Raw genomic sequence first — 70,739 nt, 5'->3', positions numbered from 1 at the left:
CCTGTATAATAATTGAAAATCGCAGCAGCACAATCGCCACCTAAAGTCATTCCCTGCTTCACAATATTTTTGTTGCAATTCAGGTGGATAATTAAGATTTATATTAAGCCACCCCGTCAGTGGGGTTGCAAAATCCTTAATTGTGATGAGACTTTGCCCACCGGTGAAGTGAACACCGCGGCCACTGGTGTTTCACAATAACACCATGAGATGATCCAGGATGGGGAGTCACATATTTTGTTTGTTTAAAATCATGGAAGACATCAAACGAGTGAAAAAAAAAACAAACCACGAGCCCAAACCCTTCATTTTATAACTCAAGATGCGTGTGGCAGCCCTCACCTTTTTCCAAACGCTTCCTTTTGGAGGTCTCATAATTGCTAGTCGTTCGTTAGCAGTTTCAGTCTTGGAGCCATACATTACATAATCTAACAGTTAAGGTATCATATATAGAAACTACAATCTTGTCAGAATTTCTGAAAATGCATGTGGTGAAAGCTTGTAAAATATTTTTTTTGTTTCTTGGCAAGTGTCCATCCGTTCATAGCGTTTAACATTTATGTTTAAAAATAAACTGGAATTCCCGTTTTTTAAACAGACTATCAGACTACAGCCTTCAGGATAGATCCAGAACATTATTATGTCTTTACTCAGTGGTAATCAAATGTAGGGTGTTTCTGATTTTGGAAACCATCCACAGGAGAAGCAGCAGGCAAACATGCTTCAGAGGTATTCAAATTAATGATAAGCAGAATGATCAAATTAAAATAAAACATAATTTTAAAAGGCTGGACTTAGAAGCACATTAATTAGCCACACTTATATTTTCCGAGTTTTCCAGCTTATTTACAAAGAATGCTCAGAATCTCCAAAAAACAGGCTTTAGGTCTCTCTTTTGAATTTCCCCAGAGTTCAGCCTTGGTTTTTATATCACGCATTTAATAGCATTTGCATCTGCTGTCCACCTGTTGAAAAGCAGAAATCACGCTGATCTCCTTCCTCTTCCACCCATCTATCGCTGCATCTTGTATCGAGGTTATGTTGTTGTTTTAGAAGCTCCGTGTTAACTCCTGTTAAACGTGAATGGAGTCTTGTGTCCAATTCTGGAATCCTCAACATAATAAGGATATGGAGCTGTTGGAATGAGTCCAGAGGAGGCTATGAAGATGATCAGAGGGGGGCTGGAGCACCTTCACTATAAGGACAGGCTGAGAGAGTTGGGGTTGTTCAGCCTGGAGAAGAGAAGGCTCAGAGGAGATCTTATAGTGACCTTCCAACACCTGAAGGGGCTGCAGGAAAGCTGGAGGACTTTTTACAAAGGCTCGTGGTGATAGGTATGGAGGCAATGGGTATAAACTGGAGAGGGGGAGATTTAGATTAGATATAAGGAGGAATTTCTTCACGATGAGGTTGATGAGGCCCTGGCCCAGGTTGCCCAGGGAAGCTGTGGCTGCCCCATCCCTGGAGGTGTTCAAGGCCAGGTTGGATGGGCCCTGGACAGCCTGATCCAGTGGGATGTCCCTGCCCATGGCAAGGGGGTTGGAACTGGATGGGCTTTAATGTCGCTTCCAACCCAAACTATCCTGTGATTCTATGAAAACCACTGCCTGCATGCGAGTAGGAGTCAGCGTTCCGCCATCTGTGCTGCCGGTGCTTGATGCTTCAGGGAGCACAAACCCCACATCACCGACAGTTGTGCAAGGATGTGCCCTTGAGGGAGATTATCCTAGATGCTATTACGGGTACATAGGTGCCATCACTATTTATCCAGCAGTGACACATGCAAAAAATATTACAGAGCTGCTTCATAAACTCACTGGTGCTGAGCTTTTTGGTTTGGGCAGTGCACAAAGCCTGGCTTGGCACAGTCCTACTGCTCCTCTGGCTTCCTTGCCAGCCAGGCTCAGTGCTTTAGGTGTATGAAAAAAGTGCTGAGAGGATGTATAGGCGTGTGCCCATGTGCCATGTGCCACGGGTAGACTCTCATCTGCCATGTGGGAGATGCAGACTACTGTGGTGTGTGGCAGCGACTAGAATTGTGTTAGATCTGTGGGAAGTTCTCTTCTTTACCATTAGGTTAGTTTCTTTCGCTTTCTGCTTCTCAGGCTGCTTTATTGTGCCTGAATAATTAATTATTTCTGGGATCAGAGGCAGATTGAGATTGCAGTCCTTGTTATGATGCTGGTAGAGCAGGGAAAAGATGGGAGGACAAAGTGCGGATGAAGAAGCAGTCAGAAATACAGATGCAAAAGCCCAGGGACGTAAGATGCAGCAGAGAATCTGTGATGAGTTTGTCAGGTCACTTTAAGTGTGATCTGAGGCATTAAAGAAAAAAAAATCTGTAGCTAATTTTTGGTCTTCTGATTTTTTACCTAGCTTAGAAACTGCTGCGAGTTACCTAAGAGCACTGGCGAGTCTTCTGTTACATAAAATATTGCCTCCTTGAAGCATGAAACCTGAGACTGGAGTCTGCAGATATGGAATGCTCCTGAATGGCTCTGCCGTGGTTTTGGTTGCTGTGGTGATTATCCATCTGTTTAAATACTTTATATGGGAGATTCTGAACTCATTTATTGTGGAGAAGATTTTAAGTTGTGAGGAACACAGCTTTATGCCCGATTCCTGTAATTTTTACACTTGATTAGCAAAAACTTCTTCTGCCCTGTCATCAGGACATTGTGTAGTGCTTCAATGCAGAGGGCACAGCACTCGGGTTCTGTGTTCACCACTAGCCCGTGTACCACTGGCACGTGTGTAACAGCAGTGGGGCTGGAGAGGCTGTGATGTTGTTGGAGAAGCTGGCGGCAAACACTTTGTGAGAGGGTCTCCTTTAATGAATCTTCAGTCTGAAACCGTTACACAAAATAAATTGCATTTTTACCAAGTCTGATAGGAAAAGAATGAGTGTGCAGGCAGAAGAGAGCTAAACATTTTATATATCTGAGTCTTACCTGTGGCTTTTAATGCATTTAATTCTCAACACTCATTATTTTTACTGTGATATTTTGTTTTTCTTCACAGTCTGGCACAACGTGGCAGACTCTCCTTGACTTTGAAGTAACTCAGGAAACAGACTGATACATCTGCATTTCCATTCACGCCCATGTTGTGTTGTTTTTATCTTGCCTTTCTGTAGAAAATTCTTTGTATTTTCTTTCTAATTAATACCTACTTATAAAAAAAGTCTTCATAAAGGATCTTTTTTTTTTTTTTCCGTCGTAGAAGTCTCACCAAAGAATCGAAATACCGCATTCAAACTCACCCTTAAAGCAGCATACATGTTTTAACTTCTCGCAGAAGCAAGAATTGCTCAACCTAAACTGTCCAAGCTGTTCTTGTAACTTTAATTCACGGGTAGGGTTTTTTTTTGACTCGCCCATGTGGCAGCATTTCCAATCCCCCCCAGTGGCAGCCTGCTGTATTCCCATGTCTGTCACCAGGGACTTAAACCTACCAGCCTGTATTTTTTTTTTGTGTGTCAGAGGTTAGGCTGTTTGTTTTTGTGACTAATAATGTGGACCTTGGGAACCACATATCTAAGCACCGTTGAGGAAATATCTAGACCTCTGTTAAAGTGTAATCCCTTTCAGGGCATGCCTATACAGGAGAGCAAAGGCAGCTTGAAGTTTTTTCTGCCCGTGCTCCGCGCTGGCTGGAGTCACGCCAGTTCCACCTTAGAAGTCCTTTAGCTTAGCTCTCTGCCCGCGCTGGGTCCCTGGGATGTGCTGATAGACGCGGTGAGCACAGCATGCCAGAGAGCCGTATTTGCTGCAGAACAGATAAAATGATTTCAGGAAAATACAGCCTAAAGTGTAGCCGTCTTTAAAATACTAAATACGTCATAGAATAGAATCATGGAATGGTTTGGATTGGAAGGGACTGTGAAGGTTATCTAGTCCAAATGCAAACAAAGGCAGGTTTCATGCATGCTCTTTCCTGAGCACAAGGCCAGCGTAAGCTCTAAGAGACCATTCAGGCCCCTCTCAGGTCTTCTGCTAAGCGAATGGTGCCCAAAGAATGTGTGCGTTACACTTCAGGCAGGTATCGGGGTTCACCTCCTTGTACCTGGTGTCTTGCGGTTTTTCACATGGGAGCTCCTGACATAAGCTCCTTGGAGCTGTATGAAAGAAGCTATAATTGAGCTTAGACATCATGGCATTTATAATCATTTATATACCTCAGAGAGAGCAAACATGTAAGAGTTTTATAGACAATGATCTTTATGAAGCGTAGGATCTATTTCTGAGTTCTCTGTAGGACCCCGCTGAGAATCTCCATTGTCCTGCTCATTGGAAAGCTGCAAACCCAGCGTGGGCTCGGCTTCTTTCAAGGATGTGTGCATACATCTCTTATAAATGAGCAGTTATGGTTGTTTCATTAGGCCTCTAATAACATCTCTATTTCATTTTCCTTCCAAAGATGTTTACTTCAGGGTTGACACATATTTATAATGTCATCTCACAAGTAAGAGGCTATCCTGTCAGATTTACAGCTGTTATAAAATATGATGTTATCTGCATACAAATGGACAGTAGGAGCCTTACAGACATTTCTCCTATTATTACTGCCTAAGGAAGCAATAAAAATTTAACATTTACCATTGGGAAACACCTGCAGAGATTAAATTAAAACTAGATTATATGCTTATCAGTTAAATGTTATAAAAGCAAACTCTTTAGAGATTAACATAAAAATCGTTGTTATCAAAATCTTATTAAAAGCTTCACTTAATACAATCCACTGTGCACCTCCACTGCTCAAGCATTCTACGTGTGCGACTTATAGAATCTCTGTGCAGGCGCGCGGAGGAGAGGCAGGGCAGCCTCACCGACCATTCGCTATCGCCTGAGCAAACGCCACACGGATGTTTAGACTGGTCTTTAGAGGCTGACCACAAGCACTGTTTGTCCTTCCCTTTCTGATGCTGGCCCCTCTCTGAAGGGCTCTCCACACTGCACGCTCGGCTTCTTGAGTGTGGTGCCGAGACACACTCCAGGCTCCCTTGCGGGGTTCTGCTGGAAACCACTCACCCTTCCTGCTCAACTTGTTCCTTATGATGGTCAACAGGACAAAGACAAGGGATTTAAAGAAGGCAAGAAGTGGAGAACAAGAAACTGTTGTCGCTGCTGAGCAGATGGTCTGGTATGTCGTTTGCTGTTCTGGTTTGGGCTGAAGCTGGACCAATTCTCTGACTTCCCAGCTGAGCCTCTGCTGAGCAGCTGCAGTTTCTGAAAAGAACCAACATTTTTTTTCAGACATTTTTTTCCTGGAAGTGACAACACATGATAGTTATCACCAGGGTGGTACTGGTGTCCACATATGCCACTGCTCACAACAATTCCTGTGTAAATCAAGGCCACTGCAGAGTTGGTAGGAAGGCAGTCACACCTGTGGGGAGGTCAGATGGGACAGGTGATCAACGAAGTATTCCATATCATACACATCATACACAGTATAAAACTTAGGAATCATGAGGGTCAAGTCTTCTTTGAAGGCTGATCTGCAGCGAGGAGGACTTTGTCCGTCTGTCTGCTTTTGTTACCGATCCACATCTTCCTGAATCCAGTTTCTGATCCAGTTTCTGATCCAGTCCAGGGCTTTCCCTGCACCTGCCCAGCAGCGTCAATGGTGACACGTCATCCTGGGGAAGTTAAAATTGGTTTTGTACACTTGTATATATTTTATTATATTCTTACTGATATTATTATTTTCCTTTTTATTGTTATCATTCCGTGAGTTCCTGTTTCAGTTTTAGTTTCCAACCCCAAAATCTCTCTCATTTCCCTTTCCCCATTCCCTGTGGGGGGAATTGGGATTACAGCTGCACACTTTAGCCGCTCACCAAACCTGGGACATTTGTGCAACAAACGCTTGAGGAAAGAGAGAAACGGGACGTGAGCAGGCTGGAGTTGATCTCTGACCTGGAAATTCAAAAAGCCTCTGCATTTGGGCTTTGCTGCCATCAATGACCGAGAAGTTTATGGTGCACATAACCTATGTGCATTGGCTTGAGGAGGACACCATCAGCATAGATCCTGCCCGTACTTTGCCCAGGGCAAGCAATGAGTGTGCAATTACCAAATTTGCGCATACAGCGGTATGAGTTTATTTCTCATGGGGGATTATGGTGACCCCATTGGCTCAAGGTGCTAGAAGCAACCTGCCTTGGGCATATTCTGAACTGGGAGGGTGCAACTCAGCAACGGCCACATCCTGAATTACCCACACAAAGGCTCAGGCCTGAAAAACTTTGACTGTGGAGATCTTACTGAGTTTGATGGATCTGGAGAGTGAGATACTAACGAGATTGAGATCATTGGTGAGGTGACTCTAAAGTAACTCAAGTCATGTAGTTTAACAAAGGCCAAATTCAGAGTGGTATTAGGGAATATCAAGCCATGCTTTATCCATTATTTTGATGTAGGGACCTCCTGGCCATTTTTTCCAAACCCATGCCATCTCCTCTGTTGTGTTAGCACAGACCATAATGTTTAGTTAAGCGAATTACTGGCATAGGGGGAACTCAGCTTAGAACACCCCAACATCTTAGGTTTATAAAAACAGACAAACTAGTGAAAGGACCAATGGGGTGAGAGGTGGAGAACCAAAGCATGGCCAAAGATTATGGGAGTGGAAATATGCAAACAGCCAGAGCTTGCTTTGCAGGGAAGAAAAAATGTCTGTGCAACCACGGCCTAACATTTTAAGTAATAAGGGTTTGCTGGGCTAGCTGATTTTCACTGAAATAGGTTAGGGAGTGTTCAAACAAGTATATCCAGATCAGAGGGGTGGTAACCTATTGCAGGGCGATGCTCACCAGCCTCTGGGCAGACTGGGGGAGGACTCTGCTGTCAACACAGCTGGATTTGGGAGGACATACGTGTCCACAGACAGGCTCCCGGCACTGTCACAACCTAAACCAGTCTTGCTGTGTGCCTCCCTCGCCAGAGCAGCGTGTCTCCTCGCACAGCTGCAGCGTGCCGTTCGCCTTCCCATGTGCCTGCGGGTACCAGCCGTACATTAGCATTTTTATAACAAGCTTCCCTTTCAGGGGAGCTGATGGACGGATCTGGTAACTTCAGCAGAAGCCATGGGCGCATCCCCATACTGGGTGTGAGCCTGTGTGCTGTCATTTTATTCGGATAAATTACAGTATTTAACTTGGAAAGGCCTGCTTATGTCTCTTGCTCAACTTTCAGGCTCTGAGCAGGGTGAATTACCAACGTGGGGATTTAAGATTTCATTTTTCAAAAGCGACGCACGTTTTAGTATGTACATACCTATATCCAAGATGTAGAAACTACTTAACTGTAGCCTGAATTTTCCAGTCATTATGTTAAGTAATTCATTCTGCTGCCACTAGAGGTATAACATTCATTCGAGCGAATACCAAAGGAAACATTTAGTTGGAAGCCTTGCCCATATTAATATTTCATTTTTCAAATAATGTTCTTGATCTGGGTTTTTTTGGAGGCCTCGGCCTGCTTTGCCTATTCCTGTTAAGCAATCTTTCCTTTGCTGAACTACAGCTGACTGCTCGTGAGGTGAAATGCTGCTTTGTGATTAAAGGGTACAGAATGGAGTGTTCATTTAAACTGCATAAAAAGCTATGTTATAGTATCAGTCATTGTACCAATTGCTTGTGACTGCCTCGAGGCTATACCAACATATGTGTCTCATTCTGCATTACTCGTTCTGGTGTAAAATGATGTGTTTTGTTTTTTTTTCTGAAACACAAACAAAACAAAATTTATTTAATTTCCTTTTTTTTATTGGTGTGATGACCAACTCTCACTCAGACAGAACCTCCCTTTTGAAACTCATGAAAACGTCCGTGGGGACAAGGATAGCAAGGAGCACAGTGGAAGGGAAGGCTCAGCTCTCTGGTGGTGGGGTTTTTTTTCAGGAGAGGAGGTAGAGGTTGGCTAAATTATGCCTAGCTGCAACCCTGCTGGAGCACAATCTCTGTCTGTTTGAAGTTTGCAACCTTTCTTTCTCAGAGCAAGGCTCTGGCAGCCTGTGCAGAAGAGCCAGGGAGTGGTGGGTTGCTGTGGGAACTGCCTGCTGGGCCATCTCAACGCTGTGGCTGTCGCAAGCTCTCCCGCTGCAATCGGCACAGCCCGCTTCAGCTTCCCACTGCATTTCCACATGCTGCTTTTCACCTCCTCCTCAGCTCTGCTCGATGAGCGCAGCCCAGCAAGACGCCAGTGTGCCAGCTCAGGAGCGAGCGTGGGGAATGCAAGGTGATGCAAGCCTGAGCTGCCAATCTCTCCAAGCAGAGCAAGCCCCAAAGCAGCCCTCCTGCCATGTTCTCCTTGCAGGATTGCACCCACCTTACTCAAGGACGGATGGAAAAAACCCAGGAAACTCCCCAATGAACGCTGGAGGTTCGCTTTCACTGGTTTTGTGAAGTTTAATTTGTTATCTAGTGTAAAATAGCAGCATTCAGAAAATAAAGGCATAGTGAATAGATTGAAATGTCTTCAATTTAGAATCTATTGCACTACAGTATGGTAGACACCATATTCATAGGCACAATGCTTCATGTCACAGTACCGAGAAATGATTTTGAAGGGAAAATATTGAAACAAGACACCAGACACTCTCAGAATTTTTGCTTTTCCCCTAAAATGTAATTTTCACAAAATGACTGATTTCTTGAAGCATTTAACTACTTTAAAAACAGGCTTTTGGTCGGAAAGGTGTTTGTAAAAAAGCGCAGATCCTCGTAAAACTTCTGGCCTTTGGGTTGTTCCCTTCTCCAGTACAACACTAACAGGACAGTTCAGCGCTGACAACTCAGACACTGCACTTACTGTCTTCTTGGTGGATCTTACATCCCAGTTTTTTTGTGCTTTTTGTAGTAACACTGATAAATTCACTGAAGTCTTACTACACTCATGAGACATTTTGCACTGGGAGAAACAGTCTGCAGTTGGGGTACTTCAGATTATGTTACAGCAAAAGTCAATACAGTGATATCACTTAAATTATAGCAATGTGAGATAAACATGAGGTGCACTGAATTTATTGAAAACAACAGCACTGCTATCTGACCTTACTTCTACACTGTATGCAGTCATTAGGAAGACCGTGCCATTTATTTGCAGCTTCCTCCTGTCACACACACAATCTCAGGCTGTAGATTTGATTGCAGAAGTATTTTGAGTGCAGGTCACTGGAGCAGTTGTGTTTAGAATAACGTTACCAACATGCCATCTCCCAAAAATCAAGAAAATGGGTGGCAACCTGTTATGCTTTGTCCACAACTTTGATAACTCTTCCCAGTAATACAGGTTAGTGTCAAGTTGACCTTTATGGTTTTCACAGCTAAGGCAACAGTTACGTACAAAAGGATGAATGAGCAACAACAAAAGAAGAAGGCTGGGATCATATAATCTGAAAGCTGGAACTGCCTGCATTTATACTTGCCTATTTCAGCAAGGCAGGCAGCACTGAAGAGTGGTTAAAGCTCATGACTGTAAGTAAGAAAATGAAGGTTCTGCTCTCATTTCTGCCTTGTATTCCCTGTATTGCCCAATGCAAGTTGTTCAAGCCCAGACTCCAAATGCCACCCAATTTAACTTAAAAAGGCAGCCAGGGTAAATGAAAAAAAAACCCAAAACTTGTAACCAATAGTAAAAATTATGCCTCCTGGTGAAGAAAAGGAGGCTTGCAGAAGTCACGGTAATTTTCAGTGGCAAAAGTGCCTTTGGCTCCTACTGATTAGACTTTGATTTCTCCCTTGGTGAGTGAGAATAAAACACACCGCGTGAAGCATGTTGGGTGTGAGTTAGTTTATATGACTATTAACAGTTGGGATTAATATTTGTCACTAAACCAAAATATTGGCAAGTATGCAAGTAATAGGAAAGCATCACTGTTTCTCAGTTTTGCTGATTGTTTATGCTCCCCTCTTTAGCTTTTGCTGAGATACGAAAGCCTTGACTTTCACTCATTATTATTAGAGTTACCCGACATGCCTGTGACTGTGGCTAGGCAGGAGGTTTTCACTTTGTTGTGCTCCTAAACCGGGCCTGGACTCTTCCAGGAGCTTCTTCCAAGCTGGCAATACTTGGATTTAACTGGACCCTGAGAAATCCACAGCAGATGTTGGACTTTTTTCCTTGCTCTGAAAGATTTTGGGGTAGACATCTGTGATGGCTTAAGCCATTGGTCAAAATTCTGGTCCTGTTGAGGAAATATCAAATTGTCCCTAGATTTTGAGGCTAGAAATTCATATTTTCTTCTCTAAGTTCTCTGAAAGTTGACATATTTGTCGCTCCCTCCGAAGATTCAAAAGAAAAATGAAGCTGTTGGAGAAGTAGCATGCTGACCTTGATGGCATTCAAGCCCAATGAGTTTTTGTTCAGCTGCTGTGTTTGAGGCTTGCATATTTCTGAGATGAACCGTTATTCCAAGATCTTCAGAGTATCTGTGGGGTTTGCTAAAGCACTCTGCTTGTATTTTCAATGACCCTGGCAGTAACAGTAATGTTTTCAGAGGGGGGACTAAATTTCTCTATATGTTTGTTGTGCTAGTTCTTGGGTCAGGATCTTTTCCACTGTTGTCTGTTAAAATTTGTTTTGTGGTCTGCGAGACACAGTGACTGATGCTGAAATCCTCCAACGTCTTTTGGAAATGCAACAGAATCAATTTTCAACCCATGTCACAGGAAATTTGCATGTTGCTATTAATAAAAATTAAGATGAAAGCAGGGGCGTGTGAGAAGACCTGATTGTGACAGAATCATTCTCTTGGTTGGAGAGCAATCACAAAATGAGGATTTTTACCAAGCTTGTTTAGATCCTCATAAGTGGATTTTGGCAGGAGGCAGGATGTGGCCACTGCCAGCTGCCTTGCTGAATTATGTCCTGTACCTCTGTAAAACTAATGATTAGGCTATGATGAGAACATAAATCTCAGTGGGAAAGAACAGTTAGAGAGACCCTGAAGTCCATTGTCTGCAGAGAGTCCCATTTCTTAGATGGCCTTGCTTTATTTTAATGACTTTAAGGAAAAGCTCCGTTGTGAGACAGAAGGCACGGTGTAGACCTGGTCTATAAAATTAGATAGCACTCTTTTGCCCATCTACTGGGAAAAGGAGCAGCTGAGTCTAATGCTGAGTCTAGTGCATAGGCAGCTCTGCATAGGATCTCAAGCAAAGCTTTGAAAAAGAGAAGATTCTCATTTTGTGCTTTGGCAGAGTTGCACTGACTGAAAGACTCTCCATGCTGTATTTGCAGCAAGTACAGCAATTTTCTGTGCCACTGCCCTACCTTATTTTATTGCCCTCTCCGTTTGCCACATCACCAACTCTCAGCTACCAGGGGTGGACATCCTGGTGTTGGAGGCCAGAAGCAAAGGGTCCACAGGAGAGCTTTCTGAGTTTCTGCAGACGAGCTGCAGCTCCACAAGACAGGAAGAAGGAGCCCAGCTTAATAACAGATATCTTTTGCTGCTTTTGTTTTGAAAATAGTAAATGAGTAAGAAAAATATTATGGTTGTATCTGGTATGCAGCAAGTCTTTAAATCTGAGTTTACTTACCTTCTAAGCTCTCCACATATCCCTTATTTGACCAGAGGTTTGGAACTGTGGCCGTGGAAGGGTTGCAGGGGCAATTGGCCAGCAGCATGGGGACTGTATTTAATTAGCAAGGAATGCACAGTTGTAGCTGCATTCCCTGCGGGAACTGCAGCCCCCATAGCTATAGGTGCTGTCCTGCTCTCTGCCCAGGCTCAGGGACTGCCCTTCTTCATGCAGGAGTGCTGCACATCACTGCTTGTGCTGCGTAGGGAAATGAATATGCTTGGATATTGCTATCAGAACAAAAGTTTTTCTGTTTATGACTCTGCCAGTGATGCAGGCAGTGTCCTTGGATTTAGGGCCCTGCTGCCATCTTATTATCAATATCTCTTTCATCATCAAAATCTTGATAGCTCACGGGTTTTTGTGCCTCTGCTCAATTAACTGTGTCAGGACAGCTGGACCCGAGTCTGACCAGCAATGCCCAGTTCATCTGGAGTATCAAGTGATTGATACCTCTGGGAATTAAGCTCAAAGCACACTTGGTTAGACTTTCTAGATCTAAAATACTCACAGTTGAAGCTCATTAACTGAAATGGCTGTGTTTCACTGAAATTCTCTTTGGATGGCTGGGTTTTTTTGTTGTTTTTCTTTGTTGCCACCAAGTGTTGTGCCTTGGTGAGATGTAATATACTGTTATGAGTTGTTTTTTCTGTAATCTGATGGCTAAATACTCTCTGTAGCACTGATTTCTAAATAAAAAAAAATTAACTTGTATTTTTATGGTCATTTCAGTTTTATCAGGTGACTGTGGCTGCCTGGGACATAATTCAGGTAAGCTCCTGTTAGCGTTTCAAGGAGTAATTTATGGTTTCAGTTTATAATTTATGTGTTTCGTGTAATTGTGGCCCTTCCTAAAGGACAACAGGAGCCTTGCAAGAACTATGCTTCTTTCTGTGCTTGTTTTCCTTCTAATCTACACTTTTGTTTTCAAGATAACTTTCAAGGCCTTTTTTACCTATTTTGCTTCTATGCATCCATTCTCCTGCAGTTTTTCCTTTTTCTCCTGTCTGTGTTCCTTAATGTGTGTGAGCACAGAGGACAGCTGGGCATCTGGAAAGGGGCAAACGGTCTGTGAGCTCTTAGTAGGAAACTCTAAAGCAGTGGCACTGAGATACTGACCCTCACAGGGTTCAGCCCAGTCTCAGTGACTCTCTTACAGGAGAACCACATCAGCAAGGGTGTCGAAGAACTCAGGACCACCCACCTCAGTGCAGGTATACTGTTTGCCTTATATATGTTTTTAGCGTGCTCCGAAGCAGGCAATACAAGTGCTATGGAAACGTTAAGTCATCAGTAGCTCCCCACAGATTTCCACTGTGCTGGACCATCCCTTTTGTGGTCTTTCCCCTTGGATTTTCAATCTTGTTTTTTTTCTTGTACATATAAAATCTCTGTGCCCAGCACTGGTCACCCACCACGTCTTTTTCCATCCTCTCCTCTCTACTGCTTTCTCTTCTCTTTTCTGCCTCACTGCTTGATGGGGAAATAAGGGAGCAGGAGGTGTGCGAGTTAGGAGGAATTGGGAGGTTGCAGATAGGAGATGGAAAAGGACATCAGGGGAGGGGAGGGCTGCTGGGGGTAAGGGACGAGCTGCCCATCCTCGGCTCAGAGATGCCATAGAGTATGTGTTGTGCAAGGCTGGAGGAGCGTTGGAGTGATGAATAAGCATGTTGTGACATGGAAAATAGCTGGCACAAACTCCCAGTTCATTTGGATTTTCCTTGCAAACATGATGGCTTTAGCTGAATAGGGAATGAGTGGTGTTTGAATATGTTTCTGTTTTCAAATTGTTTGGAAAGATAATTGGCATTATTATAGCTTTTCCTTTTTATTGAGTTATTTTTTTTTTATAAAAGGCTGGGCATGATCACAATTGGAAGTTCTTGTCTTTTATAAATGTTGTGTGTAAGATCTTCTACTGGAGTTGCCCTTTTTCTAAATGAAACCGAGTGACTTCTAGGTGGAGTTTCTGGTTACTCTTTTTGTTTGTTTGTTTTTCCTTGCTGTCTGAGGTAAATTGTTACTTTCACTCGGTTACAGAGAGCAGCTGTTTGGTTTCCTGGTCTTCCTTTTTTTGTAGCTAGTAACATTGTTGGGGACTGGGAGCTTTTTGACTATGAATGGAAGACAGCTGCATTTTCTATCCTTTGAACACCAGGTACAGGGTCTGCAGTTAAACACCAAAACATAGGATTAACTTTTTCCTTGCTTTAACCCAAGATTTGCGCTTCACTAGAAAGACTTAATGCAATATTCAACCTGGACAGATTGGAGAAATGGGCCTGTGAGAACCTCATGAGGTTCAACAAGGCCAAGTGTAAGGTCCTGCACCTGGGTTGGGGCAATCCCTGTTTTCAGTACGTGACGGGGGATGATGTGCTTGAGAGCAGCCCTGCAGAGAAGGACTTGGGGTGCTGGTCGATGAGAAGCTCGACATGAGCCGGCAATGTGCGCTCACAGCCCAGAAGGGCAACCGTGTCCTGGGCTGCATCAAAAGCAGCGTGAACAGCAGGGTGAGGGAGGGGATTGTGCCCCTCTGTTCCTCTCTTGTGAGACCTCATCTTGAATACTGTGTCCAGTTCTGGAATTCTCAATGTAAGAAGGATATGGAGCTGTTAGAATGGGTCCAGAGGAGGCTACAAAGATGATCGGAGGGCTGGAGCACCTTCCCTACGAGGACAGGCTGAGAGAGTTGGGGTTGTTCAGCCTGGAGAAGAGAAGGCTCAGAGGAGATCTTATAGTGACCTTCCAGCACCTGAAGGGGCTGCAGGAAAGCTGGAGAGGGGCTATTCATAAAGGCTTGTGGGGACAGGACCAGGGAGAATGGATATAAACTGGAGAGGGGCAGATTTAGACTGGACATTAGGAAGAATTTCTTCCCCATGAGAGTGGTGAGGCACTGGCACAGGTTGCCCAGGGAGGTTGTGGCTGCCCCATCCCTGGAGGTGTTCCAGGCCAGGTTGGATGGGCCTCGGGCAGCCTGAGCCAGTGGGATGTCCCTGCCCATGGGAGGGTGGTTAGAACTGGATGATCTTTAAGGTCCCTTCCAACCTGAACTATACTATGATTCTATAATATTCTCTCTCTGCACAATGAGAAGTGTGGTTGCTCTAGGGAGACTGGTGGGGAGGGTTGGATTGTGATCCTCTGCCAGAGGCATCTCTTGCCCTTGGAGGAAGCCTGCTGGATGATGGAGAAGAGCAGAGCAGGAGAACACGAACTGTTCACCGCTTGTGACTGGTGTGCAACGCTTGGCTTCATAGCTCAGTGTTGAACAACAGGAACTGCCACGCTGTTTCCAGGAACAGGCAGCAGCAGATGCTTAGTGGTAAAGAAAAAAGCCATGTACCGAATCATCTTGACTTGGTGTCTCCTCCCACTTTTGGGAAATCAGCTGGCTGAGGGTTTGAAACCCCCAGTTTTTACCTCAGCTACTGTGTTTATTTGCTGTTGATCACACCATCCCTTATAAATTTTTGTAATGCCTTTTAAAATCCATTTTCGGTGTCCACAACCTCCCAAGGCACTGATTGCCACAATGCAATTATGGATAGTATGAAAGAGTACTTCCTTTTGGGCGTGTTTGTTTTAACCCTGCTGCTTAATGACTTTGTTGGATACCCCCTCAGCTTTTGTACTGTAAGAGAGAGTGAACAATTATTCTGTATTCACCTTCTCCAGTCAGCATTTTACAAACTGCTATCATTTCCCTCTGCAGTCATCTTATTTTCTTCCAACCTGAAGAGCTCAGTCTATTTAATTTCTTCTGGTAGTGAAACTGTTCTATAACGCAAAAAAAAGATAAATGTGGGCTTTTTGTTACTCTCCTCCTGCTTTTACCTCTCAGACAAAAGTGTCAAGGAAACCTTATACAGGAATGCCATAGTTAAAAGATTCTGTGGTGCCTCTTTGTGCCAAAATAATTAGCTTTCAGCTCTTAGAAATTGCCAAAAGCTTTTGAAAGGATGTGAAAATTTTTTCTTGTAACTCTCTCCAGCTCGAGGACACGTTCATGTCCAAAACTAGGCAAGAGCATGCAGCAAGTAAACAGGAGAAGCATCTGGATTCGAGTTCTCCTTTGCTGCCAACAAACCTTCAAACTTAATACACAAATATCAAGTGAGTGCAAGGAAGTGACAAAATCAGGACCTGAGAGATAAGGAAGTTCAGTAATTCAGTCTGTACTGAGCAAGGTCAGCAGCGTTAAACAGGAACAAAGATAGCAACTACAGAGAGAGCAGAATATTTTTTCCTACTTAGTCCAATATAAGCACAATATATTCTATTGTGTGTAAATCTTGAGACAGAGGAGTAAAAGAGATAAATTTATGATAAGAGTGTTTTCTCTCTCGCATAAACACCCAATTTGAGAGAGGCGTAGGCAAATGCTTCAGAACCAGGTGCAAGTATCTGCAGGGAATATCTTGCTGCCCTTTCAGTCTGGCGAAGTTGCACAGCTCTTCCGCCTTGCACCCTCTTTCCTCCCCCATCGTGTTTGAGCTGACTCTTCAAACCTCTGCACACCTATTTCTTTCTTGCTGCTGTGTCTTGGCTCTTTGAGTCTCCCATCTGATCTGCGCTGCTGCTGCACTGTGCTGTCTGCTCCTGCCCTCTCCTATTTTCATGCCCCACACAGAGAGGTGATCTCGCAAGATGAGATTGTGTCCCTGCCTGAGTCCTTCCTGGAAATTTTCTCTTCCAGACACCTAAGGAGATGAGCCTTCACTCCCTTTTCCTCATTATTTATCTAAAAAGAAAAAAAAACTACTGAAGAATGAAAGGATCTTTGTTTTATTCCTCTGTGCGCTTGCTTTTTGCCGAGTTTCCTTCTAATCTCAGCAGTGCTACTTGGGCTTTGCTCTCCTGCCTTGCTTTGCTGTCTTGTTACCACCTGCTTTTTAGGTCATGCCTGAACTCAGCTTGTGAGAACTACAGGGCAGGGGCGATTTCTCTTGCCTTGCTTAGTGGGAGCTTGGCATGGTAAAACCAACAAAATAAGCCCCTGCGCAGCTGGAGAAACCAGGGTAGGAAAGCCAGGTGTCTATGGAAGATGCCGGTGAAGACCTGTAGTGGAGCCAGCGAGAGCTCACATGGCACCAAAGATGGTACTCCAAAGAGATGATTGTGTCCGCTTCTGTAACTGTGTTCAGTGACCAAGAGTCGTTAGGATGAAATATTGGATTCCTTTGGGAGAAAAAAGTATCTTGCAAGGAATGATGATAGTAAAGTGGAACATTTTTATTGCACAGTGTTGTCTGAGCTTTGTTTTTCGGGGCTGCAAGTAAATGTTGACAAAGTAAATGTACTGATGCTTTGAAAGAATCCAGTTTCAGTCAAGTGATGATAATTATCTGTTAAGGTGATGTTGGCAACATTAATTCATCCCTAAATAATACATCAGGTTTCCAGTTCAGGACCAGTAACTTAATTTTAGCTGCTTTCAGCACACAGTTAATCTCCTATGGTATCCCTTGATATTTTGGAGACCGTCCTTAAACTTTTATTTTTGAGACATAAGGTGCCATGCTCGGAGGGGACAGTGGGTGTTCCTGGTGGAATGAAATGATGCTGAAGGCTGAAAAGTGACTTGCAGAGCTGAAATCAGAGACTGATGGGTCTGTACGAGGGCTGAAGCTCCCCAAGACTCACAGCAGGGTCTGGTCTGCTTTGCATCAGGCATGAGAAGGATGTGGAGTGCGCCATCACATTAGGTAAACTTTCTCTGGGGCAGATACTTTGAACTCTGTAATGGAGAATTTCTATTCAGGCAAGCCCTGTATATAGTAAAAAATCATAACTGTGTCCAGAAATGAAACAGCCAAGTGTGGCTTTCCCTTTGTGATGAATCTTGTCAGTTCAGAGCAGGTCCTCAGCCTATACAGGTATTCTTTGTCATAAAATAAATGCTGATAGGTAATAGATGAAGCAATGCTAACTTCTCACTTGGTAGCACAAATCTGTGTAGCCTAGCCTAGGAAAATGACTTTCCTAACCAGTTGGCTCCAGTCCATTTAAAAATGTATGTTTTCAGGTGTCAGTTCTGGTAATGATACACTGCTTTTATGACTCTTCCTTGCACGAACTCAGGCAGAAGGATGTAGTTTTCCTTAGAAGAGACAATTTATTTCAGTCCGTCTTTGCATTTTACCTTGTAGAATGTAATAAAATCCAAATCCCACTACTTTGTATATTCATTTAATTCATATTGTTGCTTTCCACATGGGTAATACTCTGGATTTTTTTTATATAATGCCTTTTATCCAAAGATCCCAAGCTGATTTGGCCCAGTTCCCAGGTACAGCTTAGCAACACTTAGCATAAGACCAGCAAAAGGAAGTAACAAGGAATTTCATGCAGTTCTTGGCTGGCTGTCAATTCAAATGCACTTGCAGGTCGGAGCATCCCCAGCCCGTAAGCCCCTGCATCCCATGGCTGTGGCTGCTTGTGCAAGTCTCCTGTCTCAGCCAGAAACCCTTTCTCCTTGCCCCCACCACGACCAAGCTCTGCTGTCTCCCAGCATTTATAAGAGAGTGATGATAAATCTTTATGTGGGGAGAACTTGGTGGGCCACAGAAGGTCTTGCAGGTGGGCGACCCACCCCATTAATCTGATGTTATTTGCCGTTTGATCACAAAGATGCACTAAGCTGAAGCACACACTTTCGTTTTTGTATCTCCCTGTGTATGTGTAGGTATGTTGGCAATTTTAATTTCTTTTTCTCAGCTTCACCTTTAGAGTAGCTCAATTCTCCTGTTTGCTAAATTTACCAAGAGGGTTTCAGTTTCTTTTTCAGTAGCCAGAATGTTTTTCAAGCTTTTATTCCTAATGCTGTTTTTCCTTTGGAGACTCTTGGACTTTGAAACCAGCCCGCATATGGAAAGCCTTGGCTGTCTGGAAATTTGTTCCAGCTTGGTTTGCTGTTCAAAGTGCTGCTTCATGGGTTCATTTTGCATCTTCTTGGAGAGATTTTTGTCAGAATTTTGCTTATCTACCACTATTGCAAAACAATCCACCATCTTAGGCAACCAATCACTTCCTCACCCCATTTTCATTGGTCTTTTAAAGCTAAATGGAAATTAAACTGCTTTTACGCAGCCTACAGTGATCTGGCTTTCACCTTTGGACCATGGGCAGTATTAGCTGTGCTCTCATAAAAACCTTGGAGCAAGAGGGAGGGTACTCTGCACCATGCACAGCAAAGGGTTAACCCATGTGGTGAGGAGAGGGGGAGAAAACCAGCAGGACTCTGCCCTTTGGCTAATAAGCCTCTTTTTCTGAAGTGCTTAGAAGACAGATGAAAAATCTCAGAGTTGCCCTGAATTATTTTCCTGAGCATACAGCTTTCTCTTTTTGTGGTTAAATATGACAGTTACAGTGTAGTATTTATGCACAGTCAATAAATCAGCAGAAAATAGGCTGCAGTCAGGGCAGGTATCTGTAGTCTGTTCCTTATACTTTAGCTGAAAATGGAGTTCTTGAATCCGTTGAAGCCTGTGAAAAGAAATTCAGGTGCACACCTCCATGGGAGACTTGCACAAAGCCTGGCAGCCCATAGTAATGCCAGCTTTGCACCAAAGCCTCCAGCCTGCAAACCCAGACTCCTGAAAGGCGAGTTTTGGATCAGGCTTCCAAACTCTTGCTCCTCTTTAGTGGAACGACAGCAGAAAGGAGATGGAGTAAGGGAAAGGGGCAGAAATCTTTAAGGGGTGAGTTACTACTTTGTGGAAGTTTGTAATGGAGTTACAAAATAGGAAAAAAAAAAAAAAGGTGCTGCTGAGCAATATCCCGGAAAATTAATTTTTTTTTTTTTCCAAAAGGGGCTGTGTGACACACTGGGAGAAGCAGCCTGGCCTTTCTGGTGTCTGGCTTAAGAGCAGTGAATTGCTGACGGGTGAGAATATTTAGCCCTGATACAGCACACAATATCAAAGGAATTTGCTCAGCTTCTGCCATCTTGAATATAATTCCCTGTATTCTTGCTCTGCCACACAGTTACTGGAGCAGTGAGGGAGAAATTATTTAGCACAATTTCCTACCTTTCAGACTGAGGTGCAGCTGTACACAAATTATTTCTGTAAGTAGGGGATTTAATCTTTCCAAAAGGGACAGTATAGATCTGTGGCCAGCTGAGAGCTGAATGCTTCTGAATTCTCACTGTGGTATTGAAAATTGCATCTTGTGTGGTGCCAAGCAAGTCCCTTAGCTCCAGTGGCAGCCCCTTTGCTGTATGATAGGGATAATACCTCCCAACCCATGAGATGGATTGATCAGTATTTTTGTAGTGATTTAGCAGTGACTGTTTCTGTTCTGGCTTGGAAAGCCTTTTAAATCAAGCAGGAAAGTCATCAGGGCAGCTGTATTACAAGAGCAAGATAGGGAACCATAGAAGCTGAGGGAGGTTTGAAGGGTTTAGCTGTTGATCTAGATTTTCAGTAGATAATTTCTGACTAAGGTATCAAGTGTGCCCCAAATTCCGATAGCTAATCGGTGCCAAAGCTGACCTCCTTCATTGCCTAAAGGAGCATGGCTAGTGTCTCACAGTGATATTACTTGTTCAGGTCAGAAAGCAACTAGGTGAGAAAAAAGTAACAGATAAAGCAATATGAAAGTGTTAAGAAGAAAGGAAGATTGCTAGAGCTAAAATCCTGTTAGAGGCCACAGCTTAGATGCTAAGCTTTGTTAGGACAAGGAATACAAAAATAACAATTTATCAGCACAGCAGGGAGAAATACCACTGATTGGTTTGGTCAGAAATTGACTGAAATGATTCTTCCAGAATGATATTCCTTTTCTAACTGTGCAATAGAATACGTGCAGAGGATCTAATTCTGAAATCTTTAATTGTAGGAGATCTTAATCTGCAGCAGCTATTGTTGTTAATTTCCCCAAAGAGACAACTTCTTTAACTATTGCAGTTGAAGAAATGTAGATGAGTGTAATTTCAATTAAAACCCAAGAAAAGTCTGAACTTCGTAGATGTAGCGAGTGTTTGCTGCCATAGCTGCCAGGTGGTCAGTGCTGCAAACGTAAATCATATGGAGGAGCAGTAAAGAACCAGTCAATCAAGCTGCATTTATGCACATGTTACTTTCAGGAATTAAAAAAGTCTCATTAAACTACATAAATGCCTTGCAGTGTGCCCAGAAAATTGCTCAACTTCAGCTCTCATGGTGTCCAGCAGGAGCAGGTTCCAAAAGCCAAAATCCTCAGCAGAGAGAAAGGGAGAGTATGTGAACCTTCCCTGTTGCTGCCCTTGGAAAGGTCAGCCTCTGAAACGGGAAACAAGAGAGTTTCATCTTGACCTTTAAATAATATGTTTGAATGGAAGAGAAGTGGCTTTTAGGTATCTGGCAGTCTGGAGTTAAATATATATATATGTGGTGAGGGTAGGAACTTCTAATTGTTTAGCCTTTCATGTAGTCTGATTTGAGGACACTGCAGGACGTGGGGCCTCTGGGCTGCCAGCTCGAATTGGCCGAGGTCCGCTGGAGGAAAAAGTTAGTCTGTGACCTCATCTGGCTGCTGTGAGAGAAATGCAAAGGTGGCCTCAACAAGTTCTTGGTGCTGGGACCCAGTGGTATTACCTGGCATCTTCTACCAATAATTTAGTTTCCATTCAGTCCTTAGCAAGTCCATTCCTATCCAGGTATTTTCTTTCTGGACTAATATGCAGTGGTGCAAAAATACGGTATCTGCGTTTTTGCCTTGCCTAGAAATTCAAATGCCATTTCTTTCAGTCTGGCTCCATTCATCTGTGCTGATCACTTGCATAATAATATTTATGTTTATCCCTCCTGGCATTTCTGGTATGATTGCTAAAATTCAGAAACCTTGATCACAGTTGCACTTGCACATACACAACTTATGGAGGGGGCCTGGATAACTAAATGGAGAGTCTCCAAGTCTGATAGTTATCTGTTTCCAAAATGAGCTGCCTTTCAACTATTATTTTATCACCGTATGGTTCAGTAAAATTAAATAATTTCGTAATGTTATATGAATAATATCTGCAGAAGCTAAGATTTTTGAAAGAGAATTTAAGCTTTGTAAAAACAATACAGACTTGCCACTGCCCTGTACTCAGACGGTTGGGGTTTTTTTTTGGTGTCAAAAGGAACGAGTACATCCCTGAATTAAAAAGATTTTATGTCTCTGTTTATTTTGATCAAGATGGGGAATCGTATCTCTACAAGCACTGATATTTTGTAATGCTTTGTAATGGGCGTTTTGGAACACACCTGTGGTGGTGTGAAACACCAGTGTTGTCCAAATGCTTCACAGATACAGAGTGAAAACTGAAACTGATTCTTTGCCTATTGTTCAACTGAACGGCAAGAAAAAATCTGCCACCAAAGCCTTTGAATGTTAAACATTGGTAAATATTATCGGTTACTTAATTATTATTTTAAACCAAGATCTGTGTTGACAGTGCTGCTTTTGTGTTCTTTGGATTCAGTCCTGGAAGCAAACAGGCATTCAGGAGCAGACATAGTGCTAAAGAGTTCCTTGGTCTCGTTCCCCTCACCCAGTTTCCGCCAGCAGCCACTGCTGGGACCAGTATGTGGGCTGGGGCCTATCCCAGCACCGCTGGGACTCCGTATTTTCACAGAAACATAGAATGACCTGAGTTGGAAGGGACCTGCAAGGATCATTGAATCCCAACTCCTGTCCTTGCATAGGACAGGGATAGGAGTTCGCTTGGAGCTGGACACCTTGCTGTTTAATATTTTCATTGATGAGATATATACTGAGACTGAACGCTCCCTCAGAAAGTTTGCAGATGACACTACAACGAGTGGTGCAGTTGTCACACCAGAAAGATATATTTCATCCAGGAAGACCTGGACAAGCTGGAGAAGTGTGCATTTGTGAACCTCATGATGTTCAACCTCCAGGGGAGGTTCAGGCTAGACATCAGGAAAAAATTTTTTACGGAAAGGGTCATTGGGCACTGGAACAGACTGCCCAGGGCAGGCGGTTGGGTCACCTTCCCTGGAGGTGTTTAAGGGACAGGTGGATGAGATGCTGAGGGGCATGGTTTAGGGAGTGTTAGGAATGATTGGACTCGAGGACCCAGTGGGTCCCTTTCCAACCTGGTGATTCTTTGACTCTATGATTCAACAAGGCCAAGTGCAAGGTCCTACACCTGCATCGAACAGTTTCAATGCAGGCTGGGGGACGATGTGACTGAGAGCAGCCCTGCAGAGAAGGACTTGGGGTGCTGATTGATGAGAAGTTCGACAGGAGCCGGCAATGTGCGCTCACAGCCCAGAAGGCCAACCGTGTCCTGGGCTGCATCAAAAGCAGCGTGAACAGCAGAGTGAGGGAGGGGATTGTACCCCTCTGCTCCACTCTCGTGAGACCTCAGTTGGAGTCCTGTGTCCAGTTCTGGAATCCCCACCATAAGGATATGGAATTGTTGGAACAGGTCCAGAGGAGGCTACAAAGATGATGCAAGGGCAGCAGCACCTCCGCTATGAGGACAGGCTGAGAGAGTTGGGGTTGTTGAGCCTGAAGAAGGCTCCAGGGAGACCTTATAGCAGCTTGCAGTACCTGAAGGGGCTGCAGGAAAGCTGGGGAGGGGCTGTTTACAAGGCTATGGAGTGATTGGAGTGATAGGACGAGGGTTTCCAAGGGCAGGTTGGATGGGGCTGTGAGCAGCCTGGTCTGTGGGAGGTGTCCCTGCCCATGGGGGTGGCCCTGGGTGGGCTTTGGCATCCCTTCCAACCCGAACTATTTTAGGATTCTTTTCAGACTTTTAGTTTTCCACTGGAGCTGTAGGAGATGATGCAGTTCATGTACTCTCAGTCTCTCCACAGGCGCTGTGTTGCCACCCCACCTTTACCCGAGGAGGCCTCTAGGCCATGGCGTTACCAGCCTAGCAAAGAACCGCATGCTCAGGGCTGAGGTTCAGGGCTTAAGGGAAGGCACTGGGGGGTGGGTGGGGGGCGGGCAGGCGGGGCGCCCCCATCCCCGTACGGGAACCTCGTGGCGGGGTGCCCCCCCGGAGGCGTGGTCTCTCAGGAGGGGGCGTGGCTGCACTGGGAGGGGCGGGGCTTCCTCATTAGGGCGTGGTCTCATTGGAGAAAGACGGGCATCCAATGGAGGCGTGGCCTCCCTGGGGGAGGGGCGCCTCTATGAGGGCGTAGCCTCCCTGGGGAGATGGACTGGTCGATCGGGGGCGTGGCCTCCCGAGGGGGAAGGGGGGGACCCTGGGGAGCAGGGCGGGGTCTCCCCTCTCTACCCATACAGCCTTCCGTCCCAGGGGAGGGCGGGGCGGCCCCTGGGGATCGGGGCGGGGGACCCCGCAGCGGGGCGAGGCGGAGTGACAGGTGCGGCGCGCGCGCGCGCACAGGGCCCCGGCAGCACCTCCTTCCCCCTCCCCTTCCCTTCATGAATATGCAAATGTGGGTATAATTGTCAGCCAATGGCGAGCGCGCGGGTCACGTGGTGCTGGTGGAAGCCGAGGGAAGAGAAGTTGGGTCTCGGCGAGCGCAGGCGGCTCAGAGCGGAGCCGCGACGGGAGCGAGCGCCACCCCATCCTCGCCGCGGGGTGCCCGGCGGGCCGGGGCTCTGCCTGGACCATGCCGATCCTCCTCTTCCTTATAGACACGTCCGCTTCCATGAACCAGCGCGCCTATCTGGGCACCAGCTACCTGGACATCGCCAAAGGCGCCGTCGAGATCTTCATGAAGGTGAGCGCGGGGCCGCCCCGGTGCCCCCCCACACCCTCCCTTCCTTCTCCTCTCGCTCACGGCGCCGCTTCTCTTCGCTCTCCCCACAGCTGCGGGCCCGGGACCCGGCCAGCCGCGGCGACAGGTACATGCTGGTCACCTTCGACGAGCCGCCCTACTGCATCAAGGTAACCCCCCCGTCCCGCCCGGCGGCGGCAGCAGCGGCCCGTGAAGATGGCGGACATTTTGCTTTTGTATGGAGGAGAGAGGCGGAGGGCGCTGCTGAGATGGAGGAGGAGGAGGAGGGGGGGAGGAGGAGGCGGGCGGCGGCGGGGAGGCACCGCCCCCGGTGCGGAGAGGCCGGCACCGCCTCCCGCCGGGCTCGCCCGCCCCGTGCGGGGGCTCCGTGCTCAGCCAGCCCCGGTAGAGGGGGATCAGTGCTCAACCCTCCCCACTGTTCCCCCCTGGTGCAAGGGGCTCCCTGCTCAGCCACCCCCAGTACAGGGGGATCAGTGCTCAACCCTCCCCACTGTTCCCCCCCGGTGCAAGGGGCTCCCTGCTCAGCCACCCCCAGTACAGGGGGATCAGTGCGCAACCCTCCCCACTGTTCCCCCCTGGTGCAAGGGGCTCCCTGCTCAGCCACCCCCAGTACAGGGGGATCAGTGCTCAACCCTCCCCACTGTTCCCCCCTGGTGCAAGGAGCTCCCTGCTCAGCCACCCCCAGTACAGGGGGATCAGTGCTCAACCCTCCCCACTGTACCCCCCCTGGTGCAAGGGGCTCCGTGCTCAGCCAGCCCCGGTACAGGGGGATCAGTGCTCAACCCTCCCTAGTGTAGGGGGCTAAGTGCTCAGCCCCCCTGCCCCACTGCAGGAGGCGCAGTGCTCAGAGACCTCATCCCTCTCTCAGACAGTGCAAGGGGCTCATCCCTGCTACTCGCCCTCCCCACACTGCAGGTGGCTCAGTGCTTAGACACACTCCTGCGCTTCCCCCCAAGTGCATGAGGCTCAGCCGCACCCTCCCTCACTCCCCCCCAAGTGCATGGGGTTCAGCTGCCCCTCCAATTTTCATGCCTCTCTAGTTCAAGTGGCTCAGCTGCCGCCCCTACTTCCACTTCCCAGTGCAGGATCCTCAGCTGCCCATTCCCCCCACGCCAGGTCCCGATGCCACCATGGCCAATGCCACCCTGGGCATGGCTGTGGTGTGGGACAGGGTCACCAGTATGTGGGGCAGCAAGTGCTGTTCTGCTCCATGAGGGGCAAGGACCAAAGCAGAAGAAGCAGCGATGTGGGGTTCCTCTTTCTGCTGCTGCACCCTGTGACCAGTACCATTCTGTGTAAGGTGCTGGTAACTGGGACTTGAGTAGAGATTTCCATGCAGGCATGTGGTCCGCTAGCCTCTCCTGTCCCTCTTTTCTTGTTTCTCAAGGCTGAGGCAAGCAGGGCTGAGCTGTATATCATCTTGCCCGTACCATGAGGTTATGGCTAGAGCAAAAAAAAGTCAGAGCGCCATGTCACTTAAACTCTGGCATTCAATTCGCTGATGGAAACGTCTCACTGAATTTAAAATATTGAAATAAAGTGTGCCACAGAAAGCATCATTGCTGTGGGAGCTTTAGAATCCTCCTGAACAGTTGTCAATTAGAACTGTATTCGCCATGACTAATGCAGGAGTTCTCACAACCATTGGGCCTTAGTCCTGTACCGCGAGGGCCAAAGAGCTTTAGGCAAAAATGGGTTGCTGGTCATTCCAGAGAAGAAGGGAGAAACTTCTCTGGATCCCCTAGCTAAAATTTCTTGAAGAGAAGTCGTAAGAATAACTCTGTTCAGTGATGCTTTCTAATCACATCTTTGATAATGAAGAAACTTAATCATCAAGAGCTGTGAATCTTGTTTCCTTTCATCGGCAATGTATTTACACAGTGAAAAAGTACAGTCTGCTTTCTGAAGTGACAGAATTGATTTAGTGACTCAGTATTTATTGTTTGTCTTGCGTTTCCTCAGAAGAAGGTGCAGAAGTCATCCTGTTCTGTGAATTGAAATCATCGTTCTTGAGTAACAGAAACCAGTATCTGTCAAAAAACCTGGGTCTTGGAGAGAAGTTTTTTTTTTTTTTAAGAAATAATGCACGCATACTTTTCCCCATCCATGTCTGGATGTAAAATGAAACCTCTGTTACGCTGGTGTTAACTGTAGGTTTCTTGTGTTAGGTTTTTTTTTTTTAATCCTAGTTGTGTCAGGTATTTTGCAGGTAAACCTTTCTTAAGTTTGAGAAAGAAGCCTTTCCACTGCAGTGGTAGCAAGCATACTGGTGATGTAATAAAAAAGTGGCCCTTCTGCTTGAGGTGTGTGTGGTAATGCTACAGGTTATTACCACACTCGTACTCAGATTTGCTGAGGAAGATCCTTAGGTTTAATGAGCATCTGGGTACGTTCTGTGTACTAATGAGCATCTGACTGTGTTCCCAGTTATAGTAAATAGCAATTGAAGTAAATGAGACTGTGATACCCATCGTAGTGTTGAATCATGTTTGACACACAGTAAATAGCCAAGGGAAAAACCAAACGTTCTTGTTATTTGTCTCCTCTTAAAAATGTATTTTTCTGCCTTTAGCATCCTGGACCTTAAGCAATCTTCAGATATTTTTTCAAAACTTAGTAACTTGTGTGGAAACAGGCTGCAGATCCAATAAATGTTTATAATAATTACGATCACAACTCCAGTACAACTGTTACGTAAAGACTTTGTGGCATAAATTGATGTAGTTAGGCTGTCACCCTTTCTTATTCGAGCAGTGGAGGCCTTGTAGCAACAATGAGATTCTTCCCTCTGTTGGAAGATGTGTTCTTAAGATATTTTCTTGGTATGTATGATGCCCCTCTGCTGTGTTATTCCAGGAAAACTTTCTGGTCTAGGCCAAAATCTCTATGTCCTACAAAACATGCTTGTGGAAAAAAAAAAAAAGAGTTTAGTTTCTTTGCTAATGCTGCTGTAGCGAGATACCTTATCTCTATTTAGCGAAGGAGAGAAAGAACTTGACAAGTGAATGCATTTTGCAGGTCTGCTTTCCAAATACATGCAGTGGTGGCTGGTTTCAGTTTGTGGCAGCTTTATCTCTTGTTTTCTTTATGATTTACACTAATTAAATTATATAATTGCCAGATAGCTCTTAAGGTTGCCAGCGAAGCAAGTGAGGGACATGAGCTTGTTGTGAAGCTGACCACCCAGAAGGTAGAAGTATTATGGGAACTTCAGCTTGGAGTAGGGGTAACTGTGAGATGAGTGCATTGCTTTTGTTTCACGGTTAGTTTGCCTTTAGCCTTAAAGTTTTTTTAATTAACAGTACTGGTTCACTTGTGAAGGACAAGGATATCTTAAGGAAAACATCGCACTCATGGTGGTATTGTGCTGAGTGAAAGGATTCTACTAGTGCACAAATGATTTGCTAAAAGCTGTGCAAGTAAGATAATGGTTTTGGAACTGTTTAAAGTGTAGAGAGTTTGAAATTATTTGCAAGACCTGTAACCCGTCTCCCAGTCACTCCTGTTTTTAATAGACTGCTCATAGCTCTCTGTGCTGCTTTTAAAAATGGGATTATTTAGTCTCTTGAGTTTGCAGTGCGGCTCTACAAAGAACTGTGGTGGCGTGTGTCTAAGGAGGAGACAAGGTGCCGTCCTTGGAAGGTGGGGACAGGGAGATAGGGGTGGTAGGAATCTCAGTTCCACTCCCGCAGCAAAAGCCTCTGGAACATCACCAGCTGCTTTGCTCCTGTTTGTTACGTAATGTATAGATGGTGATTTGTGACAGTAATTATGATGCAGCCATTTACAGCTCTTGCTTTGCCTCCAAAATGCTCTCCAGTAAGAGAGAAATATTTAATATTTTAAAAGCATGTTACAGAATGTATAAACTTGTAGTTGCCAAATGATGTGATCCTGTATAGGTAAATGGAAAGACACCTGTAAGTTCTGGTGAATGTTGGGTCATATTCTCATTTTACGGACCGGGGCGGGGGAAATAGTAGGTTATTTCATGAAGTAAGAATGTTCAACGTGATGCTTATATTGTGCTTTTTCCTCTACTGTTTTTAGATGGCAGTTGCCATAGGATGCTGTCAAGCGAGTCCGTTTTGGTCTAGTGGTGTGTAGCAGCACTGAAGAAAGCTAGGCCAGTCTGGGGGTATTTGGTGTGCTTGGGAAAGTGATGATACCTGTAGTATAACTCCTTTGTACTCAGGAGCATGTGGCAGGTGTCTCTTATAATTAAAACACTACTGCTAAAATTTAGGTATTGAAGGAATTCCAAACGTATTCAGTTCTCCTGGGTAGGAAAAATGGCCTCCCTGTCTGGCACAGTATTTGACTTGGTCTTGTATGGCTTTTTCTCTGTATTTGCTCTGTGTATTTCTATTTTGAAATCGTAGAACCATTCAGCATCCTTAGATGTTTTTTCCTCTCTATCAATGTCTGTGTTTCTCTACACCTAAGCATGCACCATGGGATAAATGGAGAGGATCTTAAGCCATTTGTGTTTTTTTTTTCCCCAATGTAGTGGTGCTAGGGTAAAAGTATGAGGCGAAGGAAAGAGTCTTCTCACCTGCCTCACTACCCAAGTGTTTCATGTTTTCCAGTGTTGCAGAAGAGAGGGAGGTAGGTTTCAGCAAGATCTACCTAGATTTCTCTGCAAATGGAGCTCCAACCAAAATCTGCTTGGAAAGAGTTTTTGAAAAGGAGGGCAAGGTTTAGCTCTTTGTTATTTTTTTTTTCCATTCTTGTTTTTTGTTAAACCTCACATCCTGCAGTTTGTGTTCTGCTTGTGGATTTGTGCTGCAAGTGGCTAGTTAAGACACAGAAAAAAACTTGTGAACTTATGTGAAGTTATTGATTAACTGTCCTGCCCTGTTCCCTGTGACTGATACCCGGCTGCTGATAGCAGTACCGCCTTTTCTTAGTGCTTCAGAAATATTAATTATGACAGGGGCACAGAAATCTGGCTTTTGCTTTATATTCTTGTGACACTACATAGTATAACCTTTATATATGATCCGGTCACAAGTCAGAAGACTGGGAGAATTTAAGTTTACTCTGCCGAAGCTGAAATTATATAGATTTTCCTCTTTCTGTTACCTGTTATATGACCCTTGAATTCAGTGAGTGACTGCATTATAAATGGGTTCCTTGAATCTGGATGCAGAAATAAGCATGAGACTGTGTGAGAAGTAGCTCAAAATCTGTAATATAATGTATGTGAAACACTTTACTGTTTGATAAATCCAGGCTGTGCAAATGATGGATGGAATTCCTTCCAGTTCAGTTGCTGTTCTCTGCTAGTCTGATGTTTCGGTGCTAAAGAGCTCTCCTGTGGAAGCAGCCCTTTGCAATGGACTCTAACAAATCTCTTCTGTTTCCTTGAAATTCTCATAAGGGATTGAGTTTAAAGACCTTTGATTTTTGGTGTTAGATTGGGGTACCTTAGAGGCTGGAATAGGAGTTTATAGAAGGCTCTTTTAAAGCCTGTCAAAGAGTGCTTGCCATATGTAAATAAGATGTTCATTTATGGTACTGAACTAGTACTTCAAAACTGGGAGTTCATAAGGTCAGACTCAGGGAGACTGGCTTTGCTATCTCATTTTTTTAGTGGCACAAAAGCTTTGGCCTGCATTTTTAAATTCTCATTCCACATGGAAGCTTTGCTGGTGCAGAATGTAACCAGTTACCACTGACTCTGGAAAGGAGGGTAGCGAATGAATAGGCTGTGCTGCAAAAGAAGATGTCAGATCTATTTGTCTGTTTCTGGAAGGAAGGAAATTGGAGCTCCTGACCCTGAGCTGCAGGGAGAAAGAGAAACCCAGCTGTGAAACCTGTTGGGTTTCAGGCAGACATCTTCGGGAAAGCTGCCTAAGGTGATGGGAAATGCATTTGTGTGTGTTTTAACTGTTATTGAGGAAGAAAACTAGAGCAATACCTAGTAAGCTAACCTGTAGCAAATCCACAGAATAATTTTAAATTGATTGGGCTTTTCCAGAAACCTTGAGATACTGAGAACCATCAGTTTTCTATGTGAAAGGTCTGGCTTCTGGCAGATGCAAGTACCCAGTGGTCTGATCTGTGCTGTGGAGAAGGATGTATGAGCAGCTGGAAATATGATTGGAGGTTTACAAGTTGGTAGTGAGATATGCAGGCACAATTGTTGCAAAGCAGATAGCAGCTAGAGGGGCAGGAGGGGGAAGCTGATTATCGGAGACACTGATACTGAAAATGCTGGCAAATCAAACACTTAAGGCTTGTTCTAGAGTTTTAGAAAGCAAGCATCCTTCGTCAGGCCTGGGCAACACAAGGGAGTGATCTCCATCAATCGTGTGCAATGAAACAAAAGTTAGTTACAGAATATGTTTCCCACTTACATGCAAATGTATAGATTTCCCCAGAAATCTTACGCATGTTCTCTTACTTTCCAAGATCTAATTCCAGTGTTATTATGGAACTTCGCAACAGTCAGAATTCTTGCTAATTTGAAACTGGCTCCAGATCTCTGCTTGACCTTGCCTTTCAGATAAGAGATTCCTAACAGAGGTGATTACAGAAGAAGAGACATGTGTTCAGTACAGATCAGACTTCACACAAGGTATCATCTTCAAAGAATGAACCATATCTGGGAAAGAAACTGTCTAAAGAAGCCATCCTCTCAGAGAAAGAAAACATGGTATCAGAGGGACATTCTGTCTTAACTTTGAAAAAACTCCGACTGCTTAGATGAAACTTAACAGTACTTTAGCTTAAATCAAAATATTCTACTTTTTGTAATAGTAACTACTTCTTGTACCAATGCAAAAGGGACAGAAAAGGGAGATAAATGGGAGAGGCCTATCTTTCTCTCCAGATACACTGTAAGTAACACACAAACTTAGTGAACCTGCCAGGCAGGCATTATTGGAAGGAGAAAAAAATGCAGAATCCAGTACTGAAGAATGGGACGAGATGTTGAGCAGGGTGTGCAGTGTCTGTTCTTGATAACTACTTTGGGAGGTGATGTTCTCTGTTAGCAGATAGAGCAAGGTATTCCTGTTATACCACATACACTTTTTGAGTCAGTGAGAGCAATATTTTTGAGTACTAATGTCTTCCATTGCCTGTGAAGTACTAAGCACACCTGTCCTCCAGTCTTGAAATACATCTGCTGTGCTTGGTTTGGGGTTTGTCGTGGAATTTGTGTGTTTTCAGGAGGCTGACTTTCAGCAGAAATGACTGGCAGGCTAAAACCAAGGATTGTTCTTCTTTTGTTTAACAAAATGATTTTAGGAAAAGAAACAGAAGTCACTGAATTGTTTTACAAGCACTCATGCAAATTCCGATTGTCTAGTTCTTTTTGAGGACAAAACAAAATGCATTTAATACTGCTTGTGAATACCCCACCAACCAGTTTTTAACTGCTTCTCTCTAACTGCCTTATTGCTTAAACGTTTGAATGAAGGATGTGTGCTCTGTGTCTATGCCTGTGAAAAGGTCCTTTTTTTGTTTTGTTTCTATAACTATTTTGGAAATGGACAAGTAAGGCCAAAGGTGGTTATAAGGCTCTTGTTGGTGAAAGTCGTAGGTTTGTATTTTATATACCGTAGCACGTCTCAAAATCTAAGAATCTATTGTACTAAAACCCGAGGAATTATCAGTTGACCTCCCTGTGGCAGGCACACAATAAAGTATGGTAGTACTAAATGGGTTCAAATAGAAAGCATTGTTTAGAAGACACATTCACTTTCTTGAGAGACAACATATCGGGTAGTGTAAAACATGTTAAAATGCTCCTAAACATGAATAAGCATGCTAGTCTTACTTCTTCCTCCCAGTCCTGAGTGACTGCTGCTTGCTCTCTGCCTTTTGTTTGAGTGTTGTAGCAAGCACCCTTTTGCAGGAACTGGTGTGAGGAGAAGAAAGTGCTATGCTAAGGAATTTTCTGCATAGTAATGTGCTGCTCCCTTTAAAAAACAAACAAACCAGTAATAGTTGCTGTGATTCACTTTTCTAAAAGAAGTAAGTGTGTTCTGAAGTTGACGTCTTTTGTAAAAAATTCTAGTTCATGCAAGAAGGTGGTAGTTTTTGGAAGGAATAGATTTTAAATGGAACAGTGGTTCAGAAATCAACGTTTTGGTAGATATGATGGACCAAATTCTGCTTGGCTGTCATTTTTATCATTAGTTTTTATCATTAGTTTTTGAAGTTAGTTAACTACTTGAAGTTGTGCTTTCACCTGCTGCCTGCCTTACAGGAAGGAAGGGAGAGCTGTGTTGCTAGGTTAGTGAAAATAATTTAACCAGTTCTGTTTCTACAGGAATTGGCAAATGAAAAGCTTGCTTTTTCATCTGAAATAGGTGACTGCTTCGTACTGTGGGTGAGATGCCAGAGGCCTTGAATGGAAACCAACATCTGTTGTTTGTAACCACTGTAGCAGTTTATTTTTTCATATTTTATTTGGTTCTTTATTTGATCTTGGACTCATTCAAAGATGTAAGCCCTTAAGACTGCAGGATAAACTAGACAAAAGTAGATATGTTTGCACTAAGAGGCTTAACCCATCCTCAGTGCAAAGGTCGCTTTTATTTTAAAAATAGAAGCTCAAAATGTGTAATCAGACAGTTGAGTTGGATATCTAGCTGTATTTTTGTAGTGAGATCTTCTGCGAGGAGGAAGGTGCTTTGTGCAGTCAGTGGTTCCTGCCACGTGTAATCTTTATTGGCTGCCTCCTCCCCTTTGGTGCCCTTAGTGTTTGAGTTTCATGTGTGTGTTTCTAAAAAAAGTTTTCTTTTTTGTTGATGTTTATGGAAGAAAGCCTAGGCCTTGTAACCTGGCTTTGTGGTACAGCTAAAAATTTGCACAAAATACTTCCGTGATATCTGGAAAATGGACATTTATTCTTTTTAGACTTAGTGAAAACTAATGTGGTATCAAATGCTGATTTGCTCACACTTTAACAGTGGAAAAAGGTAATTCAGGCTGCAGACACTTCTACAATGTTCACCCAAGAAGGCTTGCAAGAAAGAATGTGTTTTGCAGCAAAGGTGAATGAATGATGTTTTGAGCTTATTGTGACAAGAAAAGACAGAACTTAGTGCTGTCTCCTACTGCAGAGTCAAATAGAGAAAAGTAATTTCTGTCCCATCTTCTGGAAGATCAGTGCTTCTGGAGGGGGAGAGCAGTGCAAGTCTAAGGGCCCTCTGAGAAGATTCTGGATGTCTCTAGTCTTTAGTGATTCTCTTCACTTTCTGTATCTTAAACGCCCGTATCCCTGATTTTATTTAATAACATGGGCTACAAAAAATCAGTGGAAGAAAGCAGTTGCTGCTGTTCTGAATTTTAAATGCAGGATGTTAAGTGATTCACTCCTGCGGGTTTAGAGTCTTGGAATTTTTTCTTTCTTCTTAAACTTTATTTTTGCAGTTTACCACTTAGTGTGTGATTCGATGCTTCTACCTCAAAAAAAGTAGCAGGTAGTAATTTAAAGGATTCTCGTGTTTTGCATTTTTCTTGCTAATTTTAGGATAGTAAGAAAATGGCTGTGTAGTAACTAACTTAGCTGTGAGCAGGGTGTTCCAGGGTTAAGGTTGTAGTAAGGCGCCAAGGAAAAAGTACATTCTTGCAATAAGACTGTGGTGTTGTGCACAGGAGAATCTGTGCTTATGCATAGACTCATGCTGACCTTCCAGTCATTCTGCAGAGTACTGGAAATACACAGTTTCTTTTGGTGTAAGATCTGGCATTTACAAGTATCTCTGAAACTTGAACTACTTATTACTAGATAAGAACCTTGTTTTCTTTGAAATAGCTACTAGCCCCCCTTATTATTTTCTAACTAAAGGGCCAATTTCACATTTTACCCACTTACTGTGTTTTTTTGCTTGAGCTCCTATGCAAACTCTCCAGGAAAAGCTGCACTAAATATGTTAAATATTATTCTACGCTACAGAAACAACGCTTCAGAACTCCTTAGTTCTGCTTTTTAAAGATGAGGATGATTATTGACGTGGCTATGTTTTCAGAGATGCTTTTAAGCTCTTACTAGTGTAAAAAAAAATACAAGTCTTCATAAGATGGATGTTGTTGAACAACTAATTTGACTGAAAACAAAGATCTACAGCGTGGCTAAGCTGGTGTTGCTGTGCTCTGCTTATCAGTGAGAATAATGCATTAGTATTGGTCTTCACAGTGTGTTAGGGTAGAGCTGGTAAGTTTTTAGTTTTCTTAAAAAAAAAAGGCGCAGAAGTTGAACAGACCTTTGTGGGAAAATCTACATCTGTCGAGGCAGAACACTTGGTGCCTTTAGCTGCTGCCAGGCGTCCTGGTGGTGCGCGGGCCAGGGACCCAATGGGCACCCTCCTGCAAGCCCTAGTGACTCGCGTGGGCACTATCTTTGGCCAGCAAGGTCCTCAGTATGACAGCACATGAAGTCTGCAGGGTGCTGTGAGGCAGCAAGGGCTTCCATCTGATGAAAAGAGCTAAAGCTGAGGTTGTTACTTTTGAACTGGCTGACTCCAGAGGGAAGCCACGACCTTCTCTTCTCTAAAATACAAAACTGAGCATAACGATGCTACCAATTCCACTGATGTATTTTTGGCTGCACCAGGCTTGAAGGTGGAGTTGACATCATTTGCTAGACTAGTTCATTGAAGTTTCTCAGCTTGTGTTCCTTCAATGGGTACCTGAATTTAATTGTGATCTAACATCTACCTGTATGTTTTTTTTTTCCAAGCAGTGTCTTGGATAGCATTTCAGACATAAATTGAGGAAATTGGTTGATTAGCTGAGGCCTTCCAGATTTGCTGCATTCTTGAGATTCAAAGTAAACTTGCAATATCTGTAGCACTTTGGTGTGCTGCACCAGTTCTGTGATTTGCTTTTAGAAGGAGAGGGGAAGAACACAACAATTTTCAAAATGGGGGTGAATCATGCTGTGTTGTCTCAGCTCTGGGCTGTAAAGCTAGAGGATTGTCAGCAATTGTCTTCCATGTGATTCACAAAATTGTGTCATGAAGAATCCTTTTTGCTGATAGCACACACTCTGTAACCTCTTTGCTCTTGCCTTTATTCCTTGTGACTTTCCCAGCCACACTGGCTTTAGGAAGGTGTCAGGAGGAGGATGGAGATGGGGACGGGTCGGCATTGAAGGCGTGTTTGATAGTCTGGAAGAGCAAAGGGTGTTAGGGGTAAATACAGATTTTTTTGATTGAAATGCCCATGTCTCAGCAGTTGCCCTCTCTACAGTATTTGTTTCAGATACACCTATAATGATGTTTCTAAAATGCCTGCTATGCTGCTGAACAGAAGCACGCGTCCTCTTGTTTTGCTTACTGTACTAGAACTGCAAATTGTATGATGACATCTGTGTTCCCTCTCCATTAAGCTATTGTGTGAAATGTGGCTTGTTCTGGTTCAACTCTGTATTGGAATACCCTAGCTTGCCGAGTGTTTCTCAGAAACGAGTGCTTTTTAACTGGATAGTGTTCTTTTATTTGAGTAAGAATGCTTTTTGGAGCAGGGTGATACCATGATCTCCTTGGTGTTTTTACTTTTCTTTCTTCATGTGTAGTCCTTTTATCCTTTTACAGCAAAAAGCATGGTGAGGTAGCTGTCAAAACAGGTGAAATATTGTTGACCAAAAAGCTAAATCTGGAGATGGATTAAAGCAGGAACAGCAGGTAACGAATAAAAAGGTAATGTAGGCTGGTTTGGTGGTTTTTTTTGTGTTTTCTTTTCTTGGCATTGATTATTATTATTATTATCAATTGAATCCAGGTATATTTTCAGCTTTCAGCATCTCTGTTTGATGTTTTTAACAGGTGAAGGCACTGCTTCTCCATAAATGCCAACATTAACAGAAGGACCCAGTTCTCCTTCTGTAACTGGAGCTTAAGAGCTCTCTGCTAAAGTTTTTCATGGATACTGTACTTAAAGATTAATATGAGTTGGAATTCAAGAGTTGAAACATCTTGAATTCTTCTTTATGAAGAAGAATTTCTGTATCTTGTTGAAGTCATCTGAAAAGCTGTGATTTTTTTTAAATTTTTTTTTTTTTTTGAGATAAAGAAATACTTCTTCCCTGTGTAATTGCCTGGCAGTAGCAGTTATACAAGGTTTCCAGTTATGTAGGCAAAAAGAATATGGGTGAGGGGAGAAGAGGCTCTGTGTTTGTTGTCGAAGTACATTCCCAGAGATGGGGAAAAGGGAATAATTATGGTGCCTGGAAGTGGATGACAAGGAAGGTGACAGCTTTCTGGTAGAAATCCAGTGTCAAAACGTCTCAGCTGTGTGGCATTAAAGTAATCATCTACTCTGGTGTCTTTTTTTTTTCCTAAAGATGTATTTTTTGCAAAGAGGTATTAAAGCAGTTCATGCTTCTCTGTTCTCTTGGAGACATTTTATCTGTATTAGATTTCTGTGGCTATTTTTATTTGACTGAGGCTTGAGCAAGTGTATTTTAAAAAATAAAATTTAAAAAACCTCTACTCTGGATGTGAAGAAGCTCTTGACCCACTGGGGTTCAGTTTGAGTGTCCTACGCAACCTGCAGAAATACTTGACAGGAAGAAACCAGTCACTTACCGTTCACAGTGCTTTAGGCTGCTGCTCGCTGGGTCTGATGTAAGGAGGACCGGACCGAGTCACGCTCTTGTGGACTCCTCACTGTACTTGAATGCTCTGCGGGCTGATTGAGAAGGTAGTTTAAACCTGTGAATTTACTGTTCATTAATATGTTCCTGAGATGACAACTGAGAAGCTGATTTTTTTTAGGCTAATCCCATAGTAACTTGCAGTGCATACCTACTTGAGTGACCAGGACTTGTTTCTGTTATGCCTGCAGTAGGGGTCATGTCTGAGTTTTAACTTGAAACTCTATGCCCTCTCCAGACTTCCATGAGAAGAGAGAAAGATAGGCTCCCCTGACTTGCTAACCAAGATGTATTTGTCTTCTTATCTCTCCTTGCCCTAGAATCTTACTTAGTTAAGGATAGGGGTAGCAGCTGTCTGTGTTTCAAACCCTTATCTAAGGCAAGGAGAGACTGGAAGAACTAACAATACAAATGATTTATTGTGCTCTAGAGAGACTAACGCAGCAATAGCAGTCGCACACAACTGGCTTGGTCCCATCAAACCTTCCTCCTCTTCCCACAAGCTTTGCATCAGCCCAGTAAGATCTGTTGATGTACCTGCACCCGCACTCACTAGTCCTTCAAATCCAGGACAGCACAGCTTGGATCCAAGCTGGCTCATTGTGTTCAGCACTGCCCTGATGCTAAGCCTATTGCAGGCCTGTGTGCCAGTATCATTCTGTGCTGGAGCTATGCTAATCTTGCATCTCAGAGGTGGGTGTTGTGATGCTGTTCTTGTGCCAAGAACAAAAAGGAGCCTATCTTGTGATTTATTTTTTTTTAATTATTTTTTTTTCCACTAAGGACTGTTTGATATTGTGCACTGACGGGGCTGGTGTGTTGCCTAAAAGTAACTGGAGCACACAGGTACAGAAATGGGAGAAGATTTTTTCTGCAGGCAAGGCACAGATAGAAAGTGAGAGCTCTGTTGCCTCAAAAATGGCATTCATAAATATTTGGAGGGGAGTCAATGTCTGAAGTGTCTGTTAGAGCTATTCTTTCTGCCCCATTTGCACAGTGCAGACAAACATTTCTGAGGATGAAATTAGTAGGTGATGTAGGTTGCGTGATGTTGACTTATTTTAGGACTTCTGAATATTAAATAAAAATGTACACAATGTTTATAGCATAGTCAGTACCTTCCTTCTTCTGTGTGCTATTTCTAGCTAGTAAATCTCTACCGTGGGGGCAGTGTAGGCATTGACTTTGCTGTACTGACAAATAGTGTTACCCCTGTCTGTCATGGGGAAGAGAGACAGCATGGTACCAGGACCCCACCTCCTCTCCTCCTCTGCTAAGTTTTGTCATAGCAATACCGGGGTGATCAAGATGAGGTCTGTGTTTACTAGAATTCCTACTCTGAAGTTGCTGAAGTTGGGCCAGGGAAGCTCTAGGTTGCAGAGGAGGATATTCCCTGCTGCGGAACCCACGGTGTTCAGGTGGTTACAAAGAGGTGAAGATATTTCGGAGTTTGAGAAGCAGCTTCTGGCACTACAAGGGGTCCAAAAGAAACGTCTGCTCTATGCTCACACAGACAAGAACAGGTTTGAGTGGTGATCACGTGTGCAGTTACCAATGAACAGAGAGGTAACTTAAAAATTAACCATTGTGATGATTTGGAAGGCAGAATGCTATGCTGGTTTCATTGTCTGCGCCCAGTACTTGGAAATTCTGTAGCAGTAGTTGTTTCAGATTTCAACAGCTGGATTTTTTTCTCACCTGATTTTTTCCATATGAATGTCACTGACAACCCAGCGTGCCACAGGCATGTTGTCCTGAACCAATCTCGGTTTTCCTAAGGTGGATACATTTAGTAGAAATTTGAATTACTGGGGAACTTAAATACTTAAAACAAGTTAGATTATCTGAAATACAATTATACTTTCTAGGGAAACATTAGCAGAACTCAAAATCTATATGTTTAGATAAATAACAGGGTGCTTCCTGTTGCAGGCAGTTGTAATTGGCATGCTAGGTTGCAAATTGTCTTCTTACTTGGAAGATTATTTTTAGTAACGTTGTTATTTTTGTATCAGATCTGAAAACAATCCAGTGAACAAGAAACTCTGCAGATCTGTCCTTTGGCATTGCCTGTAGAAACACTGAAGATGGAGAATCTCAAAAGCAGCAGCTGCCTGGATTTCATGGAGCTGGTGGAATCGGGAGAGACTGAGTTAGACCTGGAATTCTTGTGCTTTAATGCCCAACCTCTGGTTCTGCTAAAAAATAATTGAAAGCAACCATGCTGCCTGAAAATCTTGTGTTGTGTAAGGAAAAAAAAAAAAACCCAAACCTATAAACCCAGTAAATACAAGAGTTAGGCCAGTGCAGCTGAGATTGCAGCACATATGTGTATTAAAAACTTAGTAAATGTTCTTTGTTGCACTTTGAAGTTTCTCTCTTTTGTGCGATAAAAGTAGTGTGGGCTTTTTTTCCCCCCCACTAAAGCTTTTTATAAGATTCTCTGCGTCTTGCAAGGGAAATCTCCTTCTGTTGTTTCCAAGTCCTGAAGGTCTTTTTCAGCTACTGATTCTGAACGAGATTTTGTTTTGCTGCTCACCTCTTTTCCTGTTGATGTTCGGTTGGCCCTGGTTCTGGTTGGTGTAAGAAGAACCTTCTCTTCTTCACTGGATTTCACATTGGCGCTTCTCTGAATTCTGGATAATCTGGGCCTGTTTACTACTGAAATAAGCCATTTCAACCTTCCCTACTTCTTGAAACAGCTGAAATGCTTCTCTAGCTGTATGTGAAACAAAGCAGGGTATGGATTTGTCTGAAAACTAAGTCACCTTAAAAAAATGCTACGTTTCAAGCATTTTTCACATGATTTGCTTGCAAAGGCCAAAGCCAGGAGCTGGAAGGAAGATGGGATGCTGCTTCCAGATCTCAGGGCTTTGTAGGATGGTGTCCAAAGCTGGCAGTTGTCAACACAGAAGGCTAAATGACACCACATTTTTTGCCTATCCTTGGCATAGGCAAACAGGGTGAGGTTTTTGCTTACAGTACTTGTTTTTTTTTCTCCAGCAATCTCTGAAAGTCTTTTGGGGTATACATGCAGGCTAAAATTATTTGTTCTATGTAAATTATCAGAGCAGAAGCTGGTAACGTTGTGGCAAGATAAAGGCTGCTTAGATTGCTTTTAATAAATTCTGAGCATAAAAGTGACTAAGTAGGAATGTGGTAAATTGCTCTCGATGTTAGAACTGGTTCATAAACAAATAAAATAATTAATATTTAGTTCTGACTTCATAATTACTGACCTGAAGAGGACAAATAGTTTTTGCAGGATACGTTTGTGTTCGGTCCTTTTAAGGTTGTGGAGTTTGGGTTGGCTGTTATGGTTGGTTGGGTTTTCTGGTCGTTAGTGCTTCTGCTGGCAAATGGAAGTAGTGCTACTTAAAAGCAGTGGTTTTTTTTCTAAGCAGCATTAATGGTGGTGTTTTGAATTTAGGAAGGATTATTGTTTAAATCACTTTAAAATGCATTATTGAGCTCATTATGCATATGCTTTGTATTACTTTCTTAACTCTTAGCTCTGTTTTGCCCTAAGAACGATCCTACTGTGTATAGGGAGAGGAGAACACACAGAGTTCTTTGGGGCTTGAGTTTCTGTCCCTTAAATACATATTTAATTGTATAGCTTGACTAGAGTCTTTCTGGAAAAAACATCTCGACGAATATGACTTTCTAGCCAGTGATTTTGGTGGTTTTCATTCAAGAACCTTGTTTTGAGGATAACCTAGAGAGTGTGGTACACTGGGTATGGAATTAGGATGTCTTGCATTTGCTGCCCTTGTTCTCTTAATGAGAAGTTCTTCAGTATTACTCTGTTTATTTAAGAGGTGCAGCTCCGCTCAGCTTTATCTTTAAAGATCCTGCAGGAGGGTGTGAGATGAAAAACAGTTTTCTTAGAAGGCAAACCAGTGGTGCTGAGCTGCATCTTGTGCCCTCTGAGTACTCTGGTGAGGCAGCCGGTTCTGTGGGTGGTTGACCATGCTGCTGCCAGATCAAGCACAGGGGGAGCTGGAAGCCAAGCATATGTTTTCAGAAAAGGAAAATGGCAGAATCTCCAAATATCAGTGAAGTTTGTTACTGTTTATTTTAGAAAGAAATACTCTTAAATCTATTAGAGCTCAAATCAAAGAGTTGTAGTGCTTCCTTTGTAAATGTCTGCTTTTGAAACACAGTAACTCAAACAGCAATCTTTGCTGGAAAACACTTTTTGAACTGCAGCTGGGCTGTTCCTAAGAAGCTGGGCTCATGTGGTAGGAGATTTACCAGACAAAATGAAGCTGTTTCACCTATACTACTACGGGTTGATAGGATGCATACAAAAAAAATTTTGTAATTCATCCCTTAAATTGTTTTAAGGCAAACTTTTTAGGATAATGCAAGTCATCCTGTTGGGATTTGGTGTTTTTTACTGTGGGGAAAAAAGATCATTAGCTAACTCACTTTTACTCCAAAACAGAGACCCTGCGTTTGCTCTTTATTCTTGCTCTGGGCTGAGAGCAGTGCTGGGGGTTTCTGGGGCTCAGCTGATGAGGTGCTGTTTTGTTAAGCTGCAGTTGTGAGAGGATGTTGGTGTTTTATAGAGAATTAACTCGGCTGATCAAGCCTCACTCTTCCTTTGAGCTTTTGTTGCAGTTTCATAAAGCTGGGCCAGCCCTGCTGAAATACTCTTATTTGTTTGCTCTATTGCAGTTTTCTCTCTGTCTCCCTTGTACCAATCTAAAGCTTGAAAAACTGTTTTGAGGAGCTAAACTTGACCAAAACCTGTTTTGTTTTTTTTTAAACTCCTAATGATAATTCCTCATTCTGAAAAGACCCTCCTAGCTTAGGCAGGAGAAGTCAGCAGAGATATTAAACATCCTTTCTACTCCATTCTTTTATTTGATTGTGGCTGTAAGCTTGTCTGTGACCATCTATGCAGCCCAGAGTGTGTACGAGAGATTGGTGGTGGGATATAGCTGTTTCAACAGTGCAGCAACATCCTGGCCCTTCAGGTTCTTGCACGGCTCAGTGTAGTCAGCAGATGGTTGGTGCTGAGCGTACTGCACTGGGGAGGAGAGAACCTTTTGTGGTTGCCCCATCAAAAGTCAAACTGTCTGAAATGATTCTCTCGTTAGCTGCGTAACTAAGATTCCTGCTGGAGCACAGGAACATCTCCGGTTCCTAGCTGATAGTGAGCCTGGCTGAATAACTGCTTCCTTGCTGCAAGAGTGGTTTGGGGAGTAAGATATGATGGCAAGGCTGATAATTGTGTGAATATCTGGGGTTTTCAAGCTTTTCTTGTTTTAGGTGAGGCAGCTTAAATCCTGCACCAATTCCTTGTGAGCTAATGGTTTCTAAATCATTTCTGAGCTCTGAAGCATGACACTTTGTAGGAGAAGGGAATGTGAATCACAGCTGATGCTGATGTGTGTTACCCCTGCTTCTGATAGGGTCCAGAAAGCTTGGTAGGACTGGTCCATCCTCATCTCTTCGACGTCATTTGAATGCTCTGCAGGCTTTGTCAGCAATAACAGCTTTATTCATGACCTCTGGAATTTCAGGCTGTGATATGGAGGCTCTTTAACGGTGATTTGGTTCTGTCTTACGTGGTGTGTTTGCAGCTGCTCCATAGAAAGTTCTGTGCTCGCAAGTAGGAGAGCAGTTAGAGGGCTGGCAGTCGGAATACCAAGGTAGAAGGAAGGCAAGGGGTTTGTGATGCAGATTTGATAGCGTGTAGAAAGGCACGAACTGGGCCTGGTGGGCTAGGGTGGGAGAGAAGTACAAGAAAAATGAAAAAGTTGAGCAAGAGTAATGTAATATTGGAACTAAAAATAGCTGATCGTGTTGGTTTGTTGTTTTTTTTGGTTTTTTTTTAAATATTCCTTCTGCTAAATTGATATGCTTGCTTGCTTCCTACTAGGGGAAGTTGTAGGAAGGGGGAGGATGTGATAGGGGAGCAAAGATGGCAGTTACTGTTACTATTGCTTCTTTATCTTTCTTCTTATGAACTGCCACCCTTAGATTTGTACTTCCTGCATTAGTACATGTTGCAAATTCATTCTTGCCTCCGTAAATGGGTGCTGAAAGGAAAGAAAGGATGCAAGGAAGATGGGTGCCTCTGAGGAAACAGCAATATTATGCTGCTTGTATGTTTGTTTTATTGTTGCTCTTACTTTGGGAGCTGCATTTGATTTCCAAATCTGACAGTTTCTTCTAATAAAATATTCACATGCTTAATCCAAATACTTCTATCGCCTCTACAGCAGTTTTCATGGGCAAGAACTGGGTATTTGTAAATTTTTTCAAGTGCTTGACAGTGCCTATGTTTTGCGCGTCTTCCATTGTGGGCTTAACTGTATGTTTTACACCAAGTTGTGCATACATGGATTAGGTGTGTGTAGCATGTAAATGCTTGGGGGGAAGTGAGATAAAAGACAACATGTAGTTGATTGCAGTTTGTTGTGGAAATAACTAAAAGGCTTTTTTTGTTTTATGTAATAGGCTGGATGGAAGGAAAATCATGCAACGTTTATGAATGAACTGAAAAATCTTCAGGCTTCAGGACTAACTACTCTTGGTCAGGCACTCAGGTCATCGTTTGACTTGTTAAATCTCAATAGATTAGTGTCTGGAATAGACAACTATGGACAGGTAACAAATCTATCTTTTATTTTTCTGTGTTTTTTGAAATTGTTTTTTGAAAGTGGGGGAGGGGATTTGGTGATTCTCATTTGGTTTTGCTCTTGATTTTGTTTTTAAATGTTGGATAGCTGCGTGTTAAAATTTGAACTTAACTTTTTTTTTTCCCTTCTTCTTTTTATTACATCTACTGAACATATCCTGGACTATACTAGCACTTTTTTTCCTTATTGAACTGCAAAGAAAGCAGTGATATAAATGACCCTGACTGTAGATACACAGTTGCTCGCTGGGAGTATGTAGGATGGAAGGCAGCAAATCTGCTTTGCTGTTTTATGTTGTCTGTGATTCATGTCTTGACTTCCCCTCTCTCACACTTGAAAAGTCCATTTAAAAGGACTCTGGGTTTTTTCCCCACTGTTGTCATGAAGTTCTGAGCTGTCTGTCTTATTTTCTGCTTTTGTGGGCTCGAGGAGTTTTGTGCTATTACTGGGGGAAACAGCCAGTCATCCTAAATCTTTAGTGAATGCATGTGAATGCACAGAGCAGCAGCTCTTGCGTCGTTCTGAACAGCTCCACAACTCTTGAAAGAAAATTACAGGATTATTTTGAAAGAGCACTCGTCTTGCTGTTCCTTTTACAATGACAAAAATCATAGAATGCTTTGAGTCAGAAGGGACTTTGATGCCCATCCAGTTCCACCCTGCCTGCCATGGACAGGGACACCTCCTACAGACTAGGGTGCTCCGAGCCCAATCCGTCCTGCCCTTGGACACTTCCAAGGATGGGGCAGCCACTACTTCTCTGGGCAACCTGGGCCAGGGTCTCACCACCCTCACAGTAAAAACATTTCTTCCTAGGATCTCATCTCAATTTCCCTCTCAGGTCAAAACTGTTCCCCCCTTGTCCTTATCCCTGTCCCCCCGCTGAAGACCCTTTCCCAGCTTTCCTGTGGGCCCCCTTTCAGTACTGGAGGCTGCTCTAAGGTCTCCCCGGAGCCTCTTCTCCAGGACAAACAACCCCAGCTCTCTCAGCCTGTCCTCATATGGGAGGTGCCCCAGCTCTCAGATGGTCTTTGTGCCTTCCTCTGGACTTGTTCCAAAAGATCCCTGTCCTTCCATGTGTTCGGAGAAGGGGGGATTCCTTAAAGCCAGCAAAGGAGCAGAGCAGAGGGGGGTTGCTTGGGAACTCACAGTGAAGAAAGCGGGCCACGAGTGAGTGAAGAAAAAGGTTTGGAAGAGGAAAGGTTGGGCTTGTAGGAGAGCTCAATTTACAGGTTGGGCAACACTCACTTCTCCTCTCCCCTGCCTGTCCTTCCTAAACAGTCTGTGTTCCTCAGTCCCAACACTCCAGTCATAGTATCCATCCCACCATATATAAGCCTGTAATTGAGTGTTAAGGTTACTCTTAGCATTCCTGTGCTTTTGTCTCTAGGGAAGGAATCCATTCTTCTTGGAACCATCTATTTTGATTACTATCACAGATGGAAACAAACTGACAAACACGGCTGGAGTTCAAGAGGAGGTAAACATGCATTAAATTCTTTCAAGTTACAATCTTGCAAGTTGGCACTATGCTGAGATTAATATTAATTGTTTTTTCCTGCTAATAGTATTTCTGCTTCATCAGCCTCCTTATAACACTGAACAGGAGCTAGTGATGCTGTCATAGCCCAGCCCGTGGATTCATACTTCATGTGGGTTTTCAGACTATAACTTCAGATAAATTAGTTGATAGGAGAGAAATGGAGTCCCTTACAGTGTAATGAGCAAATTTGAGTATTGGTTTGTCAGATACTTGAAAATATTCTTAAATCTTTCTTTACCAGCTTCATCTTCCTTTGAATTCTCCCTTGCCTGGAAGCGAGCTAACCAAAGAACCATTTCGTTGGGATCAAAGGCTGTTTGCTCTAGTGTTGCGTTTGCCAGGAGCTGCATCTGCTGAACCAGAGCAGCTTGGGAGTGTGCCTACTGATGAATCTGCTATTACACAGATGTGTGAAGTTACAGGAGGTAACTGGATGTTAGTTTGCTTCGGATCATTGGTTCACATTTGGTATTTGCCTTAAACTATTTCTTTTGCTCTGCCTCAACTTCTCTTGCTATTTTCTCCGTCTGAGTTACTCTGTGTCCATGTGAATCTGGGTGGTGGTTTTTGAGATTGGCTAGTAGTAGCAGAGGAGAACCTTAAAATAAAACAATATTCAGATCTTCTAGATGCAGGAGAATTTTCTTAATGCACCAGTAGAAGGGACTGGAAAATTTCTCTTGTCCTTCCAGAGGTTGGCTTTGCTCAGTCATGAGTTTTATTACTTAAATCTTGAATTGAGTGGGACAGGTTATTATTGAGATGTTAATTCTGCTGAGGGCTAATAAGCTAAATCTTAAAATAATTAATTCTGGAGCCTGTTCCTTGAGATGTTCATCAGAATTTTTTTTAATTGGTGCTTGAAGAAAATATGTGGGAGGGGGAAGTTTGGGGGTTTATAGGTATAAAGTTGGTAAGGTTTGGATTGACAAAAGCAGGTAGATTGCATAGACCTGTGAAAACAGATGTTCTTAAGGGTGTTAATGAACTTGGCCGTGGACCAGCCTGATTTAGCCTTTAAGTCCTCTTTTGCCGATGAGTAAAAGCTCAGCAGGTTGATGGGTTTCCCTCTCCCTTGGTTGTATTGCATTTGAAAAGTGTTTTGCCTTTTACATGAACTTGTACAGAGTGTGTTGCTGTTTGGATAAAATCCCAAATCTTGGCAGTGTCACTGATGCAATAAAACATCTTCCTTAATTAAGATTACTCAAAACTTTCTTCTCCCGATGTGATTTCTCTTGCATAGGTCGTTCTTACTGCGTTCGGACACAAAGAATGTTGAATCAATGTTTAGAATCTCTAGTTCAAAAAGTCCAAAGTGGAGTTGTTATTAACTTTGAAAAGTCAGGACCAGATCCAGCTCCTGTTGGAGAAGGTATGGTAACTGTTTTTTTTTTCCCCTAATGTTCAAGAAGAAATGTTTCATGTGTGTGTGCGAATGTCCTGGAGTGTGTTTGATGTCCTTCCTACTAGCTTTTCACTGTAGCGTACAGGATGCGTCAAATGCTCATTGCATTCTAAAAAAGCGATTAAACTGTAAGGCTTATGTGCTTCAGCAATACCACTCTGTTATCTTTGAGTGCCCCAAATTGTGGTGGACAGGCCGTTCTTTTTGTGTAGTTTTATGTTTATTTGTGTTTAGTCTTTGTTATATTTTTACAAGAGTTAATTTGATCCTTTGTAAGTTAAATGATGCCATATGTTTGCACGTGCTCGTATGGAGATCTCCCTGCTTGCCAGCTCTTCTGGCACTCCTTTCTTGCCTCTTTTTGGGGCTCTGAAGGAAGTGAATGTTTGCAAGAAGTAGTAAAGTTTGAATTATAGTGTTGTGAAAACTTAGTTTTAAAATAGTTAAATCCAAGACCAGTGTATTTGTACACTTAAACATCTCTGGAGTAATTTCAGTGCTTAGTTTTCTGTATATTTTAATTCTTGGTATGAAGGGAGCCTGTGCTCGTACCCTGTGCAGTGGACTGGTGGAAATCACTGGTGTTTCGAGTAGAGAGTGGGATTTGAGTGGTCTGTGAATGCTTACTAATTAAAAATGTGACAAAAGCTGCTCCTGCAAGATGCTTCTGACTTTGTGAAACCATTCTCCGCTTCCAGTTTCCGGTAGTGGCAGCATCAGTCGGAGAGCTTTGCATCCCATATAGAAAGACTGTACCTGCAGATTGTCAGTCATCACCGGTGCAGCAGAACGAATAAGGATCAGCTTGCTGTTGCCTGTTGAATCCATGTCAAAGCACCAAGTTTAAGAAAATAGCCCATTCTGTAATGTATGAGCTTGCCTCGCTGCGCTCGTTGTCTGAAGGCTATGGCACAGGAGCAGAGGGTAGATGCAGGCACGCGTTATCATTGTTTCTCAGATGATGCTGTTCTACATTTTGGTGTATTATCAGCCATTGATGTGAAACATCTGTATGTCTCTGAAACGAATGTAATGAAACACTTTATTGGTTGCTAATGCAGAAATTTTGCTGGGACACAACTACTTGAAGCTTTTTTATTTTCTTTTTGCTGTTATTTTGCTTTGTTTGAATTTTAGATGGACTTGTTGATTCGTCCAGGCCCATCAATTCATTTGCTTCTCAACCGTGGCATAGTTGTCATAAACTCATATATGTACGGCCTAACCCTAAAACTGGTGTTCCTGTTGGGCATTGGCCAATCCCAGAATCTTTTTGGCCTGATCAGAATTCACCAACACTGGTAAGTAAAATAAGTACTGAAAAAAAGATTCTATACCTAATGAAACAGACTGAAAATGAACAATAAAGTTGTTTTTTTACTTTCTGTTTATTAATATGATCTGACTTTGCTTTAAAAGGATAATTAAAACTATTTTAATGCAAACTGGTGTAATCCTAGGTAGATACTATATACTGGATGTTTTTTACATCTGGAAGGTTTACTTTGTGTATGAGGTTAGTTAATTTGGTAAATACTTTTTAGAAGGTTATAAAATCTAACTCTGAATTACTTCACATACCACAAACCATGTTGAACCTATGAAATTTTATTCAAAACTTTATAAAATGCATTTATATGGAAAAGGGAGTATTTGTTTTTGATAGAAAATCAGCTCTGTTTTGTCTGTTAGCGTTACTTCATTTATGGACTCCTCCTTTCATTAGCAGGAGGAATTAAAACTGAAATAGTAGAGTTACACTGTTCAGAAAATGAGGGGAAACCAGCATTCATCTCTGATTTTTTTTTTTCTTATTGCACTGATCATGCATTTGACATGACTTCCTAGCCTTTCTAAATACCTGTCTTGTTAGGCATGTTCTGTTCCTGTACTTGGCAAGTGCTTAAGTGCTTAAAATAACCAGACTTTACAGGGAATATCTTGCAATATCCTTTGCAAAGAGAGCTGTTTCACATCTAATTCTGTGAACATCAAGCTGAGAAGCAGAGTTGAAGTTTTTTTCTTTAAGCCTGTCTTGGACACTACAGGTGGATCAGCATGGAAGCTTTTAAATATCAAGAGAAATAGTTGAATATTAACCATGTTTTTCTTTTGGTCTGTATGTCCGTGTATGGCTTTTTAAAGTTAGAGAATTGCGCAATCTATTGTGGGAGCTTGTATCTTCTTCCCTTTTAAAGGAAATGGTAGAAATGGAGAGTTTAAGCTTATAGGATGGTAAAATACACATTTGAATCTTTTTAGGAGAATTTATTTGTTTACTGTAAATACTAGGCAACTGACATGGCTTTTCCCGTTCTTTTCAGCCTCCGCGCACAGCACACCCTGTTGTGAGGTTCTCCTGTGTTGATTGTGAACCGATGGTGATAGACAAGCTTCCTTTTGACAAGTATGAGCTTGAGCCTTCACCCTTAACGCAGTACATCTTGGAACGGAAGTCTCCCCATACCTGCTGGCAGGTATTTGCCCTTTATTGATTCTAGGAACATAATGGGTGTCCTAAAGTACTTCAGCCTTTGTAAGCCTGGGAAACTGGGGTCTGGTTGCAGACTCTGCTGCTGATGAGAGGAAACGTGTCAAGGTTTCAGTTACCTCCTTTCTAATAGAATTACCAGGAGTCATAACGAATGTTTCCTCTACAGGCTTTGTAATCTCATTTCATTCTGGTTTTGGGTCCATCTCAAAGAAGCGTGTCCCACAGGTTCCATTTTTGGCTAAACTGAAATTCTCTGTAGGCTTCCATTTGCTTACATGGAAAACCTAGCACTAGTTTCCATCATGTTACCTACTCAACAGCTGCAAGTAATTTCCACAAGATGTTGAAGCTGCTAATGGGAATTGAATGGAAGCTGTTGGTCTTATTGACCAGAGTGGCCTTGAAGAGGTCAAAGTTGCGTTGCTGGAATCCTTTGTTGTGTGCTCCTTCTTTTTGGATGAGTGACTTATTTCTGCATCCCCTATTAAATAAGGTTTGCAGTTCCCTTCTTGATGGTATTCTTAAGAACAGCTCAATATGTACAGCCAGATTTTGCTTAGTATGATGCGTTAGCTGGAGGGATGGGTTTGGAGATGTCTCTTTGATATTTCTATTTCCCTAATAAATGTTACAACTTAACTGAAAATATAACTCACACATTCAGAAGACAAACTGAAGTTACTTTAATAAACTAATTTCAAAACTGTCCTTTCAGCATTCATCGGTATGTTAGTTGAAGTTATTGTAATTCTGTTTTCAAAAACTGCATTTGTTGTTCTCCCTGCTGTGTACCAGAGACCCTTACAAACTAGAGAAATAGACTCATTGCCATAGAAACCATGTAACAAACCCTGTTCCTTATGCTTTGAAAATACACAGGAAAAACACTTCCTTTTTACTGCAAGGTTTACTTTTTTTTAGGAAAGCTATTTTTGGTTAGATGTGGGTAATTTTGACTGTGCCGGTAAGAATGTTACCATCTTTATCCTGTTAAAAGTAATCGTTTGCATGTATTGCTTTCCAAAGTTAGAACCCCTATCCATACATATACCTTGGGGAAAAAAAGGAATCAATGTTAAGAATGTTGGCACTGACATTTTTAAAAGACATTTCTTGAATATTTGGGGTTTTTTGATAAATACCTATTCTTAAAAAGTGTTAGTTTTTTTTATCAGCATTTTAAATTTTAGTCTTACTACTTTATCAGTCAGGAGACTAATTGCAAATAGATGGGTTTTTAACATAACTTCAACAGGTGTCCCCAACCTATTTTAAATAATTTGAAGAAACTTCAAAATGGTTTCACTAAATCTCTGAAGATTATACTGCAAAGAGCATTTCCACACTAAATGTTGCATGTTTCAGTTTTGTGACTGGAGAATGTAAGTGCATGCTTATCCCGTGGTGTGCAACTTCAAACTTGGCTGTTATCGATAACTTCCTGTCTTAATGCAATTGGATTTGGGTTGGTTTTAATTTTTAAATACCCCATGCTTAATATTTTTTATATTCTAACGAGTGATGTCTCTTATTCTTTATCAGGTATTTGTGAGTAGCAGTGGAAAATACAGCGAACTTGGCTATCCGTTTGGGTATTTAAAAGCAAGCACTACTTTAACCTGTGTAAACCTCTTTGTGATGCCTTACAACTATCCTGTTTTACTTCCGTTGTTAGGTAGGTACTAAATTTACATTGGACTGCGAATGCAGCTACTTCAGAGAAAAAAAAAAAAACAAACAATAATGGTTGGTGTTCTGCCTTAGTTTGAGACATGATAAAATAATGGAGAACAGAGAGTAGAGAATGTTGCAAACTCTTTGAACGTAATTTGGGAGGAGAGGATTTTCATACCCCCTCTCCCTTTTTTTCTCTCCAGCAGAGGAGGAGAGCTACCTGCTTCCAGTGCATGTTTGATGCTGTTCACCTCCTAGACACATAGCCTCTTCCTTAACCTGGAGTAAGCTTCAACCTCCATTCTTTTCCCTCATTTAGGGTATGGTGTGTCCAGGTTTTGCAGTTGCTCTTGTAGCAGCTAATTTTTTACTGGAAGATCAGATGCAGTATTTGTCATGGGTGTTGGGAAGAGGGAGTTCCCTGATGCAGTTTAGAGCAGTGAGAAGGAATCGAGCAGTGAAACAGTCTGCATTTCTTCCCTGCCCAAAGGACTGGTGTTTTTTTTCACTCCCACAATGAAATTACTTTCTACAGGAAAGACGGTATGAAAAGATGCTGTGTGAATAACTGCCACAATAACTGTGGCTATTAGGGTTCTGGCACAGAGGGTGATGGCAGAGAGAAGAGTTTGCTGGGTGCTACTAACCTTTTTAGTTGCAGATGCTGTAAGGCTTTTTTTTGTTCTGATTTTTCTTGGTATTTAGTGATACAGAGTAACAGTGGAGATCAAGAAAAACAGTGGAGGTCAAGAGAATTAACATTGACTCTTACTGCCTTACACAGAATTTTCCCATTCATTTCTTGAGAACTACCAGAACAGTTCAGGAATGCCTTTTCATTTTCCTGGTCATGACCAAAAAAAGAAATTTATGCTTGCTGATATTCTGAACGTGTCTTATATAGCCATCCGTGTAGCCTAATAATTATCCCAAAGTGTACAAGTAGGATGCTTCTAGACTAAATAAGAGTTTCTGTGAGTTTATGGCTATTGAATTACTGCAGCAGATCCACCAACTGAAAACCATCACTGATGCTAAATGAATTTCCCTATTCATTTTGATGTTGACATTTGCAGTCCTGCTCTGTCTTCCCTAGCAGCTCTTGTCTTCCCCCCTGCCTTTTTTGCAGGGGCGTAAAGCTCTTCCTGCTCTTTGGAAAAAGGCATTTTTCAATATGTGTAACGCTGTTCTGGTGTTTACTCATCTGGTATTCCCATGTCTAAAATTTCTGAAGAAAATGCAGAGCTTCCATATTGCCTGGTTTATAAAGCGGATGTTTTCTCTGGAACGCAAATATTGTGCATTCCATATTGTTAACACAAACACATACGCAAAGTGTTACCTTCAGATCTCATTCCAGGGCTTTGTTTATCCTTGGTCTCTAAGGTGGAATTAAGTTCTGTGGAATATATATATGATACAAAAGCAGGTCTGGCCCCTTTTCTGCTTAGCAGTACAGAAGATGATCAAGATGATAAGCATCATACCTGTTAAATTATTTGTAGGTGTTTTAAAAAATCCCGACACCCTGTCTCTTTAGGTAGGGAGGGGTTGTTTGTTTTTAAACCCTCCATCTGTGTCTGTCTTAATGCACAAAAATTGTGGTCTCTAGATCTTCCACGGAGGTAAGACAGTCCTTGTGGGATATCCTGCTGCAGCTGAGCAGCTGCTGTTTGCTCTCAGAGGAAAGGCTGGAGAGGCGTCATGACTAATTTGGGCTGGCCGTTGGCTTTGAGAACCGAGAAGCTGGCTTGCAGTTCTTGTCTTCTTTTTGTGCAGTGCGAGGCAGAACGTCTGAATGCAGAACTTCTCACAGACAGATGCTGACATACTTTCATGCTGAATAGTTTTGGCCAGTGGATTACAGAAATTTCCTCTGGAAGGATCACTGCCTTTATCTGATCCTAGCAAAGCTATTGTGCTTCAGATAGCCTTCTGTTTAAAAACAACTGTACGGCCAAGTTCATAAAATAGAAGTCAATTGAGGGGTTAGAGGGCTTAGCGAAGGGGTGCTTCTGATGCTCCTGCCTTGCCTAAGATGTTTCCGTGGCTGATCTTAGCTGCCTTGGAGGGAAGCAGGCAGTGCTGGGCAATAGGAGTTATTATTCGGTGTGAGTGTCAGCAGGAACAACCGTGGTGAAAGTATCTTGAGGAGGTGCTTAATATCCTTTCTCTGTGGGTCTAAATATGCAGAAGGATGAGCATTCAGAAAATGTCTGCCCATGAAGGACTGCAACACGAACAATTTCCTTTGGTGCTTTTACAGCATCCTTGAGAGAACCCACAAGTAAGAATTGTATATTTTGGAAACGAGGGGCTGTCTTTCTCACAGATGCAGACATAGCAAGCTGCGGCGCTGGGAGGGAGAGCCAAACATTTTGTGCTGATGGAAAGAGAGTGCCATAATCACATTTTAAATGGTGGATGCTATTTTACATTGTAGCTCCTGATGTTTGACTAGAGTGCATGCAGGGAAGGCTACTGCTTTCCCTGTGTGTAAATCACGAGTCTCTATTGCTTTTCAACAAAGGAGTACATCTGTTAGTGCAGAGGCATTAGAAAGCTCAGAGGATTACAGGAATCGACAGGGAATCGTGGTGTACAAGCTCAGGTGGAATTGGATGTGAGTGATGATCTCTTTTTTTAAAGTGAGTTTTTCCTATGGGTTGTGTGGTGCAGCTGTCACTCACAACTCCACTGTTGCCACGTGAACTGTTCTTGTAATTAGGCTCCAGCTGAACTACTGTCATTACCTGCTGACCATTCTCTCTCTCATGTTCTTTTTTACTGAGCTTGAAAGTGCATCGAGTGCCCTTATGTAGTGCTGGGTATTAAAGATGTGTGTCAGTATCCTGTTTGTCACACTTAAGGTGTTTTGTACGTTAATCTGAAGTGGATAAAGACTTCACAACACAGTTTTAAATTAACTGGCCTGCCTGTGGTTTTACCTGATGTCTCGAATTGTTGCTTTGGTTCTTGATACCACATTCCCAATTAATCAGTGCTTTTAGCTTCCTCTGAATTTAGAATTAAAAAGAATTCTGCATTAAGTGGACTGTACAGTGTAGTATCTGAAAATTAATAGGTTGGATCAAAACTGATTTATGAAAGGGTTTTTCAATACTTTCAGACAACAAAAGTTTGGGATTTAATCTGTGAAAGACAGAGTTAACTGGGTTACAATTTGTTTGCTCGTTTCTATAAATGATTACGTGCAGCCCGCGGCACAGGGGAAAAAGTACATTTCAAGTGCCTGGGTTGCAGTCTGCTGACAGCGTATGTCTCAAACTCATGATAGAGGCAGGTAAGATGTGGATGGTGATGTTCTCTTTGAAACTTGTGGCTGCATTTATGAACATGACTGTCTTCCTTTTAGAGGGTAGAAGTTCCTGCAGCAAGTGCTTGCTGTGGGGAGGCTCTCATTTTGAATAGACAAAGCTTTGAGGAAGCTCTGCTTAGATTTGAGAACTTTTTACTAGGGTAGCAATAAGCAGGGAGGTGCTTTTGCATTTGGCTTCTCAGAGTGCAGTGATGCTGTGGATTGCAAACCATAGCTAGCTGAGCACTGAGAACCTCTGCCATTTTAGAGTGGCTGTGCAGTCGAGCTGCAGGGTTGTGCACTGGTACAGCTTTCACAGTGCAGAAAGTGAGACAGCAATCAAGTGCTGATAAGGGGTTTAAGATTCAAGCTGCACTCATCACCAGCTCATAGCCTTTAAAATGTTAGGCCATGCTCTGATACCAAACATGTTACATTTTAATGTTTTTTCTTTTTCATTTTTAATTTGGAGTGAGGGATGTGGTTTAACTTCCATTTTGCTGCAAAAAGCTAATAGACTTATAAGATTAGAATGGATGTTATTTTATATTTGCCATATGTCATGGTATCATCACAAGTTCTTGTGGATAATAGTGCTAAGCATGTGGTATATTGAGAATTTAATGGAGTTCTAACTTGTCCTCTGAAACGCTGCCCCACTTCCTTCAGGCCAGGAAAGAGGACGATTAGCATCTGTAGTGTGGTTTTTATATGTGATGCAGAATTTGTGTAGATTGGAAAATACCTGTAATTAAGTGTGGTTTGACTATGACAACTTGGCAAATCACATCTTAACATCTGTTCGATTTGTGCGTAGTACTCTGCAAGTCAAATTTCCTTCTCCAAATACATCTTCATGAAAGCTCAGTCTGGAGAAAACAATTTCCTTGCTGCATCTGTCTTTTGCACACCTTCTTCTGTGCATCTCCGTCTCCTGCAGCTCTCCCCAATTAATTTTTGGACATCCCTTTCTCCAGTCCTTCCATTAGCCTCGCTTTGCCAGCAGGTTAAGGAGAAACTTGATTTTGATTGATAATCCTTTATTTCAAATGATACATTTCAGGATAATGTGGGGGGTTTTTTTGATGTTTAGAGATCACTGTATGGTTTATAGTGTGCATGGCAAGTAGGTATGTGCTTCAACTCAGTGATTCCTAAACGGCAATATGTGCACCTCTAGTGCAAGCAAGGTGTTTCTAAAGCAGTCTCCAAGGGAAATAATCTGTCTGGCTGCCTCTCTTTGAAAGGGCAGCAGTTTTTGTAGCTGGTGGTTGTCTCTTGTCTGTATCTGTGGGAGTTTGCAGCTCTGGCAGGAGGCAGGCAGTGTGGCTGGAGGCACACCCCTTCTCTGCTGTTGTCTGCAGAGTCCAGCAAACCTGACCAGAAAGATTCCCTGCTTCTCATATTTTTTTTTCCTTTCCCTTTGATACCCAAGAATATTTTTATTGGAGACCAGAATTCATCATCCAGGTTGAACAAAAGGGCTGGTCTGAAAGTGTAAGTCGAACCAAATTAATATTGTTTGGTTTGGTCAGTACAGGGAGTCCCCGATGATGGAAGAGAGAGGCAGGGGAGGTGTAACTCTGAACAGGTGGATCTCTTGCACCTTCCATGCTTCTAGTAGTTGTGTGCAGTGTTTCAGTCTGGCGTACCTTGTAAGTTTGCCTGTAACAAGGACGTGTTCTGGATTGTCCAGCTAGGATTGGGGATTCAGAATCCTTCAAGCCTGAAGTTAAGAACAGTTTTTGTGGGGAAGGCCCGTTGGGAGATGGGTGGAGGGAGAAGAAAGGGGGAGGAAAGTTGGCACACTGAATTTTGGATAATGCTGATGGTCTGGAACTACATAAATGAAACTTCCTTTTGTTGTTTTCATTTTTGCAGATGACTTGTTTAAGGTTCACAAACTTAAGCCAAATCTGAAGTGGCGACAGGCTTTTGACAACTACTTAAAAACAATGCCTCCTTACTACTTACTGGTATGTTCCTTCTCCCGTTTCATTCTCCTGGGTATAACGGCTGGCGTGACCAGAGGCCTGTGCATCATACCTCTTCCTAGTAAATTTTGTTTACGTAATTATGATGACATTTTAGATAGTAAACATTTTGCTTTGCAGAGGTATGTAGATCAGGTCAAACATTTTTAATAAATTTCTAGTAATATTGAGTAATAGTAACTATGTAAAAGTATTAAATATATTTTCTGTTGATTAAATATTAAATAAGCTTTGATCTAAAGTACTTTTAGATTGTTCAGAGAACCCAAATCTGGCATTATTTTTGTAACTTGATAAACAAACAAATCCGCATTTGCCTTATTAATGTGAGTGAAATGCTAGAACTTGGGAAGTGAATGCTGGCTGGGCCAGATAAGGGGTGGGGGGAGATACCATGTCACCTTTTGCACGTAGCTTGGACAATGCACCTCAATGTGGACTTGCATCATCCCGGCTATTCTGGTACTGAGCCTTCGAGTGGAAATTGCCAGTGGCACCACATCGCGTGGTGTCTTGGTAATGTGGCATAATGTCCATTGCGAGCTAGCTAGCTTACCAAACTCACGTCACATGTTACCTGAATAGACTTGAATTTTAGTGGCCAAAAGTGGAAAAGCTAGAGCACGAATCCCTGTGCCTTAGCTTCCTGTAATTGATCTTATAAATTTTTTTTTTAAAGACTTATTCTCTTACTATTTTGTATTTTGTTTTCCTTATAGCCATTAAAGAAAGCCCTAAGGATGATGGGAGCTCCAAATCTGATATCAGATAATTTAGATTGTGGACTTAGTTACAGTGTTATCTCTTACCTTAAAAAACTCAGCCAACAGGTAGTATTGATAAAACCTTTGCAATTAGAAGTGCGTTGATTATTTAGTTTGTGGTAATCTCATTATGAAGCCTTTAATCCCTGTGGGAGTTCGTATGGGTGTACAGCATATATTATAATTGAAGACTGAGCATTTCCACCACAAATACAGATGGATACAGAGCGATTCTGTAGCCAGTGATTGTGCCTTCTGTAAGTGGTGGAGGGGAGTGTGAAGGAGACCTCTTCAGCTACACTTTAAGTATCCACTAAACCTTTAAACTCCAAAGATTGAAACTGATTGAGTTTATGACTGCTGTTGCCATTGTTCTTCACAGCTGAAGCCAGAGGCTTGCTCTCAGTCTCATATTTATTTCCATGTGTGCCTCGGCACTGTGTATGTTGAAAAAAGTGGATGTTCTTGTCCACAGGGCAAGCTTTATATCTGACCTCCTCTTCCCTTCAGGTCAAGTCTGTGCTATATATTAAGTGTGACCTGGTGGGAAATAGTCTCACGTACCTTTTTCTCTTTGTCGAGAATGCCATTTCAGGTGTAACTGTCTGAAAGCCGTGCCTCCTTAGCACAAGTGGTTCTTGCAACCATAGTTCAATAACTAAAAGTCAGTGGGGAAGCAGCGCAGCCTTTAAAATTACGAAGAAAAAATCCTCTGCCTTAAAGAAGGCACAAAGTACATTCCAAAAGCTTCTGAATGGCTAAGCATCTGTTAGACATAAAGCTTCCTGTTGTATTTTGATAACTTAATATGCAAATTTGTATTAATCTGCAATATGGAGTTGGAATGGCTTGAGATGGATACTGTGGTGTTCACAGGCATTCTCAGCACATGAAACAGTTTGAGTACATTGGATGCATTATAGGCATCTGTATAGGGACAAGTAATTCCAGAATTCCTGTCCTTAAATTCAGAATTTCCCACAGATAATGAAGCAAACCCTGCAGAGGATGAGATCTGGGGGAAGTGGGTTGCGATCACCCTGGGTTTTGGTTGGTTGGGGTTTTTTGGAGGTATTAAGTGGGTCTTACTTTGAATACAGTTAAAGCTTAATACAGTAAAATTACCTCTAGCTATAATGAGACATCTGTGCTAATTGGGGAAGTAATATGTTTTTAGAAACTTACTGATGAAGCGAATGTCCTTTATGACTTTTCTCCTTACCTTGTTGCAAACATGTAGTGCAAACCTTAGTTCTTAGGTTTTTTCAAAAACGAAAACTGGAATTATGTTACTCTATCTGAATAATAATGCTTTAGATGCAACGTTACAGTGACCTAAGGCATCCCACCTTCCATTATCTTTATTCTTTACCTTTAAAGATGATTCATCAGGGACACAAAATAAAGTCATGAGACTTCCAGCAAAATTAAGGGTGTTCAGACTGGCGCATAAATTTAGATACGCTGGCTAAATATTTTTTTTTTCATATGCTAGCACGATAGGATTTCTTTCTACATGAAATCTAATCTCTCTAATCCAACATATCCCTGGGTAGGTAGTTCTCCCATTTGTTGAGTAATTGGGGACTAAATTTATAGTTTTATGCTGTTAATGTACTGTGTGTTTTATACTGGAAATCTGTAATGCCTGCTGATTCTTTAACTCATGGTGTGATTCCATTTTAGACAAAAATAGAGTCGGAACGGATAATAGGTTCAGTGGGTAAGAAAGTTCCACAAGAAATTGGAATAAAAGTGAAAAACCACTCCAGTGGCCTCTCCTTGGTACACAGTAGGGATTTTAAGCAACTGCTGCAAGGCATCACAGGGGAATCTCCACTGAGACTGGCGGAAATGAATGTTAAAGAATTTGCTGGCTTCCACATAGGACTGTTAAACAAGGTAAACGGCGCAGTGATCTTGCATGGTTAAGCAATTGATCTGATCTGTTATAGATGGGCAACTTTTGCAGACTTTGTGTAAAAGAAGGAAGTATGTGCTTTTCACTGAATCGTGAAGAGTGCAGCATAGGCATAAATAGAAGAGCAAATGCAAGTTTTTGGACTTGCTTTTGGGATACTGTTTGAAAATCCCATGGCAGTAACAAAGGATTACTGTGTTTTGAGTGACATTCTCTGCTAAAGACAGCTAGTAGTGTTCATCCAGGGATTAACATGCTTAATTTTAACAGAGCTGAGTGCTAATGCTGAATAAGGTCTTGTTGGAAAGACAGTCACTGAGTTTGGTGTATCCAGTTCGGAAGCTCTAAAGTTACTTCAGAATAGTTTTTTTAATAGTTAATGTTATTACAGTTCATAGAGGAATTTCTCTGTGCGTGAGAACCGATGGGTTAACTGAAGGTTGTTTTGTTATAAAACTAGGATCTTAAGCCACAGGCGTTCAGAAATGCATATGATATTCCTCGTCACAGTCTTCTAGACCAGCTAACTAGAATGAGAACCAATCTTCTGAAAACACACAGGCTTATCTCGGGGCAGGATGAGGGTAAGTAGCCACTAGGTTTCTTTATTCACTGAATTAGTGTTTTCTGTCCTGGATGTGGGGGCTGAAGTGGGCCTTGCATCATTGTTGAGTTGGTCATTGTCCCCTTCTTGACTCTGAAGGAGAAATAAGGAATTTTTCACCTTCTGTCCTGCAAGATTTTATGCTTGCTTTGAATTTTGAAAATGTTTCTTGGGAGAGCTTCCCCGTACAATAAAGTTCAGTAGACGTGGTTTTTAATAGTAATGGTGGCTTAAAGCAGAGTGGGGATTATTTTGTTTTACCTTTGTTAGGGGCTGGTGATCTAAAGATGCAGTTGTTAACATGGAGATCAAACTTGCTTATTCTTCATTCTTCTTCCACCAGTTAAGTTTGACTCTCACCAGCCTTATTTCCAAAATTGTAGTCTTCAGCTCTTCCTCCATACTGAAAAGACTTAGTCAGTCCTAGTTCTTAAATGCTAATGCTTGCAGTTGAAGTGTGTGAAGTTTGTATTGCCTTAGTTTTAAGGTAGCAGACCAACTTAAGATCTCATGTTCTGTGGCAGACTGCCTTCATAGCGTTCCTGTGGCTCAAATGGGAAATTATCAGGAATACCTGAAGATGATGCCTTCACCCCTTCGGGAGATTGACCCGGATCAACCAAAAAGACTTCATACTTTTGGCAATCCGTTTAAACAGGACAAGAAGGTAGGGAGAGCAACGCTGTCTTTATATTTAATGTGATTTGGAATAGTTGGAGAGTAGGATTTCTCTCCAGCAACTGCAGTTATGTTTTTAACCTGTGTAGCTCTTCTTTCACATGCAGAAAAGAGCGATGTCTTTCATGTGATCCAAGGAAAATGTGTGAAGAATCATGCTGATGAGTGGCACCAGAGTGGCACTGGTCTTTCTGGTTATGGTGTACATTAAGTATCTGATCTGAGACCTGTGAAGTGTTTAGAAAGCCACCTTAATTTTAACATAGAGGGACTTACACCATCGGTGAATCAATGAAACCATTTCTGTTTTGTACTGCTTTTGAAAAAATCTTTTCTTTCTTTCTTTTCAGGGTATGATGATCGACGAAGCAGATGAATTTGTCGCTGGGCCTCAGAATAAGATTAAGCGTCCTGGAGAACTCAATACTCCAGCATCTCTAAAGAGAAGGCGTAGTATGTCACCCCTGTTGAGACGGCCACAGTCGCCACCTGTTGTAACGAACCATGTTGGTGGGAAAGGGCCACCGTCTGCTTCTGGATCACCATCGTATCTGAACCTCAAAGGCATCCCAGCAAATAAAGGTACGTTGAGTTGCAGTGAGGGAGCCTGCTTGGTCACATGTGCGAATATTTGGGTGTAAAACAAAAAACAAACCAAAAAAAACCACCAAAACCAACAAACCAACCAAGTCTGTGTGCTTTCTGAGTTGATTCAAAAGGGTATATCGGCATGCATGTGTGCTTTAGTGGTAATTAGGACTGAGCTGCTTTTTTGGCCTAGAGAAAAAGGCTGCTGCTACAGCTAATGAAGTCTGGAAAAAAAATAATTTTATTAAATATATATAAAAAAAAATACTGAAGCCTTTTGCCAAGGGGGTTTGGAGGTAGCAAAGGTTCAGATCAGCTTCTAGTTCTCAGTTGTGTAGTCTGTGATAGGGAAGGGAAAGGTAAAATATTAATTTACTTAGAAATCATAGTACTGCAGTAGAAATATTGAAAATGGTGGCTTTGTGTTAGTGATACAAGATGGTAACAGTCCAAAGGGAAGTAAATACTCCCTTGGCCACATCAAAGGTTGAATAAAAGTATAGGAATGTTGTCCAGCACCGTCAGATCACAACACTCCAAACAAGAAAGGATAAAGAAGTGTTCCCTTCTGGGTTTTTTTCTTGTTGCAGTTATGCAATAGTGAGATACGTATTTTTAATTTATAGATGCCAATAACAGTATTGTCCAAGATGGCAACGGGGAAAAGAAAGCAGAGAACTGTCAGTCACTGGAAAAGCAAATTGATGGCTTACCTGTGCCAATGGCTCCTTCGGTTCCAGCTGCTATGGGAGAGGATGAAATGTTACCCAACGATTTAGACTCTCTACCTGTTGAATTCAATTGTTTAAGTGAAGATGGGTTGGATCATAAACCTGGTAGCAACGCGCTTGTTCGAGGGCCTCTAAATTACAGTGTGACTGGAGATGACCAAAAGCGGGCGACAGAGTCTACTTCTGAATCTGTGCCAAATTCATTTAAAATAACACCGACGATGCTGGAGGGAAACAATGCAGACATCAAAATCAAAGTGATGAAGGAGGTGCGCAAACCTGGAAGAAGTAAGTTTTTTTTAATTTTAATTACTGTATCGTACATGGTAGCAGAGAGACTTTTTTTCCTTGAAATGAGCTGTTTTCAGTATACACACAACTTTAGATTTTGAATCATTTCTGATTACTTGCACATAAGCAATGGAGGGACAAAAAAGGAAGAAAGTTCTTACATGCTGGGCAGGTGAGTTGACTTTTAGTCAGCAGTGCCTGAGAAGTTCAGTGCCAAGTGACCTTGTTTGCCTTTGAACGTAGGTTAACTGGTGTAAGAGGTACCCTGTGAAAGTGTCTCTCAGAGGTTTTGCTTTTGTTACCAGTGATCTAATGAGACTGGATAGGCTTGGCCTCAGGCTGCATTGCCCCTTGCAGATGCATAGTGTACTTTGTTGCTCTGTGTTCCATCTGAACTTCCTTTGGAGAGCAAAGGTGCATGTGGCTACAAGGGTGCATCTTGGGATATGTTTGAAAGGGAATCATAACACATTAGTGGTGGAACACACTTGGAAACCCTTAAGAAACCAAAAAGTACTTTTTTCTTCTTTTCTTAGAAGGTTTGATAACACCCCACACCCCTCTCAAAATTTAAAATCTAGTGAGGAAAAGTAACTTCCCTCCTCAGCCTTTGTTACGTGTTTTGCCTGTGCCTGTATACAGGATCAAACCCAAAACACCAACCTGAGAGTTCAGCTGATGTGTGTGCTGTAGGATCTGCCACAGGTGTAATCTTTCTTTTTTACCTAAATGGCAGATGTCTTTTGTGTGGGTCTGTGTCCGAGTGAATTATTTCTACAAATCATGCTACTGAATATTTTTCTAATACATTGTCAAGTGCCCATAGTTACTCTAATGGCGTAATCTTAACTCGTACGTTTTTCTGATCTTACATTACTTTCCCAAAACTTAGTATTTTGTTGAGGCGTAGAATCTTTGTGGCAGACTGAGGCTGTTGAGAGATGAAGCCACTTTTATGCTGCATCTGTACTTAATTTTTAAGATGTTTTAAAACTCCCTACTTGGGCCTTTGCTTCCTGTTTTGCAAAGTGGGCTCATCTAATCTTTTACCAAATGATGATGTGGAGTAAAATAGCGCTGTGTTCAGTATGAGTTGCCCATCTTGCTGCAGAGTTCAGGGGGTTATCAAAGGAAGAACTGAACAGTAGTGGGTTAAATATGTACATGTATTTGCAGTACCGTACGTCTTCTCTGTGCCTGCTGTATCTCTGAGCAGTTCCAGCACCATAAACTGTGTTCAACTGTGGAAAACACTGAAATGATACTTTTTTGTTTTCTTTCTCTACTTTTATACGTCTTGTCCATTGTTTTATATTTACTTTGTATGTGTAAGAGAGTCCTATTAATTGTGCTCGCTCTAAGACTTGATAATTTGTCCTTCTGAGAGAACTAGTCCTCACCTCAGCTTTCAGAAATGACAGCTGTAGGATGAACCAGGGCTTGGTGGCCCTTTGTGCATATTAACTGCTCGTGGTGGCACTGTATTCATGGAGACACGAGGCTTCTCTACTGAGGCTGAATTTTCTGCATTTCTCTTTAAGAGAACCTCATTCTGTGGTGCCACATTTGAATACTGGATCATCTGTAGCACTCCAAATTATTGGCACCACCTGCTTTCTGTGCACGAAGCTAATGTGGGCTTTTTTTTTTTTTTGCCTTAGATGTATTGCCGTACACAGAAGTATGAAAACACGGAGCTTTGTTTTTTTCTCTTGGCTGTTCAACTTTATTGAAAATACATTTACAAGGCACATTTTTAATACATGGGTGGATTTTTGTCTTTTTTAGATTACGAAAAAATTTTCTCTCTCCTTGAGGAGGTGCAAGGGCCTGTGGAAATTCAGAAGTATTTCGTTGAATTTGCTATAAAGGAAGCAGCCAGGTTTGTATGGATATAAATGACTCGGAGTTGTAAAATAAACGTTAATTTAGAATCATGACAGTAATTCATAAACTTTTCTAGTACTAGTACTTTCTGTTTTCCTTTTTGACATATTTCAATTATTAGAGTCTTTTTAGTGGTCAAACTACCGTTATATTTTTGTGGAGTAAATGGCCGTTACCCAAAGTTTAAATGTGAAATAGAGAGATGGGTTGTTCTTGAAGACCACCCCAAAACTTGGGTGGTTTGCAGGAGGGTGGCTGTATTTAATTGAATTTTCTGGTCATTGTAATGCCGGAAATAAAGCAAGCTCTTCCATACTGGAAACAGAGAACCTCTGGGAGCGAGATTTGTCGTGGCTGAATAGTCTTGAGTTGTTCAACTGTATTTTTGCAAAAAAAAATGAAATTGCTCTCCCTCTCTTCCTTTAGGTTTAAAAAACGGGTCTTAATACAACACTTAGAGAGAATACTAGAGGAGCTAGAGTTCAACAGCCTACCCAACAGAGTTAATCACGTCAACAGTAGATAATAATGTACCGGCCAGACGAATACGGACCAGGAGTGAGTTTGCTGTGCCGCAGAAGAGTGGAAGAGGATGTAGCTGCTGCCCTCACCATCTTGGCAGTCAAGTGATTTTACTGTCACAGTCTGAGAAGAAGCAGTGGAGCTTTAACTTTACGAACCTCTATCGGCAGAAGCTGGGCTATAACCTTAAGGATTTGCTATGAAAGGTGTGGCTTTTTTCCTGTGGAGGGTGCTATTTGCTCAACAGGCTGAAGAAAATAACCATTGCTGCCCCTCCTGCAGGTGATGAGAATTTACTCATTTGAACGCTGTCATTAGACATTTACGTGCTGTAGGCAGCAGGTTGCACTAAAATGGGGCACTGTCAAATGTACACACTGTCTGCATCGTGGAGAGAGCCCGTGTGTTCCCAAAAAAAACCCTCCCAGAAACACCTGCACTGGTAAAATTGCATGTTGCCACCACAGAGACAAGGGTCTTGTTCCCAAGAACTGCTAGCCATGCCTTTAAACTTGAGATTCAGTGTAGATTGAGAGTAAAGAAACTGCTATTGTGTTAATGAAAGCTAAAGACAGCCCTGTGACTGTTACCACCTGATGGTCACTAAACAATCTACCTCAGACTCTCTTCTGTTTTGTCTGCAGACATTATGAAAGTGCACCTGAGGCTTCCCAGGTCCCCGACTTCAGTTCTCTTTCATCCTGTGAGGAGGACGGAGATTCTTCAGGTGGCCTTGGCACACGCTGTGCTTTGGAAGCACTAAAAGGAAACGCTTTTAAAAACGTGTATTTTAATGTTCATACAAAAGAGATTATTTTGAACAGTATTGTTACCAGATCACTAATTTGATATTTTAACTGTATAAATTTTTTTGGAACATATGTATATATAAAATAAACCATTTTATTAATTTTTAATAAGCGCTAATCTGAGGAGTCTGTAGCGGGCAGCACTGAATTCCTCCAGTTGTTTGTTACCAACAGACTGCTAATATTTTTGTAAAACCAATAACGAGAGCAGCTGTTCTGCAGCTGAACCTGAGCCGCACACCCTCACGCACAGTGTGCAGTTCTGGTTGCTGAAAGTGCTTGTGCCCTGGAGCGCCTGCCCCTTCACTCAGTTCAGCCTCTGTGGGGTTCGTGTTTTTACTCAGCTCCAATTTACCAGACCCTTACTTACCTGAGCTGATACCCTCCCCTCCATTCCTCTCACTCTTTTCTCCCAAGGTGATTTGATAGACTGCAGAACATGCAGAGGAGACTGAAGCACCTGCCTGTAATATTTTTTTTTTCCTTTAAAGCAGTACCAGTGATGTGCCAGTAGTGAGCGGCCCTGCTGATAGCTGTGTATTTTCAGTTGTTCACAGATAACATCCTCTGATCCTCTAACGGCTTTCTTTTAAAGACAGGTTGAAGTTGTGCTTGTGTTAACTAGCTTTTTACCTTGTACTGCAGATACTCTAGCGATTCCGGTTGACTAGCCAGTGCATGAGAGGCAGGGAAGCAGATTTTAGCTGGTGAGCCTGTACTTCTCTGCTTCTACTGGTATTTATAGTACTAGCCAGCCTGTGAGACGTCTTTTCTATCCGCTGAGAAGCAGTGCTCTTGTCTCTAGAAGACGCAGTTTGACCATTGGAATTACACCAGTAAAATTCAAGAAGGAAATAAAATGCAGCAGCAGCAGCAAATCTCTGTCACAGTGTTGTATGAATAGAGAGACGTGGGGGAAGATGTTACTATAAATGTATCTTAATTCTGCTCTTAGAAGTGCCTTTTATTCATCTATTCAGTAGAACATTTCTAAAAAACCACAGGAATACCTTGGAATGATACAAAGGGGGGATTCACTCTCTTGGCATTGTTACGTGGAAGCTGTATGTCACCGTGATAGACCTCCCATGCCCGATGTTGGACTTTTTGAAGGGAATTTATTTACAGGAGGTCAGATACACTGTGCATATCTTGTTTTAAAATGGCCTGGTTGCATGTGTTGAGTTGCTTGTAATACGCTATTTTTGAAGCAGCAGGTGCTAAGAGGAGGCAGCTCTCTTCTGACTAGTTAATGGTTCTTTAATTGTCCTTCCTGTTTGCAGAGGCGCTCACTTGATCATAATGTGTCTGAGCAGGGGTTGAGTTTTTAACTAGTGACCTTGTTAGTATGTAAACCTGCCCTTTTAATGTGATGCAGTTGGCTGTCAAATGAGCTACAGGAAGCAGGTGACTTTCATTCACTTGCCATTCAGAAAATGCACAGAACCAACAAAATGGTCCATTCGAGTCCAAGCAGTGAGAACTTTCCTTTACCTCACCATTATTTTATCCTAATAAATTGAATTTGGATCAAGGTATTAGAGGGCAAGAAACCTTACAGTGACCTGGACGTGAGTCTTCACAAGAAGTAAGGAGGATGAACTGTCCTCTGATTGTGCCAGTGAAGAGATGAAGAAAAAGGAGCGAATGATAGACTTAAGAGAGCACACAGCCCTGCGTCTCAAATGGAGTAGAAGATGAACAATGCTTACTTAGGAAATAGCAAATGCTCCGTGCCCGTGTTAAGGAGAATCTTAGTGGAGGTGACTCGTCGTAAGACAAATGGCCATACTGGATGCGGGTGGAACAATCACTGAACAAACACAGCCTTCGCTTTGACTGGTGTGGTTCACTTTGGTGTGGAGCCGGGAGAAGTTACGCTAGTACCAAGCGTTGTCTTTCCTAGGAGGAGACCATGACCCCAGAAGCAGCAATGCTACTGAGAGCAGGTTCTGCCCATGCAACAGATGAGCCTCTGCACAACAGGAGTATTCTTCAGCTTGGGCTCGGGAGACAGCACGGCTCCACAAATGCATACGGACACAAGAAGGAATCTGGAAAGTTGTATGTGCCTTGTTCAGACTTTGCATTTTTGAGCTCTTATCTAAGGTTGAAATAGTGCAGTGCAGTTAAACTGGAATGTTAGGAAGTGGGGAAAAAACTCGTGGCTGGCCGTGTTTCCTATAAGGAGCAGAGTGTTGTTTAACAACCTGAATTAAGAAATTAAGTGCTTATCTTTCTGACATGGGTAGAATGGCCACATGGTACTCTGGAGTTCAAATACCTGTGTGTATTGTGGTTCTTCCTTCTCCTAAGTAGGCATTCACAAGTAGTGCTTATCTTTATTTTTCCATTATAAGCACCGAGGAGTTTTCCTCTTCCCTACCCTGAGCCCCTAGCTGTGCAGCTCCCAGTCCTGTTGCTGGTGGCAGAGCTCTGTTAGGTGCTGCTGTTCCCAGCTTGTGTGCACAGTGTGTTTGTGCGGGGCAAGTGTGTTCTTGTCCGTGCTTAACCAGCATCTTCCAAAATAAAAGCTGCAGAGCTGTTTCTGTGCTATCCCTGACTTTGCAATGGTCAAGCAGTTGTGTAACTCCCTGTACAGGAAACCACCAAAAAAGCCAACCCTATTTTTTTTTATAGTTTCTTCTGGTAATTTTCTCCAGGTTATGCCTCTAAACTGTCTGGCTGAGATGGCACCAACGTACGGTATTGAATTCATTTCCTTTTTTCCTGTCCTTTTAATATCTACCAAGAAACTTCTGATAGAAAAATCCAAGTGGAAATGCACTGGCCAACAAGCTGCCTATTAAAAAAACTTAAAAAGCTCCAAACTAGAGTGTTTCGTACAAGCAACATGGCAACATCACACATTTAGAAATGGATTCCGGAGCGCTTGTCCTGCAGAATGTGCAACCTGGTGAGGCTGGAAACAAGGCCAAAGACTCTTTAAATCTAGCAGAAACGAGGTTTGGCAGAGATCAGAAGGAAGGATGTTAATCACTGGATTTAAAAGGAGCTGCTGCTTTCAGGTCTGCAAAAGCAAGCTGAAATCTGTTTAAAGTGAAAAAGGAGGAAACTGGAGAAGAATAATGCCTTGAGATATATCAAAAATCTTGTGGCCTGCAGAAATTGTTAAGCTACACTTGTAAATCTGAATCTTGTGATCAGTTTTTGGCTGCTTTATTTAGGCTATCATTTCGGGGAGGGAAGACTGGACCAAAAAGGCTGGACCTGTTGCCTTTTCTCCATTCTGGTTCAGCTGCAACATGGCATGTTGTTTCCTTCTTGCAAGTGGGCTTGGCTTGGTTTTAGCAGTGGTGTTTTTCTTCTGTCATTCTGCGTTGACCGTGTTTTCGACTGTCTTTTAGTAATGGCTAAAACAGCGTGGCAGTTTTGTGGGAACCCTGCTGTCCATCAAGCAAGGAGCGTGGGAGGAGGCTGGGGGTAGAGTTGGCAGGAAAAGCAGCCGCTGCTTGCATCCTGCAGGAGCTGGTTCAGCTTCAGCTGTTCAACTTAAGAACCTTCCTTTTAAAAGTTGGTGATGGTCCTCAGGGCTGAGAGTGCAGGTCACTTCAGCAGCAAGTTGTTCAGAGTTAGAAGAACCTGCCCAGGAAGGAGTTAAACTGTTGGTACAGCCTTGTGCTGAACTCACCAGAGGGTATTTTCTTATGCACTGGAGGAACATAACCGTGTGTGCCATCCCTGAGTCGGCAGCCACATGGGTTTGCCAGGAACGGTGAATGCTGATACCATGTAAAGAAAACAAAATCACCCTTTGCCATGAGTTGGGAAGCTCTTGGAAGTGCTGCATTGCATAACATTTTGGGCTTGGACTGAGGTTGTTGAGTGATTGATGGTGAAGTCCAAAAGAATAGTTTGGCTTGGGAAAAGCAGTGGAATGGAAACCCCCAATCAGATCTTTTCTGGAGATCTGGGGGTTTTTGAGAGCTTTGGAAAGTTTCATCTCCACATCAGCAATGGGAATTTCATGGCTATTTCCTACTCCTGGAGCAGCTCCAGCAGCAGTGGAAGTAGCCGGATCCTTGGCATGTGTATGTGCTTGCTGTCAGTTCACTCACTGTCACTCCTCTAATGCAAGCAGTCTTGCATAACGCCCCTTAAAATATTGGGTACCTCTGGCAGTTTGCTGTATCCCAGTGCTCTGCTTGCCACTGCCGAGCAGCTGGTAGAGGGACAAAGCTGTTTGTGTGGCCCCATTTGTAAAATACTTAGAACCTCGCGGGGCAGTGAAATGGGCAGAGAGGTTTCTTCCCGTGGTAGTTAGAAGAACAAAGCTTTATTTGTGTGGTCAGCCTGTTTCTTGTCCAAAGTATGTGTGTATTTTACTGTTACGTTTTATTTGTAAGTGTTTAATATGTAGAATGGATCAAAGAGAGATTCAGCCTTTTGTAAACGATGGAGCTGGGAGACGTCCCCTCTTGCTTCATCCTGCAGCTGTGACCCATCTGCTTGTGCAGAGGTGGCCCTTGCAGAGAAGGATGCTGGGCTGCACTCAGGTTTTCCCTGGAGCCATCCCAGGTCTGGGATAGGTGAGGATAGGCAGCTGCCTATTGGCACCTGGAGCTGGCTTTCTGTTGGATTTGAGGAGATGCACATGCTGTTTCATGAGGTGGCGGTGGTAATGTGAGCACTTACTGTCTGGGTGCAACCTCTGAGCTTAGGAAGCTGTCTACGTCATTGGGATTTGGTCGTAGACAGTGGAGGTGTTTTGATCACTCTGTGCTGCGGTAGTAGCTGCCTGATCTCCTGGCAGTGGATGCCTCGGGATTCAAGGATGCTTTTTTTAAGTAGGACAGAAAGCCCTCTTCCCCAGGACTGAAAAGTGATTAAAAAAAAAAAAAGGCATTTTGCTGATTGCAGATGATTATAATGCAGCTGCTCGACAGTGACATCCCGGCCATGGAAAAACAACATTGGTTCTTCGAGCTATTTTCCAGTCCGTGCAGCGTTTTAAAATCCTTCATGCACAGCTGGCACATTTAACTTTGATTATGTTGTTGAAGTGACTGATCTGCGAGCAGCCCGGCTCCCAGGCGCTCGCAGAATTCGAAAATAAGGTTGTTCCAATTCATCTGCAGTTGGTTATTTTGGAAGAGAGACAAACTATCTCAAGTACTTTTAGGGCTGCTAATTAAAAGTCTTGTGGTACTCCTCTGAGAGAGTCTTTAAAGATGGATGGAGGGACTTGCCCAAGGTCGTGTGGTGTGTCACTAGCAAAGATGATTATAAAATCTATGCCCTAATTTGGTCTCTCACACTGAACTATTTCCCTGGCGTTGAAAATCCCACCACAAACCAGCACGCTGGCTGCTGCGCCCTGCCAGCCTGGGTCTGGCATGATGAGAGCGAGGGGTAGGGATGGGACAGGCTCCCCGCAGCCAGCTTCCATGCAGGGGTGGCCAAAGTGGGTGCCTTTTGCTGGAAATGTTCCTCTGGAGCCGGAAAAAAAAAAAGTGGGAGCTTGGAAAGACGGAGGTAGGAGGGCTGTAGGGAAGTTGGCCAAGCCTGTAGGCACTCATGGTGCTGCCTGCTCTTTAAAGTCAGGCTCTGGCTTCTGACCTGAGCTGCTCCAGCGCCTCTTTCTCGGCTGGGGAAAAGTGTATATTTAAATTCTGTTGGCATCCCTGGATTTAGGGCCCTCCCTCTGCACACGAGGAGCAGACGGAGCATAGAAGCTGCTATCCAAAATGATTGTTAGTGGAAAAGGAGATGGTGAGGGACTGATGAGCTCTGGAAGAGTCTGTTTTAAGGGCATCATGTTCAGCAAGTCCTCCCGTGGGAGTATTAGGAATAGGAATGCGTGGTGTTTGCAGTGCTGCAGCGTTTGGCTTGCCGGCAGCCGGATGCAGGCAGGGCGTGCCAGGGCTCGGCACGCCGGCAAGGCGTGTGGGCAGGGATGCTCACCGAGTTGCTGCT

The 70,739-nt window shown here is 42.8% G+C and overlaps 1 protein-coding gene across 6 annotated transcripts; it reads left to right on the top strand.

Annotated features, from left to right (window-relative positions):
• Positions 1 to 24,028: 24,028 nt before the first annotated feature.
• On the top strand, positions 24,029 to 65,420 carry LOC104060685 (integrator complex subunit 6-like). 6 transcript variants are annotated; one of them, XR_008451399.1, is made up of 19 exons: positions 24,038 to 24,285; positions 24,375 to 24,452; positions 43,394 to 43,543; positions 44,966 to 45,055; positions 45,360 to 45,543; positions 46,365 to 46,493; positions 47,664 to 47,827; positions 48,851 to 49,003; positions 50,563 to 50,695; positions 55,895 to 55,989; positions 56,727 to 56,837; positions 58,458 to 58,673; positions 59,153 to 59,276; positions 59,821 to 59,963; positions 60,325 to 60,556; positions 61,189 to 61,581; positions 63,373 to 63,466; positions 63,898 to 64,275; positions 64,638 to 65,419. XR_008451399.1 is itself a non-coding variant. In XM_054075412.1 (18 exons), the coding sequence occupies exons 1-18, from the start codon at positions 24,175 to 24,177 to the stop codon at positions 63,995 to 63,997; spliced, it is 2,700 nt and encodes an 899-aa protein (XP_053931387.1). In that variant the 5' UTR covers positions 24,038 to 24,174; the 3' UTR covers positions 63,998 to 65,419. The 6 variants fall into 6 exon arrangements, 4 of the variants coding, with proteins under 4 accessions (XP_053931390.1, XP_053931389.1, XP_053931387.1 ...); XR_008451400.1 differs by having other exon boundaries at positions 63,898 to 64,199; positions 64,638 to 65,418; XM_054075412.1 differs by having other exon boundaries at positions 63,898 to 65,419.
• Positions 65,421 to 70,739: the final 5,319 nt, after the last annotated feature.

This window comes from Cuculus canorus, chromosome 10, assembly GCF_017976375.1.
Source record: "Cuculus canorus isolate bCucCan1 chromosome 10, bCucCan1.pri, whole genome shotgun sequence".
Taxonomy (NCBI): domain Eukaryota; kingdom Metazoa; phylum Chordata; class Aves; order Cuculiformes; family Cuculidae; genus Cuculus; species Cuculus canorus.
Note: the sequence above shows the minus strand (reverse complement) of the source record. Positions and strands in the feature narration are given on the sequence as shown.

What these genes read in the sequence shown, in the direction of transcription:
- LOC104060685 (XM_054075412.1), top strand. Translation starts at nt 24,175, where the DNA reads ATGCCGATCCTCCTCTTCCTTATAGACACGTCCGCTTCCATGAACCAG. An exon ending in TGTTTTACTTCCGTTGTTAG is followed by an intron (nt 50,696 to 55,894) that starts GTAGGTACTAAA and finishes TCATTTTTGCAG; the next exon opens with ATGACTTGTTTAAGGTTCAC. An exon ending in GCTATAAAGGAAGCAGCCAG is followed by an intron (nt 63,467 to 63,897) that starts GTTTGTATGGAT and finishes CTCTTCCTTTAG; the next exon opens with GTTTAAAAAACGGGTCTTAA.